This window comes from Sminthopsis crassicaudata, chromosome 2 (assembly GCF_048593235.1).
Source record: "Sminthopsis crassicaudata isolate SCR6 chromosome 2, ASM4859323v1, whole genome shotgun sequence".
NCBI classification, from domain to species: Eukaryota; Metazoa; Chordata; class Mammalia; order Dasyuromorphia; family Dasyuridae; genus Sminthopsis; species Sminthopsis crassicaudata.
The window spans coordinates 511,338,794-511,410,882 of record NC_133618.1 but is presented as its reverse complement, the minus strand read 5'-3'; the positions used below and the strand labels follow the sequence as shown (position 1 = coordinate 511,410,882).

The 72,089-nt window shown below is 34.3% G+C and overlaps 1 protein-coding gene and 1 pseudogene across 24 annotated transcripts; one reads left to right on the top strand and one right to left on the bottom strand.

Moving 5' to 3' along the window:
* The first annotated feature begins 13,095 nt into the window (after nucleotides 1-13,095).
* HNRNPC (heterogeneous nuclear ribonucleoprotein C) lies at nucleotides 13,096-60,332 on the top strand. 24 transcript variants are annotated; one of them, XM_074294176.1, is made up of 10 exons: nucleotides 13,096-13,577; nucleotides 18,090-18,248; nucleotides 18,588-18,613; nucleotides 41,081-41,354; nucleotides 42,918-42,993; nucleotides 43,658-43,705; nucleotides 57,358-57,518; nucleotides 58,956-59,069; nucleotides 59,298-59,455; nucleotides 59,553-60,332. In XM_074294176.1, exons 4-10 carry the CDS (start codon nucleotides 41,114-41,116, stop codon nucleotides 59,634-59,636), a joined length of 882 nt encoding a protein of 293 aa, XP_074150277.1. In that variant the 5' UTR covers nucleotides 13,096-13,577; nucleotides 18,090-18,248; nucleotides 18,588-18,613; nucleotides 41,081-41,113; the 3' UTR covers nucleotides 59,637-60,332. The 24 variants fall into 24 exon arrangements, with proteins under 24 accessions (XP_074150277.1, XP_074150270.1, XP_074150260.1 ...); XM_074294169.1 differs by having other exon boundaries at nucleotides 59,295-59,455; XM_074294159.1 differs by having other exon boundaries at nucleotides 42,918-43,032; nucleotides 59,295-59,455.
* On the bottom strand, nucleotides 29,029-29,608 carry LOC141557861 (large ribosomal subunit protein uL22-like; annotated as a pseudogene).
* Nucleotides 60,333-72,089: the final 11,757 nt, after the last annotated feature.

Below are 72,089 nucleotides of genomic sequence, written 5' to 3'. Positions count from 1 at the left end.
ATTTCAATTATACATATGAAATCATACAAAATATCTATTTAAAAAATTAGAAAAGAAAAAAATTATGTTTTATTCAGCACTCAATGTCCCTTCCTCTAGAGATAGACAGCATTATTCATCATTAATCTTTCAGAATTGTCTTGGATCATTTTATTGATCAGAATATCTAAATCATTCATTGCTGATCAACATACAATATTGCTGTTACGATATGTACTATTCTATTGGTTCTGCTTATTTCACTTTGCATAAGTTCATATAAGTCCTCCCAGGTTAACCTACTCATCATTTTCATAGGACAATGTATGTCATAACAATCATATATGACTATTTCTTCAGCCATTCTTCATTTGATGGCCACCCCCTCAATTTCCAATTCTTTGCCATAATCACAAAATTTAATATTTTTGCACATATAGTTCCTTTTCCTTTTTCTTTGATCTCTTTGGGATACAAACTAGCAATGATATTGCTGAATCAAAGGATATACACAGTTATGAATTACATGAAGGAATATTTCCTGGAATTAAATTATGCAATAAATATTGTTTAGACTTCTGAAACATTTAATTCCCCCTTTCCAAAGTATTATTATTTTATATAAAGCATTTCACTTCTCTAAGTATTCCACAACTTTTTTTTTTTCAAACTCTTCCACCCCAACCTTCCAAATCTTGTCAGAAAATGTATGTCTTATTCTGCAACTAGAGTTTATCACTTTCTGGCAACTGTTTAAGGCCATATTATAGATGGCAAACCTTTATGAAGGAACTTCCCACATTTGATATACTGTATTCCCAAACCAATATTAAGGAAACAGAGAAGAGACACTTATTTCCAGGAACATCCCAAGGTCATTTAATAGTTTTCCACTATATATCTATACATATACATATAATTGACACTTCGCATTCAACTAATATGAAGAGAAAATAGTATCCTTGTACTTGTTATCTTTGATTTGTATGAAATTAAAATTATACTTCATAGACAAAAAAATCTAATTGAAAATAAGATTATTCAATATACTCTAATAGAGGAGTATAAAATTATATATCTCCATTATAGAACATAAGCTCCTTAAGAATAGGGATAAACAATGAGATGATTGATACCAGTCCAATGATCTTGTGGTGAAGAGAGCCATCTACCCCCAGAGAGAGTGTGGGAGCTGAGTGTGGATCACAATAAAACATTCTCACTCTTTTTGTTATTGTTCTCTTGCATTTTCCTTTTTCTTACTCATTTTATTTCCTTTTTGATCTGATTTTTCTTGTGCAACAAGAGAATTGTGTCAATATGTTTACACATATTGAATTTAACATATGTATTTTAACATGTATAACATATATTGATTGCTTGCCATCTGAGGGAGGGATTGGGGGGAAGGAGGGGAAAATCTGAAACACAAGGCTATGCAAGGGTCATGTTGAAAAATTATCCGTGCATATGTTTTGAAAATAAAAAGCTTGAACTGTGGGAGATGACTATGAACCACTACATAGAATTCCCAATCCCTCTATTTTTGTCCGCCTGCATTTTTTATTTCCTTCACAAGCTAATTGTACACTATTTCAAAGTCTGATTCTTTTTGTACAGCAAAATAACTGTTTGGACATGTATACATATATTGTATTTAATTTATATTTTAACATATTTAACATATATTGTTCAATCTGCCATTTGGGGGAGGAGGTGGGGGAAAGGAGGGGAAAAAATTGGAACAAAGGGTTTGGCAATTGTCAATGCTGTAAAATTACCCATGCATATATCTGGTAAATAAAAACTATTAAAAAAAAATAAATTTTAAAAAATGACTAAAAAAAGAAAAAAAAAAGCTTTTTTAAAAAAGAGCAAGGATAGTTTCCTTTTTTTTTTTTTTTTTTTTTTTTTTTTTTTTTTTTTTTTTTTAACATATCTCTAGCTCCTAGTGATCAGAGTTAGGTAAGGGGTACCTAGATGAAATTAGGGTTAATTTAGGTCTAGTAGCAGCGCAAGAGTCCCCTGTAAAGGAATTTACAGATCCGAAAACCTAGATTAATAAAAGTTTTATTTAGGGTTTGGAATTAAGGGTAAAGATAGAAAGACCCCAGGGCCAGTCTGGTACCGGGCAGACAGGAACCCTGACATGGTCGGGGTAAGAATGCAATGTTTGGGGCTCCTGCAAAGAGTGGACTCCAGTTTCCCTCTTTTATAATGGGGGGCTTTTGGTGAAGGGGCCCATGGGTGGAGTCCTATGTTGGCTCCTGGTGGGTTTTGGCCTGGTTAGAATCGATAGGTTTTTAGATAAGGAACTGTTTGTGCTGGGGTTGGGGGTTGAGGAAACCTGAGCAGATCTTTAGAGTGGGGGCTGGGACAGCCCAAGTCAGCTCAGATCCGATGGGGGCTGGAAAAGCCCTGATATCTCCCATTTGAATTCATGGGGGCTGGAAATTAGAAAGGAATCTTTAATCCATATCACTAGCATAATAGCTATCATACACATACACACACACACACACACACACACACACACACACACACACACACACACATATATGCACTAATAAATGGATAAAACTTAACTAGGTACTTAACTAGGTACTGTGCTAAACTTCTTTTTAGTATGCTAAAGCTAAGGAGCAGTTTCGCCTCAAGGGACAAACTTTCTAATGAGGCAAGATAATACATAAAATGGTGCTAGAAAGCTGAAGAAAGTTTGTGGTAGTCTCCGGTTCTTAGAGACTACTTAAGAAATCTTTGTTAACTGATTGATTAATATCCTTTTATCCTTTGGATTGCTCTTAGATTTATTTACCAAATAGCTATTGTGTATCTGACACACCAATGTGATTGACTCAGTAGATAGAATGCCTGGAAGACCTTATTTCAATCCTGGGCAAGTCACTTAAAGCTGTTTGCCTCAGTTTCCTCGTCTGTAAAGTGAGAAAGAAATGGCAAACTACTCCAGCATCTTTGCCATGAAAATCCAATGGTGCCACAAAGAGTCAGATCCAATTGAATGACAAATTATGTGTAAAACTCTGAGCTGGATGTTATAATTGATAGATGAAAAATCTAGAGGGAATAAGAAAAAAAAAAAAAAAAGATTGGCATATAGATTTTATGGATTACCAAATTTCTCTCTTTTTCAATGTAGGTAAATTCCTTTCCTCTGAATTTAATACCTTTATTTGTTTTTCATTTATTTGTTTCTTTATTTAAGCTTTTTATTTACAAAACATATGCATAATTTTTCAACATTGATCCTTGTATAGCCTTCTGTTCCAAATTATTCCCTCCTTCCCCTCACCCCCTCTCTTAGATGGCAAGTAGTCCAATACATGCTAAATGTATTTAACACCTATATTATTACTCTTGTTGTTGTTCTTGTTCGTGTTCTTCTTTTTCTCTTTCAACTGGTTGAATTTGGCTTTCCGTAACACATACCCTACATTTTTGATGAGGCTGGGATCTGGCACCAGATGCTGAGATTTCTCACCAAATGATAGATCTGAGGTACCACACCAAATGCTGGGGTTTGGTAGCAATTCACATGTGAAGAATTCTCAATGGCTTTCCCCTTTTCAGAACATATTTTTATTTACGAGAAGCGTTTATGGATAAAATGAAGAGGTAAAACACCAGGAGTGGTAAATATGAAATAGACTGGGGAGAACATATAGTTAGCAAGGAAAGTGGTGGAACAACGGAACAGACAAGTGGAATTCAGGATTAACTGGAAGAAGGGGACCATGATGTGAGAGTACATCACCAACAGGATGGCTATTTCTCAGAGGAATTTTAAAAGGATTAGTTTCGAGAAAGGCTCCATGAGGCAGAATGCTATGGTGGGCTAAGCCAAAAGAGCCTCAGGAAAGATATCATGGGCCACAGACAGATTTATATCGGGAGTGGGAGGGAGCGGTGCTTGACTTCATAATTTGGCTTTCTGATTGGATACAGAAAGGTAAAGTTACCCAGAACTTCTTGAGGGGGTAGGATGAATAAGACTAAATTGATCCCCACCTGCTTGCCTCAGTAGGTATTATAATTTTATCAGTACATCAAGGCTTTCTCTACTAATCCCACCTAGTTATCCAGGACCTTCTCATTCTTATACTTTGTAAAAGTGAAACAAGGATAATACAATTTTCTTACTCCTTGATTTAGATGGATGCTAATTCATTTGAAAGGTTGAGGCAATGATCATATAGCTTTTTCACGTTCTTGAGGTCAATGACTTTCACAGGCCAGTTTTAGTTTGTTTGTTTTTAACCAGGGATTTATAAGTCCAACTTCCTCACAATCTAATCAATCAACATTTACTAAGTGCCTATTATTTGCCAGGCCTAAGTGCTAATTCGCTGATGAGACAAAGAAGGAGACAAAAGACAGTACCATCTTAAGGATCTTCCTCTGCTGGCTATGGGAATAGCACTTTCTAGAACCCCTCGAATGAATTTCTGTTTTCCACTCCATTCCTGGTCAACTTCTAGCAAGTCTGTAGTCATTTCTTTCTCCATCCCCTCAACAGCAGGGAAGTAGAAAGTTTCCAGGAGGAGTTGGTACATCCCACTCCTAGACACTCCCAAATTAGATTAGACTTTCTTTTCAGGCCTCAATTTTCCTCTAGGCTAAGTAAACTATTATGCAAATTAACTCTGATTGATTTCAGAAACTGGAGAAAGGAGAAAGATTAAATTAGATCTTCCTCTTAGAGAAAGGGGGATTTTTGTAATCCCTGCCTCTATTTATACAAAGAATAGGGTGAAAGTACATAACCATTATCTAGCTCTCCAGTTGCCTAATGAAAAGTGTGAGCTTTTCTACTGGTTTTGGAGGAGTAAAGAAAAAAAGGATTTTTCTAGTGGAAGACGGACCTAAAGAGCAGAAAATTCACTTTAAATGGGCAAACAGCTATGGAAAACTGCTTTTTAATTTCTTTAGAGGAAAATCTGCTATCGAGAGGACTAGATTTTGTTTTCCTGGTTTTGTTGAGGTTGGGAAGGGAATCCCAAAAGTTTGGGATCATAGTGTGGTGTTGCTATGTATCTCAAAAGAATTTGCAACCTTAAACCCATTACTTAATCAAGGGGCAAAGTTTTATTGTAATTGTAACACCATTATCCAGTTTTTTTTTTTATCATTAACATGCTAATTTATGGCCCAGAAGTGGTCTCCAGAATTTGTTTATCACTGACAACAGATTATCTATCTGACAGTCCGCAATGAACTCTGGAGTGGTCTAGTCACTATTGTTTTAGAAGTTTGAGCTGTGGGATTATCCTGAGGCCAGAGACTATTTGACTGAGTTTTAGTCTGTCTGGAATCTGAGAGAATGGATGTGGAAGTTTCCTGAGGCAGACTCCAAAGTCAGAAGATTTAGGACTACTGATTTGTTAGAACAGAAGCCTTCCTAAAATCAGGGGATCACAAAATCATTGCTGTATTACATCAGTGTCATCTAATAACTAATAGATGACAAAGAAATTTTAAGCTGCTTAACAAATTAACACATTTCTTAGAGGAAATCTAGTGAAATCCTCTCATTTGTCAGTTGAGGAAACTGAGACCCAGGGAATTAAAATATCTTGCCCAAGATCAATAGAAAGAATGCATAACTTCCTACTTTGCAAATTAGACCTTTTTAGGCCTCGATTTTCCTCTAGACTAAGTAAACTATTATGCAAATTACCTCTGATTTTATTTCAGAAACTGGAGAAAGGAGAAAGATTAAATTAGATCTTCCTCTTGGAGAAAGGGGGATTTTTGTAATCCCTTCCTCTATTTATACAAAGAATAGGGTGAACTTTTCAATAATTATATCATAAAATGGTCATGATATATAGATTTGTCAATTGTCTAGTGTTTATAATAGTCTGTAGTCAAGACTCCCCTCAAAGCTGTCATGGGTAAGAAGCTGGGGCATTGTCCTTGGGGCTCAAAATTTATTTATTTATTTAATTAAAAAATTTATTTTATTTTTTAAAAATTTTATAATTATAAATTTTTGACAGTATATGCATGAGTAATTTTTTTTATAACATTATCCCTTGTATTCATTTTTCCAAATTTTCTCCTCCCTCCCTCTACTCCCTCCCCTAGACAACAGGCAATCCCATACATTTTACATGTGTTACATTATAACCTAGATACAATATATGTGTGTAAATCCAATTTTCTTGTTGCACGTTAAGTATTAGATTCCAAAGGTATAAGAAACCTGGGTAGATAGACAGTAGTGCTAACAATTTACATTCACTTCCCAGTGTTCCTTCTCTGGGTGTAGTTGTTTCTGTCCATCATTGATCAATTGGAAGTGAATTGGATCTTCTTTATGTTGAAGATATCCATCGGAATACATCTTCATACAGTATTGAAGTGTACAGCGATCTTCTGGTTCTGTTCATTTCACTCAGCATCAGTTGATGTAAGTCTCTCCAAGCCTCTCTGAATTCATCCTGCTGGTCATTTCTTACAGAGCAATAATATTCCATAGCCTTCATATACCATAATTTACCCAACCATTCTCCAATTGATGGACATCCATTCATCTTCCAGTTTCTAGCCACTACAAAAAGAGCTGCCACAAACATTTTGGCCCATACAGGTCCCTTTCCCCTCTTTAGTATTTCTTTGGAATATAAGCCCAGTAGTAGCAATGCTGGGTCAAAGGGTATGCACAGTTTGATAACTTTTGGGGCATAATTCCAGATTGCTCTTCAGAATGGTTGGATTCTTTCACAACTCCACCAACAATGTACCAGTGTCCCAGTTTTCCCACAGCCCCTCCAACCTTCATTGTTATTTGTTCCTGTCATCTTAGCCAATCTGACAGGTGTGTAGTGATATCTCAGAGTTGTCTTAATTTGCATTTCTCTGATCAATAGTGATTTGGAACACCCTTTCATATGAGTGGAAATAGTTTTAATTTCATCATCTGAGAATTGTCTGTTCATATCCTTTGACCATTTATCAATTGGAGAATGGTTTAATTTCTTATAAATTAGGGTCAGTTCTCTATATATTTTGGAAATGAGACCTTTATCAGAACCTTTAACTGTAAAAATATTTTCCCAATTTGTTATTTCTCTTCTAATCTTGTTTGCATTAGTATTGTTTGTACAGAAACTTTTTAGTTTCATGTAATCAAAATCTTCTATTTTGTGATCAATAATGATCTCTAGTTCTCTGGTCATAAATTCTTTCCTCCTCCACAGGTCTGAGAGGCAGACTATTCTCTATTCCTCTAATCTATTTATGATTTCATTCTTTATGCCTAAATCATGGACCCATTTTGATCTTATCTTAGTATATGGTGTTGTGTGGATCCATATCTAATTTCTGCCATCTTGGGGCTCAAAATTTAAAATAAGAGCTCTAAACATGGATTCTGTGAACCTATTTTAAAATTTTCAACAACTACCTCAATATGAGTGGTATCTTTTATATGCTTTTGTATTTTACTTCAAGCATTTAAAATATTCTGAGTGTGTGTTCAGGGGTTTCACCAGACTTTGATTAAAAAAAAAAAAGGAAGAAAAGAAGAAAGAAAGAAAGAAAGAAAGGAAGAAAGGAAGAAAGAAAGAAAAAAAGAAAGAAAGAAAGAAAAAAAGAAAGAAAGAAAGAAAGAAAGAAAGAAAGAAAGAAAGAAAGAAAGAAAGAAAGAAAGGAAGGAAGGAAGGAAGGAAGGAAGGAAGGAAGGAAGGAAGGAAGGAAGGAAGGAAGGAAGGAAGGAAGGAAGGAAGGAAGGAAGGAAGGAAGGAAGGAAGGAAGGAAGGAAGGAAGGAAGGAAGGAAGGAAGGAAGGAAGGAAGGAAGGAAGGAAGGAAGGAAGGAAGGAAGGAAGGAAGGAAGGAAGGAAGGAAGGAAGGAAGGAAGGAAGGAAGGAAGGAAGGAAGGAAGGAAGGAAGGAAGGAAGCTTAAGAATTGTAGGATCCAAAAATCCCCAAACCACAATAAGTAAATAAATAAATAAGCAAAGCTTTGAGCCAATAGCACTTTATTTAAAGGAACTTGGGCTCCTCTAAGTGGACCTTGGATCTTCCTCACAATCTTGAGATGCCCCTAATTCTCAGGACTCAGTATCAGATCACAAAAGAGACAAAGGAAAGTACATAATCTTGGGCTGTCCCCGCCCATATTCTAATGATCTACTCAGATTTCCCAATCCCCACCTAGCAAATTCTAGCCCTCGAGGAAACCCATAGAGGAACCAATTTGGGACTCCACCTATTGGCCTCTTTACCTAAATCTTTCCTTATAAAAGAGCCAAGATGGAGCCCTCCCTTTGCAGAGGGTCTAAACATGCCATCACCATGCCTGGCACCAAAGACCACTGGAAACCTGGTTCTGGTGCCCTTTTATCTCTACCTTCACCTTTTACTAATTAGACTTTAACTTTACTTCCAAACCCCATAATAAACCTCTTTTCTCAATCTAGGTTTTCAGGTCTGTAAATTCTTTTACAGAGGACTCTTGTGCCACTACTAGACCTCATTTAATTCTGTATCCTTACGCCGAATCCAAAGGGGTTGCAAGGGAGCTCTATTTGACTCCCTCTACCCAAACCTGCCATTAGACCTCAATTAAACCCTAATTTCATTTAGCTACCCCACTTCTAAACCTCATCAATATGATAGATCTTGACTCTTGATCTTCCAAGAGGGCCAAAAATGAAATATCAGTACAGGAGTCACAGATTGGAAAAAGCAGAGGCCATCTCCACTAGACGATCATAAGATGGTTTCCTCCTCATGATGGGCAAGAGAGGGTGGTTCAGAGATAAAAAAATAAATTGGAGGACTTTTCATATCATGCCAAAGCATCCTACTCATGCTGAGTTGGCCATAGTAAGCAAAATAGAATGGTGATACCCTCATCAATTTTCTTGTTGTTATGCAAGTGAACTTTATAATTAGTAAATAAGTAGTGAACAGTGAATTTGTAGATTTTAAAGTTTGAGGCCTACTTATAAGAAAAAAAAATCTATCTGGTTTAGTTATTCCATATAATGTATATAAAATATGCATTGACGCTATTCTTATACTAATATTAGTTGACTAAACTAACTAAATGCAAAGTAGTAGTTAAGTATATCATTAATAATTGTTTACAATTATTACCCCTATGAAAACACACTAATCTGATTAAAACTAATTGAAATAAAACAGGGATCCAATCATTTCACTTAGAACCTCTGATTTAGAGGACACAGAAATTAATAGTATAAACTTAAAAGACTGTACAATTAAAAAAATTTTTTCCTATTATATCTTGATAGCATTGTACTTTTTTTTAGCAGCATAGAAATGACTGGGTTTCTAGGTAGCATTGGTTAAAATAAGCTACCAAATGGTTCTATTATTAATGTGAACCTTCTATGAGTTATAATTTCCTCAGATTCTAACCCTAGCTGAAACCCAATGAGGAGCTAACCTGGGACTCCACACATGAACCCCCTTCAGTTTGTAGCCAAAACCCCCTATTATAAAAGAGCCAAACTAAAACCTTCTCTTTGCAGAGGTTCCAAACATGCCAGGTATACCAGGCTTGGCATCCTAAGGAGCTTCTGCCTACCTCGATTTACCTATTTCCTTAACTAGATTTTAACCTTACTTCCAATCCCCATAATAAACTTCTTTTATCAATCTAGGTTTTTGGGTTTGTAAATTCCTTTACAGAGAACTGCACTGCCAGAAAGAGAATCCCAGAATTCCCTATCCTTGCACTGTCATTAGACCTCATTTAACTCCCTGACCACCAGAAACCTTAATTTCATTTGGGTACCTCAAATCTAAACCTCATCAATTTCACTACTAATTGCAAAATTGATTTAAGTAAGTTTTTCTTGAGGCTTGTCCTGATTGCCAGAGTAATAGTTAGCTCTAGATTCCCTCCATATTTCTTCTATAAAAATGTTCTTCTTCAAAGTCCAGCTAAGGTGCTATCTTTTTCCTTTCCCCTCTCTTCTCCTCCCCACCCCACTCCAGAGATTTTCCTCATTACTGTGACTAGAAGTGATCTCCCCATCTCTCATACACTTTATTGTATTCTAATGTGTATTATACCTTTTTATGTGTCTTATTCCATTTACTTCGATAGATTATCCAATCCTAGAGAACAGGATTTTTATGTTTGCCATTTTTGGATACCTAAGATCTAGCATGATACCTACCATGCACATAACAGGCAGCAGAGTACAATGGAAAAAGCTATACACTTGGAGCTGGAGTATCTGAGTTCCAATCCTGTCCAACCATTTATTACTTTTATTTTATATTCTTTATAGATAGCTAGATGGTACAGTTGATAGAGCATTGGGTTGGAGTCAGGAAGGCTAGAGTTCAAATGTCTCAAGTATTTTTTAGCTGTGTGAAGCTGGGCCAGTCACTTAATCTTTGTTTCATCAATTTCCTCATCTGTAAAATGGAGATAATAACAGCATCTACCTTTCAGGATTGTCCTAAGGATCAAATGAGATAATAAAGCATTTAGTATAGCACTTAACACATTTTAAGTACTATGTAAATGTTAGCTATTGGTTATTATTAATTACAAGAAATGGCATCTGTCAACTCCCCAAGCTTCAAATGTTCAAATGATTGCTGCCTCCAGATTTCCTGGCTTCCTTCAAGTCCCAAATAAAATGTTATCTTCTACAAGAATCCTTTACTAATTTTCCTTAATTCTAGCACTTGCCTACTGTTATTTCTAGTTGTTGATTATTCTAAATTTATCTTGTCTATATCTTGTTAATACATAGTTGTTTGCATGAACATCAATTATCTTTTGCCTTCTTTGTTTGTATCCCCAGTGCTTAGAACAGTGTGTGGCATGTAGTAGGCTCTTATTATTTATTGATTATTACACTGATTTGAAGGTGGCAGTTTTCTATAAGCATCTTCAAAACATCAAAATATTGTGATTTCATTTGAGAGTGTCGCCTCCATTAATTCAGATTGAAAATTCTCCACAGTTTAATAGCTAAATGATTTCATATGTTGGTCTTAAAGAGGGGAAAAGATTTATATTGTCCTTAAATTCAGAGAAGCTCATCAATAGAAGTTTGGTCACCAGATGAATTTTGTTTTGGTGATGGTAGTAAGGCATTTTATTGGAGGGAAAAGTAGTCTTTCCAAAGAGCCCTGAAAAAACCATGCCAGTGTTTTCCCCTCTTTTACTAATGAATTGGGATACATTTAAATTACGTAAAAGTTTACATTAAGGACTGATAAATACCTCTCACTTTTTTTCCCCCACTTAATACATTTTCTAAACTAGCATTGAAATTTGTTTTTCTTGATGGTATTTTATTTTTCCAAATACATGTAAAAATAGTTTTCAATATTCATTTTTGTAAGATTTTGTATTGTAAGTTTTTCTTCCTCCTTCCCTTAAATCCTCCTTCCCAAGACAATAAGCAATATAGGTTAAACAGGTACATCCTTTTAACATACTTGCCATGTTGTCATGTTGTGCAAGAAAGAAAAAGCAAGCAATCAAAGGTGAAAATGCTATGTTTTTATCCACATTCAGTCTTATAGTTCTCTCTCTGGATGACGATGGCATTTTCCATCCCAAATTTTCGGAACTGTTTTGAATCACTGAATTGCTCAGAAGAGCCAAGCCCATCACGGTTAATCATCACATAATCTTACTATTAATGAGTACAATATTCTGCTGGTTCTGCTCACTTCACTCAGCATCAGTGCATCTAAGTCTTTCCAGGATTTTCTGAAATCCGTGGCTCATCATTTCTTATAGAACAATACTGTTCCATTACCTTCACATACCATACACAACTTATTCAGTCATTCCCCAACTGATGGACATCACTCAATTTCCAATTTCCCATCACTACAAAAAGAGCTACCATTGAAATGTAATATGGGATTGTATTGGATTTGCAATATTTGAGTAACAGTTTTTTGCACCCGACTTGTTAAATCAAAAGCACTTTTTAATCGCTGTGTTATATACCATGGCCTATAAATATGGTAAATAAAAGGTAATCTTTGTATCCTTCCGGTCTCTATAAAATGAATAAGGCATAAAGGAAAAACAGAAAATAGATCATTAGGTCTTACAGGTCCCTATCCCCGCCCCATCCCATTTGTTTTGGTATGTGCGTTTTTTTTCTTAAAAATTAAATTCATTCATTCTAGCATGTATGTTGTAGGCAAACACAAAAAATCAAAGAAGTCGGGATCTTTGCTCTGAGGAAGTTTATAATTTAATAGAGGAAATAAGGAGCGCTGCACACAAGTATATCAGCCAAGAGAAACAAAAGTGCTTTAGGGATTCAGAGAAGGAAGAGCCATCTTTAGGATGCTACTGGGTTTGTTAAAGAGGAAAGGCCTGTTTAAAATGGGCTTGGGGTAGGGCTGTTTTCACAAAAAATTTCCGAGAGGTTCAGCGTGGGCAAAAAGCACGAGCAAGCAGGTGCGGGTCCCTGGGGAGAGTTTAGTGTGGTTCGAGACTGGGTACACGGAGCAGATGAGGAACAGCCCCCAGATTCCAGAGGCCCCCGAATGTCCGCTTTAGGTAGGATTTGGGGATTTATCGTGGTGGCAATGGGAAGGTGGGGAAACTCTTTAAGCAGGAGAAAGGCGTTTGTTTTTGGGAATCGGGAACATCATTTAAGCAGTTTGGGAAGGTTTGGGTCAGTAGAGGGGGCGTGGCTAGAGGCGGGCACATAAAGTGGGGAGCGATGGGAAATCGGACATCTCCCTGGTTGTAAGGGGAAGAGACGGAAGCCCAGACTCATGGGAAATCGTGGGCTTCTAGATTGTTTGGCCCATGTTAGTACGTCATTCACAGTAATGCCTTTCTCGTATACAAACGACCCTCGAAGTTTTCTTTTTCTCTGGTTCTTCCCGCCGCCACAAGCCGGTGCCTTGGGTTGGCTATCAGCCAGGAAGCGCGTGCACAGTCTGCAGCACAAGGCGCAGGAAAGGGGGGAGGAAAAAGAGCGATTCTTTGCGGCCAGTTAAGGTACCTCACAACTGCCCCAGAACGCCGCGGGAATTCAGAAAATGAGGCGGGCCTTCGAACTCGCGCGCTGAGAAGGAAGAGGGTCAGGAGGAGCTTTCTCAACCTCCAATCAGAGCTCACTTGTAAAACGGATGAATACCCGGATGTGAAGTCCTGCGCGGATACAAAGGCAAGTCTCTCAGTCGCTTCTTCGTTTCCTCCACTGACCAATGAACACCTTTTTGAATACAAGTGACAGTATCTTCAGCCAATGAAAGACCAGTTTCTCCCTGTGGTGCGGAATTATTTCAATTTTGTCTAACCCACCCATGATTTTTATTGGATAAACCTGTGAATGGCAGTAGAACGGCCTAATCAGGAGTGGGGACTGAGAACAGAATCAGCCAATAGAAAGGTCTTCAGGACTGGGGCGGAGGTCTCGGTTTTCGCGGTGTCGGTGGACGAGACGCGGGGGCCATTTTGTGAGGAGACGGAGACGGGGACGGAGAAGTAGTAATATCGGCTGAAGAGACAATCTGGAGCAGTAATCCGTTTCTTTACCGGTGTCGGACCGGGGAGGTGGAGATTTAGAAGCCAACAATTTCTCCCTCTCCCCACCGGGTGAGTGGTGAGAGTCGGCCCGGGAGAGTCACTGAGACCTCCGGGGGAAAAGCAGGGCGGGATAGGGGAGGGGGGAGGGAACCTGGGGGAAGAGGCGCAGAACGATTCTCTCCATGATAATAGCGCGGCCCAGACTGACTTTTCGCTGGCGCGGCTTGAGTTTTTGAGGTTTGGGGGTAAAGGGATTCGAATTGGTCTTAGGTCTGTCGTGGGTTGGCCGTAGTTCGAGAGATTCTGGGAGCATGTGCTATATAACGGCGCCCAGGAGTAGAAAATAACCATCATTTCCCTTATGTTGGTCTCCTCCCCTCCCCCACCGCCCCCTCTCCTCTCCCCCCCCCTCCCGCGGTAACGGCTGCCGGCCGCCTCCCTGTATACTGTGTCGGCTCTAGGGAAAGACCACGAGATGAAGAAAGTAGTAGGGAGGGAGGGTGGGGGATGCTCATAATATGGATGAACTTGTTCGTGATGCTGATATTTTTGCTTTCAGAAGCTTTATTATTCTCCTTTTCTCCCTAATTAAAGATTGGAAAGGGGGCGGGTTACCCTGGAGATGCTCAGTTCCATTCAGGTCCCTTAAATTCTGGAGACCTGTAGATGGGTGGGGGTTAGCAGACGTATGGCGTGTGCGTGGAATAAGATAACGAATTTTGCCGGTAGTGTGCCTTTTATACACGTAATCAAAATAGTTGCAGAATACTAACTTAAAATATTTTCTTCTCTCCTCTACAACAGAAAAGGTGGCTTTTGCAGAATTGAGCTTAAATTGCATTTGTTGGGGAAATAACCCAATTAATTGAAATCCTAGATTATTTACTAATTTTTGTCTGCAGGTTACAAATCATAGTTAGTGAAGCTTTGCTGTGAGGTAGGTATTACTGCATTTCTTAGATGAAGAAATTGAGGCTTACAGTATGAATTACCAAAATCATACTAAGTCATTAGTGGAGACCTGAAGAAAAGTAAAAAATTTCAGCAAATAAGGTTTTGTTATGCAGTTACTACTATTAAAAACGTGTGGGCCTTTACAGTCAACCTGCAAAAGTACCCCTTAGAAACCAGTAGAAGGAAACTGGAAACTTCCAAACTGTATTTTTGGCATTTAAATAGTCAGTGAGATTTTTAAAATCACATTAATTTGAATTTAATATATGAAAATTTTTAGCTTATTTAAAATTTGAAATTTAATTTCTTAAATTGATTCTTGGGCATTTAATTTTCAAGTAGGGTAAAATGCAGTTAAAATAGAATCCAGAAAATCCTTTTTATTCTACATCTCATCAGAACTAATATTGTTAACTTTTAGTCACTGGTGATAAAATAAATTCAAGATCAAAGGAAATCTTTAAGTGAGAGTAGAAAAGCAATTTTATGCCAAATGGATCTGCATTGGATGGCTATAATATAGTGCTTTATTTATATAGTGCTTTAACATTTGCAAAGTACTTTACTATGAGATAGGTACTGTTACTTCTATTTTATAGGTAGGAAACAGTTTGGTGTCTGAGGTAGGATTTGAACTCATGCCATCCTGTTTGAAGGACTTTCATAATGTCCATTGTGCGCACCCCCCCCTGCCTGTTATGAACACTAATAAAAATCCTTTATGCTATCAGAACACAGAAAAATAGTGGAAACAATATTGCAATTTATTCACAAATATTAAACTTTTTCTAGAAATAGAGAATAGATCATGGGTTAAAATGTGGTAATAGGAAGTCTCCATCTTTCATAGAAAATTAGGTGTATTTACCAGAAGTAATTAGTAGGAGATAAAAATTTTAGAGGACTCTAATTCTGACTACATGAATACTGGAGGGTCATTTCTGGCCTCTAGCATCATCACATACACCTTGAACTATCTGACTGGCCATGGATTTGTAAAGCTTAATATTCAGATGTACTTTACAATGTGGGGTAGGGCATCATTTTAATATTGTGGTGCCCAGCTAAAGGAATAAATAAATGAGGAAAGAGGAATATATATATGTTGCCTGCACATTATACTCAACATGTTAGTTGTGACTCTTCATTTCTTCCACCCTAAAGATCTTCGGAATTCTAATAGTCCAGTCTCCCAAGTTTTAGATGAAGGAGCGGAAGAACATTTAGTGTTCTTGACATTATTTTACTCCTCTTCTAGAAATTGTTACTTATGTAAGGTAAAAAAGACTAGAATAACTTTTATCTATGGAGCCATTAGTTAAAGCCTATAGCAGAAGTTTGTTATATGTCTATTTTTTTGTCTAGATTTTATAGTATCACATTTGAAAAATGTTTTAGGTCTTGATTTATATAAAAGAATTAAATGTTTTTCCTTGTTAAGTATCATTGTGAGAAGGAAACTTAGAAATTAACATTCCATGGGGAGGCAGTGTGGTACAAATAAAAAACACTGGATTGTTATTAGCTCTGCCATTAACTAGATGTTTGAATTTAGTCAAGTTATTAATAACCTTTTTGAACCTCAGTTTATCTAAAGTGAAATAAGAATTAGATGACCTTTAACATTTGTAATGTATGATAGCCCTTGTGTCCCAAAGGATTTTTTAAAAAGGGATAAACATCAAAATCAATCACAGCTACACTGTAAAATACATTATGATTATATATCTATATGTAAGAGTGGGGTTCATTTTTTGAATTTATCCAAGGCCAAGGTTGATTGGTAGAAGCTTTTGTTTTAGGTTTTTTAAATGAAGATCTTAAAAAAAAAAAACTACTCACCCATCCTCTATAAATAAATGAGAAAGTAAGCTAAAGAAATCTCTTGAAGAACTATGCTATTTTTAATAGTTAAATGTTCTTAAGGATATGAGATATAATATTGTTTGATTATCCCTAACTCTTTTGTGTTATTTTATATTGGGAATGTTAGAATAATAAGGACTTAAGCCCCAGGTATAGAAATGGCTTTGGGACAAGATGGAACTACTTTGAAAAACTGTTCCCTGCCTCCTGACAAATTTGTGGTATTCTTGTAAATACCTGATGTCTAAAAATAGATTTAATGAAATATAATATCCACCTTCCCTTTTTCCATTTCTTCCTCCTCTAAAAACAAAACTAAAACTATAAAATTGGCCCAAAGAATTTTCTTTAGTAAGCTATGTGGAAATTGATTGGTTATGAAATTTTTGGCATACGTGTATAAATCAAGATATATTTATTTATAAAGCTGCCTTAAAGGAATACCACGTTTTCTTGATTTTTTTTTTTCCCCTTTTGTAATTCATCAGTTTAACAAAATCGGAACTTGAGCCTGAGTAAGCATTAGAGTTGAAGATTATTTCTCATAATATTCCTCTTGCTCTTTCTGAGAAAAGGGATACCATTGCAAAAGGGTCTTGAAATCCGACGATTCAAATTGTAAGCACTTGCTCCAACTAGTTTATTTGGTCTCTCAGTGTTTTAAACTAAAACTGGTATTTGAAAACGGTAATTAATTAATATAATAAAATTTACATCTTCACAACTTTCTAATCCTGGAAGGATTGTTCATCTGACTCCAGATCTGGTCTATATATACCTTTTAATTTCTATCTTGCAGTAGAGTAAAACTTAAAATTATAAGTCATTTTTATTTTGGGCATTACAAACTCAAAATTGGCATTATAAGTTCTTGGCCTGAATGAATTTCTTGGTTTTGTGTTCATTAAAATTTGATTTGGAAAAGAATCTTTTGTTGTATATAATATAAAATTTGCACTGTTCTATGTCATTTTCAAAGGAGGTGAGATAGCTGGTTTCTTTTTATAGCCACAATACCCTGAGAGGAAGTAATATCTTTAGTGAACCATAATCTACCACAATGCTGAATGATTCATAGTAGTCCTTGGATACTAACATAGTAGCTAGTTCTTAACAAGCCTGTTAATTTGTCTCTGGTATTGGTATCAAGTGCTGTTTTATGTGAAGGCACAAAAGTTTCCTGCATTTTATTCGTTTACTTTATGGGATTTCCCTCCCCCCATTGTCAATAAATTGATGATTCCTTTTTAGCCTATGGAGTTCCATTGTGCATGCCTTAATACATGTTTGTAGAGTTAATATATTCTGATTTCTTGATGTCTTAAGATTTCTAAATGAGCCTTTCTTTGTAATGAAGTAACTCGAAGATATAGTTATAATAAAAATTTATTTTAGTAAATAATCATTTCTCCATTCGTGGCTAGTTTTCCCTAACTTTGTTTATGACAAACATCCATGTTTACAAATGATCTTTTTTGAGAGTCTCTTCAAGGCATATTCCGTTGCCCCAGTATTTTCTTGATATATTCTGGTTGCCTTCCTGTTTAAGCATTATGAATAATGAAAGAGAGGTAATGAAGATGATTGAAGCTCATCTTTATCATATCTTTCCAGTGGAATACTTATCTATATTTGCCAAAGTGGGGTTGGAGTTGAATTTAAAACTTCTTTCCAACAGTCAAGTGCTTCTGTCTTGGGGGTTTTTTAGGGCACAGCATTTCTGAGGAACTTTGACTCAATCTGTCCCTTCTCCTTTCACAGGGCAGCAAGGCGAACCCCATCCCTACTCACTGGAGCTCAGCTTTGATTTTTAACCCCCTCCCTGCCCTTCCAAAACACACACACTCCCATCCAAAAGCCTGATTTTGTAAAGAAATTTTAAACATAATGATGCAACTTGGCGCGCACTGCGGCAAACTTGTAGGTGTTTTTTTTTAAAATTTGTTTTCAAAAACGAGACCTGGATTTAAGATGTAATTTTTAAAATTTCTATTTCTATTTTTTTTCTGCAGCAGTTGGGTTAGAGGAGGAGGAGCCTTTTAGCCTCTCATAAACTGACCTCTCTACTTCCTCATGTATTTTTAAGATTGAAATGATGATGTGAAAAGGGCTTTGCTTGTCTGCTACTGAGAACTTTATACCCTTGCGGTTTTTGTGGAAACTGCTTTTGGAAAGAAAAGAAATAAACTTTACTGACTTGACATTTTTGCACCTCCCGTTTTTCTAATCTGGGCTATTTTTATTTTTGTTTTTTTACAGTGAGATTTTTTTGATCTTCAGCTACAGTAAGTTATTCCAATTTTTTTTTTCATTTTTCCTGACTTTCCGCTGATTTCCTTTTTATTGTTGTTACTAGTTACTATTATTATTATTATTATTTATTATTATACTTATGATGGTGGTGATGATGATGATGATAATGGCACTGCTGATTTTTAACCGGATTAAATCGAGTTTTTCTGAATGTTCCTGAGCATTTCTCCTGCCTCCTGATTGACTTGGGAGTTTTGCAATATTGGAGAGAGAGCTGAGGCATTAGCATTTTTAAGTGGATTGATCCCATAAACCTTTTCTCTCCCAACCCCACCCTCACCCCCATCCCTTTCCCCACACTCAAAGAATTTGACTGGCTGCTTAAGTCTGTGACCTAATTTTTCCTGATCTATAACTTAACTGTTTTAGAGCATCTCTGGACGTCTGTATTTTTAATTTTTTTTATTTTTATTTTTTATTTTTAATCTTTCATTTGTTACATTTTTAAACTGTGCTGCAATAAAATGTGTGTGGTACTTCTGATCACCTATGGTGGTGATGGCATTTTCCCCGAAAGCCATCTTCTTCCTATGCCCCTTGAAATCCCCTCCTGCTCTTCATGTACACTACCCCTCACAAACTACAAGCTGCAACACCATGGATTCCCAGTCTGGAGCAGCAGCAGCCAGGATCACCTGGAGCCAAAGAAAGGGGTTCTTCGGAACAGATGCAAACCCATCCTGGGTGATGGTAAGAGGTGTGAGGTCCAGTTGGTTTCATTGAAAAGACTAGGAAATACTCCCAAGTTCAAGTGTCCTGATAATAGATGTCTTCTGGAAATAACATTTAGGTTATGCCTTCACTTTGGAACTCAAAAGACTTTTCTCTAGGAAAGGTCACCCTCTTTCTATTTTGAAGCTTATAAATCCAGTAAGACTAATTTAGGAATTTGTATTAGGATGACTGGGGAAAAGCAGAGTTGAACTGGTTAAGGATATTTAAGTAGTACCCTTAAATTTTTAGAATAATTTGTAACATCTAAGAGAAAATTTTATAATACTTTAGAAACCTCAATTAATACAATCAAAAATCTTATTAATCTGCTAAAGACCCAAAGGGACCTCTTAATAGCTAACACTGTGCATTTAAAATTTAAAAATTTTAGATTTGTAAAAGACTTTAAAGGTTTTCTGTTCCTTGTGTGGTAGATGGGGAAAGCTGCATTTCTTTAATTAAAACTCAAAATTCCTCACTAATTTAGAATTTTCTATCCAAATTAGTTCAAATTATTTTGATTATAAATTTAGTTGATAGTATAATGTGAGACATCTGATAGGAAATATATGTGATTTTCACTTGTTTTGAATCTTGTAATTTATTGTGAACTCTAATTATTCAAAATACCTCAAAATTTAAAATAACTTAAAGTAGAGTTATAACCAAAATAATTTGTAAATGAAAATATTTTAAGCATTTGAGTAACTCAATCCCTGCAAGTAAGGAGAAATTTTAGTGTTTATAGCCATTCAAAGGAAGAAGCTGTCTGTTATATGTGATTTTTGTGCTCAATTTAGGTCCTATTTTAGAATAATGTGAGACAGGCCTTTCTGAGATTAGACATTCACAAAAATTATATATTTAAAAATGAGGATGCTGCCAATAAGTACAGTAATGAGACTAGCATTTTGGACATTAAAAAGTACAGAAGATTATTTAAATAACATGTAGTGTTGGATGTTCAATAACAATGAAATTCCCTGATTATTGTTAGAAACCTATACTAGAGAAGGTTATAACACTTAGCAAATTATCACCTGGTTCTGTTTTTAATTTTGCTTTTCCCCCCCCTTTCAAAAGACCAAAACAATCACAAAGCACTCTTTGTACCAGTGAAATCTGATTAAAATAAACCAGAGCAAAGGAGAAAAGATGAGATAGGATAAATCCAGTAAAAGGCAACTTTTGAGTCTAAAAAGTTTGTGAGAAAGGGATTGGAGTATGATAATCAGGAAAACAATAAACCTCTAGTCCTGATTGATAACTATTTATATAGACTACTTCCTTCAGGTACATGATCTTAAGTGCCTTTAAAAGCCTGGATCCTGGGGCTAGAATTTTTATATGCTGCCTTTGGATAAGGTGCTGGCATCATTTTGTGTATAAAAATTGGCTAGGTGATAGTGGCTGACTCTGGGGAATTGTTGGTTCATAAACTTGATAAACTCATTGGAAATTAAGCATTAATTTATTAATGCTTGATAATTTTATATATATATATATATCATATATGTCATTATATATATTATTAATATAAATAATATTAAGTAGTAATAATAGTCCACTTGTGGCTTGTAAATAAAGGAAAAGAAGAATCTGAGTTTAGTTTCTTGCCAAAATTCCCAGAAACTATTTTATGGCATTTAATATTATTTACAAACTCTTTTAAGTTTTAATTTTGTGTATCCTAATGGAGGGGAATGGTAGCATATTTAATCTCAAAGCAAAATGATCAAAAGAAATTTGTACATTTGTATGAAGGTATAATCAGATAATGGTGATTATAAATAGATCTACCCATCCATGCTGTTTTATCTTGTGTGATAATCTCCCCAGAGAAGCCTTTAAAGACTTTATGCAGGGTGTTTTAACATTTTTTATATTTATGTAATATTAGGTATGCCTTTTATTAGGTTAAAAAAATGAATAGACTAGATATTTTACCAAGGAAAAGGTTGAAAAGCCATTAATTTTATTTTCCTTAAAGCTATACTTATAGATAAATAGCCCCTCCAGCTTTATGCTTTATGTAGTTTAGTTGATTTTTTTTTTACATTTTGTCTGAGCTTGGGTATAGTTTTGTTTTAAACCACCTGGTTAAGCCTATTTTAGGACAGCTAAGCAGATGGTCATATGAAGAAAGAACTTGAAAGGTTTATAATTGATGTAATAGAAAACATAAGTGAAAGCAATTTGCCACAAAATATAATTTGCTGACAAGGCCTTATTCATGGGTTTCAAAAGTGTAGCTTTAATAGCAATAGGAAAACAATCACATGATCAGCTGGTAGTTGAGTCCCATAACCAGCTATAGCCTGAGGGGTGGTTAGTAGCACCTGGATCAGTGCCCAGTTAAAACTTTACTAAAGAAAGCTAGTCTGATTCTGATAAAATGCTTCTCTCAAGATTTTGTCTTGGGGATTAAATTAATAGTTTAATCTGGGACCCTTTGTTGAAGTAAGAATTGCTCCAATATGCTGGAAGTCTTTGATTGGTAGTGATTGAAATTAGACAATTTATGGTCTGAATCTTAAGAATGTAGGGATTTAAACTTAAGAATTGCAATTTAACTTAATAGAATTATTTCCTTAGTATCAGCTCTGGGCAAAATTTAGTTTTCTAAACAGAGTGACATGCATTTTCTGGCACTTATAACCATGTCATTTTTGTATAGATATCCAAGGCTAGGCTAGAAAGGATTATATTGCACATAACAACAGTTATCTGAGCATTCTTATCTTTAATAGGTAGAGAAATATGCTTGCTAAAAAGATAAACTTTAATTTCTGTTAACTGCTTTAAACCTCATTTACTTTTTGGGGGAATTTATTAGAGCTGCAAGATAATATTGCATCTTTTAAAAGTTAAATATATATACCATAAAGATAAAGGAATGAAATTCTGTGTTTTTTTTTGTTGTAATTTTTTTTTAATAAGAGCCTTTTTTTTTTTTCAAAATGCATGCAAAGATAATTTTTTATGATTCTTTGCAAAACCTTGTGTTCTGAATTTTTCTCTTTTACCTCCATTCCTCTCCTTTTAGGTAACATTCTCATTCAGTTCTCATAACTATGCTGTGAAGAAAGTGCTTTCCTATATTTTATATATTTAGAAACTGAACCTTGCTCAAAGTTCCAAAACTACTGAGAGTTTGATTTGTCTGTATAACTCCCAAATCTATCTAGGACTCTAGCCAGTATAAGATGAAATTTTTGTGTAGTCTTTTCAGTGTAGCTAGGTTAGATAGGTTATTAAATAAATTTAGGACTGGAAGGGGTCTTGGAGATTGTCTGGTCTTAATCCTCCCCCATTTCTGCTTCACTTTTACTGAGAAGGAAACTGGTGTCCAGAAATTTGCCTAAGGTAATAAAAATAATGCATTGATAACTAATGATATGTTCTCAGATTCTTTTATGTTGCTTGACTGACAAAATCTCTTAGGGAGTAAGTGAAATTTTCATTCCTGGGTATTGGAATATTTTGTTTCTGTGTACAATATTGGGAACAAGGTGTAAAAGGTAGAGTGGATAAAATCTGACTGATTAGGCCAAATAATAAAAGGAAATAATTATGAAGCTTCGATGTTTAAGAGCACTGTATTAAAAAGTGGCAGAGAAGATCTAGTATATTTTTAATTTTTGTAAAATCCTTCTAAATTGCTAGGAGTCAGTACCAAACAATTATGTTCTATTTTAATTAAATTCAGAGGTTTCAGAAGAGGGTAAAAGGGTAGAAGAGGGTCATGGAAGTTGACAGGGATAACCTTGTGGAGTGGATTTGCTGAAGTCATAGGTTAATGATATGTATTAGAAGGGAAAAACAAATTTGGTAGAACTGAATTCTTAATCGAGCCAGAACAACAAATTTGTGGAAAGGAAAATAAACTGTAGCCTACTTAAAAAGGTAGGTTTTCTATACCTTGTCCTTCCACTCCATCTGGGTTCCTGAAATAGCTCCTTTAACACAAAAGATCTAGATGGATGTTAAAATTCTTTTATTTCTATTTATATGCAATTCTGACTCTTAGACACAGTACCTTTAAAAAATGTTTTGATATGAATTATCTTGAGTTTTAGAAAGCTTTTATGAGTTTAGTGACAGGAAGATACTTAAAAGACATCTATTTAGGTTTAATTCCTTCCCTATTTTATAATTCTAAGAATCCAAGGGATCAGTGCTGTATAGCATAATCTGTTAACAGGAAAACACCTAAATTATGTGTTAATTAATGACTAGATGGTTTTTTCATCAAAGTAGAAATAAATTTGCAGCTAATAATGAATTAAGACCTGTGTCTATTGTTCTAATAACCATTTCTTTGTATTCTATAGTTTTAGGAAATTAAAGGTACTTAATACTAATTTGGGATAAAAGGAAGAAAAACAAATGTTATATAGCAGTCAAATTTAGGAGGTCTAGATACCATAAGTCTGTTGAAATTTGCTTTAAAATTTAATTATGTATATATTATCTTCCTTACAGTGGTAATAATAAAGATTATGTACCTTGGATTTCTACTTGGAATTTCAACAATTATATTCTTTCTCAATTTATAAGTTTTAAGTCATTTTCCCCTCTTGTTTTTATTTGCATTGCAAAAATTAATTTTTTCTTTATTCTCTAATAGTATAGGATAGAAAGCATGGAACCTGTTCTATCAATTTTTTAAACTCATATCTAAGAATTTAATTTCTTCCCCTGGTGTATCTGTGCATCTGGGATAAGCTGTATAAGACTGTTAGATTTAAGTAACAAAAGCACCTGACTTTTGATGTTCACTCTATCTAGAGCAGCATCTTTCTTGGACTTAGAAGCAATATGGGTCTGGAAAATATAGCAAGGTGAACATTTACCTGCACCTGCATTTTGCTTTTTCTTTGTCCATCACCATAATAAAAGTAGGACGACAAAGATGATTTTGGGGACATACAAAGGAAGCACTTAAGCTGAACCTTCGGATTTTTTTTTCTTTGAATTCTGTAGGATTTGCTGTGTTGTCATTGTTTTATCTGCCTAGTCTATAGTAAAGCCAAAATTGAACTGAAGAATTTTAAGAGCATATGTTTTTTGCAATCCCAAATCAGTTGAAATTAGCCAACTTTTTTCTCATTCTTAACTCTTTGCTGCCATCTGGTGATAAATATTTTGAAAATTCAGATATCTGTGAGATCAGTGCTCAGCACATCTTAACATTTTTCAATTCTTGAAAGAAGTATTCATGTTAAACCAGCTTGTAGCTTCTGAGTAATCTATGGATCTTGTTAATTTTGTTATTTCTTGATATCTACCTATATTTTCCAGTATAGTTAATGTCTTTCCGTGTGCTCACCTTTGCATCGAAATCAAGGTAATTTGAAGGTTTGTCAGGTGTTAATAATTCTCTCCCATAACATGTAGCTGTATTAATCTGCAAAATGGAAAACTATGTTGTCTTAGAGGGTGCAAGATGAAACCAACGTCTTTAGTTATCTTTTCATTTAGGCACAACTTTTGTCTTCTGGCTTTGAAGTGAAAATAATTTTTAAAATTCTTGTTCAGTTACTGGGCAAAGAATATACATAGAATACCACAGGTAAATTAATACTTGGAGTTACTACACTGCCCTTTTCCTTCCTCTTACCAAAGAAGGGGGCCAATCATCATTGAAGTCTATTTAGTATTTTTATTTGTAACTTATGTTTCATTCCCTAGTGACTTTGATTGCTGAGCCTCTATACTTCTGGTTTGGAGAACAGATAGATGTGGGGTTTTCTGTTTTTTTGTTTTGTTTTTTAACTAACATTTTTCAGTGTAGATATCTTTTAGCACTTCTGACTTATAAATTAAGAAACTAGGTATTTTGATCAAATTTTTTCACTAGATAGTATGTAGAAATAAATGTAGGGGAAACTTATGTCCAAGTGATAGATACAAAAGTTTAGGAAGTCCAAGATATATTGCATAAGTTATTGTCTAGGGAAAGTAATTTGTTTTGCAAGTATTTTTAATTGTAAAAATTTGAAAAAGCTGTTAGAAATCATGTTACTGTGTATGCTTTCTGTTAATTTTCTGGAATAAGACATGAGAAATGCTAGCTTGTGGGAATCTAAAGTGGGGAAAGAATATTGTCATGTTTTCATTAGAAATAGGATCTTGAGAAAGTTTTTTTCATCTTTTCTCACATTAATTGTTCAAGTCCAGTTTTGTAATCCATTATATAGTTAATCTTTGACTGATATCATGTGTTGGAACATGATTATACTTAATAAAACATTCAACATTTATTACCACAATTTCTTTTACCCACTACAGATCTGGTATTTGTGCATTTAACTAAATTATTTTGAAACTTTTTAATTTTTGATTAGTGATGTGTAAAAATCCACCATTTTTATTACGTAGCACTTCTGTTTTAAAGTAATTCTGTGATAAGGTATAAGTGTTATGGAATGTTGACCATCACTTTTTAAAAATTAAAAACTTTTTGTTTTATATATTAGTCACTATCCAATGTTTACTTTTGTGTGTGTCTTTTCCTCTTTATTACCAGCATTTGACTTCTTAAAGGCCCAAGTTAAGTGAAACAATTAGTGATTTGTGACAAATCCTGTTTGGCTTTCAAAGCCTTTATAACTTAGTCTCCTCCTATTTCTCCAGTCTTAAACCTTTTTCTTAAAGTACATACTCTCCTATTCATTGGCTTTGATTTTGTTTTTCCTCAGATTTAAACACACCTATGCCTGCAAATTAACTCCTTTCCTGGTTTCCTTCCAGTCTCAGCTACAGCCTCACCTTTCCCTTAATGAGAGTGCCACTAATATGAGTAGCTTCCTTCTTGATCATCTCCCACTTATTGTATATATATATCTTGTTTGTACCTGGTTACCAGGCTCTAAAAATGTGATCTCCTAATATCATTAAGCCCTTTTGGATTCCCCAAGTAGAAAGTAAGTTCCTCAATGGCAAAGACACTTGTATTTGTTATATCCTTAACTCCTGGCACATAGGTACTTTAAATGCTTACAAACTCTTTTCTATAGTCAAATAAAAACCTTGTGACTGAGAAACTAGAGAAGTCTGAGAAAGTTGTTTTGGACTTTGTTTATGCTTGGGTTATTTTTGACTGGCATGGACTTAAGTTTGCATCTGATAATTATCAGAGATATCAGAGGATATGTTATTTATATTCCTAGAATTTCCACAACATCATAGATGTAGAGCTGAAAGAGACCTCAAAAGTGATAAAAGCATACAATCCTTTATACACAAATGAGGAAGCTTAGGCTAACAGAAATTATTTTCCCCAGGTCACATAGAAAATAAGAAACAAATGGGATATGAATCCAGCTCCTCAAAGACTTCAAAACCTTTCCATTGTATTATATAAATCCTGTTATGTCAGTATTCAAAATAACTTGAAAAAGAGTTAAAACTGATACATTTTCTTAAAAACCTATTAAAAGAAATTTGCAGGGTAGAACCACACTGAACTAGCTATCCTGCCCCTGAAATTTTCTGTCTTTGCTTATGTTATTAGCCATTTCTGGAATTCCCTCTTCACCTACCTAATCATCACTTTCTGCCTGTTCCACTTCTAGCTACCTTTATTCAAAACTGATTCTTAGTCATCTACCAATTGCACTCTTATTCCCAGTCCCACATTATTAACTTGATGATCATTTTAAAGGCTCTTTCCCTCTGCCCCACCTCCATCCCTCTCTTGCCCCAGTGGTTTCTGGAATGTACGCTGCATATGGAATAAATTAGATTTTAATCCTAAGTATTTTCCTTTAATGAGACCTTGCTTCTTCCTGGTGACATGGCTTCCCAGTCCATGTCTTATCACTCAGTAATATTTCTTCCTTGAAGGTTTATTTAATTTATATTGAACAGTCAGTTAAGATTCTGGTTGCTATTGTCTTTATTACCTCCTGTACCATATTCTTTTCTCATAAGTTAAGTTCCTGGTTTGCAGTTTTTAATTTATTCCTTCATACTGAAAGATACCAACATAACTATTGGTATTCCTACAAACATCTTAGGTTACCATAGTGCTTGATCAGTTTTCTCGTTTACCTTGATCTGGATTCCTCCACTCTACTACTACATTTATACAAGAGAATGTCATGCCTTTGATCTTGCCATCACTTACAAAGGTTCCACTTTGATCAGCTCTGATATCCAATTATTTCAATGCATTGTCATTTTACCTTTCATTTTCAACCTCAAAACTGATTCCTATAACCCTCAGCCTATCACCTCTTGAACTGGCTATGTATTTGCTTTCTATTTTTATTTTTTGCAAGGCAATGACTTGCCCAGGGTCACATAGCTAAGTGTTGTATATGTGGCCATATTTGAACTCTGCCCCTCTATTACCCCTATAATTTGTTTCCCTGTCTTAATTTTTGAGTAAACCAGTTCAACTCTACATTCTCAAGTCCATTGCCCTCCTAGCTTATCAGAAACTGTTGCTTAGGTGCAGAAAGGCAATTATTACACGTTCTAAATTGATTCACTAAGACAGGTGAAAATAATTTTTTGAAACTTTTTTTATTCCTCATACCACCCACAACTCTATCCCATTCCACTTAGTTGAAAATCCTTGTCTCACAATTTGCTGAAAAAAAATTAAAGCTATTCCATGAGTACTCTGACTTTTTTCCTTTGTTTTTCCACTTTCCATCCCTGTCCCATGAGAAGAAGGGGTGAAACTTTTTTCTTTTTAAAGTTTACTTTTGAAACATGCATAGATAATTTTCAACATTCATCCTTGCAAAACTTTGTGTTCCAAAATTTTTTCCTTCTCTTCCTCCAACCCCTCCCTTGAAATGGCAAGTAATCTATGTTAATATGCAATTCTTCCATACATATTTGCACAATTAAGCCGCACAATAAAAATCAGATCAAAAAGGGAAAAAGTGAGAAAGAAAACAAAATGCAAGCAAACAAAAAAAACGAATGAAAATACTACATTCTAATCCACACTCCCCATTTTCCTCTCTGGGTACAAATGGCTGTCTTCACAAGTCCATTGGAACACTGGCCTGAAGCAAAAGGTGTAGAACTACTATAGCAAATTATTCCTACTCAGTAATTTTCACTTTCTTCCCTTTTTTATTGGATACTTCCATATTGTCCCATCTTCAAAAAGTTTTGATTCATCCATTCCTGCTGATTTTTCATTTTATGTCTTTTATTCTAAAAGGCTAAAAACTTCCTGACATGGTTGTATACAATTGAGCTCTATGTACTTTTCTCATTCATTAATTCTGTCTATTCAACTAAAATTTGTCTTTAAACTTAGCAAACTGTCAAATTTAATGGCCTTTCTCATCTTTTTTGTCCTCTGCATCCTTTGAAACTTCATCAGTCTCTTCTCCTTGATACTTAGAAGTTTTGTGGCACTTCATTTCCTACATTTTTGACCATTCCTTCCTGATTTTTGCTGGATCTTGATCTGGGTCACATCCACTTAACTAGGAGCATCCCCACAGGGCTCTGTTTTCAATTTCACCTTTTTTGTCAAATTTTTTCCCCCATCTTTTAGTTCCTATTAGCTCACATGGAATTCAACTTTATGTAGATGATTTAGATCTTTGATGTTCTGATTTTCACTCTTCTGCATATTTAGCTTCTCAAACTGAGTATTATATAAACTTTTTTCTTTTTTTTTTTTTTTTTTTTAGTGTAACATTTCATTTCACTTTTATTTGCACTGTCATATTTACTCTCGTGCCATAAGCTTTTGCTTCTTCAATTTCTTTTGGGATATCTTTTTCTTTTGAGCAACTTCCTCTTTTGGCTTAGGAACAATTTGTTCCTTTTCAGTAAGGATCATCTCAACATGGCAAGGAGAACTCATGTATGGGTTGAATCGATCATGAGCCCTGTAAGTACGCGGTCGCATTTTGGGGCCTTGTTAACCTGAATATGCTCAATGACAAGAGAATCCCACATCCAAACCCTTCAGTTCTGCATTACTCTCTGCATTTTTAAGCATATGCAGCAAGAACTCAGCACTCTTTTTGGGCCACCGACCCTGTGTCCAACCCCACTGCTTAGCCTGAGCACATCTGCCAACTCCACCATTATATCGGCGGAAAGGCACACATTGTTTTTTCAATGTGACATCTTTCAAATACTTGGTAGCTTTTCTGATATGCATGCCCTTGATAGCTTGGGCTGTTTCACGGGTATTCTTGAAGTGGACCTGGAGATTTGAGCCCCTTGATTTGCATGATTTTGTGGGATTCTCTAGATCAAGGGAATACCTCACTATTTTTAACGATTACCTAGGATGGCTCAAGGGAAGAATTATAAACATCTTGAAACATGACTTGTCCAAGTCTGAATTCATCCCTTTTGATTTCTCGTATTACTGCCAAAGGTACTTCTTTACTCTGTCTCCTAAGTTTACAATCTAGGTTTCATAACCAATTCCTTTATTTCTTTAAATCACCTCTTTATCTTAAAATTGGCTAAATCCTGTCATTTGTTATCTACAATATACCTCTTAAGGTAATGAAAAGGTAGGTATATGCCCACTTCTGTCTTCTATACTGCTATTACTCTAGTTCAGGTTTTAATAAATGTATTCCTAGACTATAGCTGCCTGGCTTGTCTCCCTGCCTACTCTAGTACAATTCTCCATTTATCTGTCAAAGTGATCTTTCTAAAGTACAGATTTGATCATATCACACCCTTGTTGAGTAAACTCCAGTGACTTCCTTTTACTTTTAGGATCAAATATGAAATTCCCATTGGCTTTTAACATCTTCCAGTAAGCATTCTCTTACTTTTTATAATATTAATATAACTCATGCCTGCCCTTGTCCTCTTCACTGCAGTGCTACTGGTCTCTTGCCTCTATCTTATATAGGAAGCCTTTCTCAGTTGGCATTAATGCTAGCCCTTTCCCTTCGATAATTTTCAATATAACCTAGATTTATCTGGTTTCTGTATAGTTTTCAGATTGTCTTCTTCAGAGCCTCCCTGGAAGCCTTTGAGAAGTAAGGGGAAAAAGAAGGAAAGGGAGGTAGTATTTCCAGTGCTTAGCATAGATCTTGAAGATTTGTTGTTCACTTGGGTATGGCTCTCTGGATTTTTTGGCAGTGACACTAGAGTAGTCCGCCATTTCTTTTTCCAGTGGATTAGAGGTTGAGTGACTTGCCTGAGGTTGCATAGCTAGTATCTGAGGGTAGATTTGAATTTGGGTCTTCCTCACTCCCAAGACCAATTCTCTATTCACTGAGCCTTCTTCCATGTTCATACATAGCAGGGGCTTAATAAATATTAGTTGATTATTGTAATATGTTTATTTGGAGTCTCAGGCCATTTCTGTGATATCTTTTTTAATTCCTGCAACTTAACCTTTTTTGTCTCTTACATGACTTTAATCTGAGTTTGGGTTTGAACCCAGTCAGAAGAATTCAGGTAGTGTGGCATTTAACTTCACTGAAGTTTGCAAATATTCTCTTTTTAGATGCTTAATTTCTTAAAGTCAACTACTTTTTAAATTCAGGATTTATATGATAAAAGTAATTTGAACATGTTCAGATTGTTCCTCTTATCTGGGAAGACTTGAATTCTAGAACTTTTTGGAAACAAGGGATTTCATGCTGCAAGGGAACTAAAGTAATTCAGATCAAATCTTTCTGCCTCCCACCCCCCACCCCCCTTTTTTTTTTTTTAAGAAACAGAAATTGAGACCCACACCTAGGTAGTGCTGTATAAGTAGGAATTATATCCTCTGCATATTCATTGCTTCCCCCCACCCTATAACATACTTTCATTCCAGAATTTTTGATAAAAGATAACTTATTCTCCTTAAGGAACATTAATAACCCATGAGCCTATTATGAAATATACCATGTAACAGATTCCCTGGTCATTGCTATTGTAGCACTAAATATCAGAAGGGATCAAATTTCATTATGTAAGTTAGCAGTGAGGATTTCTAAAAATCTTAAATAATGGTTTTCAACATTTGCTTTTATAATTTGATTTTCATTTTTTTCTCACTTCCCTCTTCAAGACAATAGTCAATCTAATATGATAGTTTTCAACATTCATTTTTGTGTGAGATGTGTTCCGAATGTTTCTCCTTTTCCTAACCTTCCCCCTCTCTAAGACAACAAATGTGATACAGATTAAACGTAAATAGTCCTTTTGAACATATTTCCATATTTGTTATACAAGAAAAATCAGACCAAAAGAGAAGAAAATGATGAAAAAGAAAAGGCAAACAAAATACGATACTTCAATGTACATTCAATCTTCAAAGTTCTATCTCTGGATGTGGATGGCTTTTTGCATCCCAAGTTCATCACAATTGAACACCACATAAATTTCTATAGTTATGTATGCTGTTTCCCTGGTTCTGCTCACGTCTCTTAGCATCAGTTCATAAAAATCTTTGCAAAAGACTTTGCCTGCTCGTTTCATATAGAACAATAGTATTCCATTACATTCATAGGCCACAATTCAGCCATTCCCCAAGTGATAGGAATTTAGTCAATTTGCCACCACAAAGAGAACTGCCTTTGTACATGTGAGTCCTTTTCCATTTTTTAATAATTTCTTTGAAATAGCTAGTGTTGCTAGATCAAAGAGATATTCAATTTTACAACCCTTTGGGTATAGACAATGAAATCTTTTAAAACCTAGTCTACTTTTAGGCAGATTATAATGAGTTTAATAAACATCAGGACTTCTAAAAGCCCCAGTAGTAAGCAGAACAACCAGTTGCTGCTTCAAGCCCTATTCAGAATTAAAACACTAGAAGTATATTGTCTGAGTAAAAGGACAATAGAAAGAAACTAATAGTTTTGTCCAAGATCTTCAGCTTTGTTGTTATAATAGCATTTATGTAGCATTTTGATGTTTGCTAAGCATTTAAAAAATACTTTCTTATTTGATCCCCATAACAGATGGGATGAGAGATGTTATACCTATTTTCCAGTTAAAACTGTAGTAAGGTTAAATGATTTGATAGTTTTTAGTCTGTGGTCCTACTTGAACCCAGGTCTTCCTGACTTCATATCCTTCTATTCACTTTTGTCACCTAGCTGCTTCCTCATTTTAGATGGTTTGTGCTGTGTCACAAAAGCAATTTAGTGTCTTACAATCCTAGCTGCTTCTAGGTATGTTGGGTAATTTAAAAAAGAAAGAGACTAGAAAGGACTGGTATCTTGGAAGAAAATGTTTTTCTATATGGTCTAAATGTTCTTGTCATGACCTTTTTAATCAGTGTGATTTCAAAGGGTTGAACACCATTTGTAGTTTAGGGCTACTAACTGACTATTCAGGAATGAGTGCTTGGTTAGGTGAATTCCCATCAGATCTTTTCAAATTATACCCTATAATTGTCTTATAACCCCAGAATTGACCAGACTATCCTATGAACCCACAGATATTTAAATGAGTTCAAACTTGTTCATAGGATCCTTTTTCTAATATTTAGAAAATTTTGGCATGGCTAGAATGCCTTTAGCAAATATGTAACCTTCGTTTTCACTTTGTACAATTCCATCTACAACATTTCTTTAACTTCTCTTAAAACACTTATGAGGTTAGAACCTCATAAGATGACAATTCTATTTTTGGTCACTTCTGATTATAGAAAATTGTAGTTTACAGAACTTCTTACTAATTAGTGCCCACTGGTTCTAATTAAGTTTCTATTGGTCAAGGTTTTATAAAGAACTTTAGTCAATTATATTGTAGTCATGGCAGGTAGTAATGCTAAAGAGGTATTTATTTTTATTTATGGAAGTGAAGGTTAAGAAAGTAAAGTGACTTCATCAGTGCTCTGGTAAAATTGAAGATTTGAAGCCAAATGCTGTTATTCCCAACAACAGGGTGCCTTTGCCTTTTAACTATACAGTTAAGTCTTTGTTTCATAGACTACATATTTGGAGATAACTTAGTATTATATCTTCCTTTACCTTAATCCCCAACCTAGATTTTCTTGAAGTATGGTTTTTATGATGATTTTTGAAAGCTTTTGGAAGAGTTAAAATCTTTCCTATGAGGATAAAATTACTTGGACATAGTTTGCCAAGGAATATAGTAGCTATCTTTTACTGTTACAATAAGCATGTGATGTATGTACACGTATCCTTAGGCTCACCATATCTTACAGCATTATTGCTTAGATTTTAGCAGTGAGTCATTACCCTATTCCTATTTTAAAACTTAATTTTTGTAACATAATTTATGTCTTATCTCCCCCCAAATGTATTTACTATTTAATCTTACTATTTAACCCTAGCTGGGCCTTTTGAAATTAGTGGCATTATAAAAATTTTTCTTTTTCTATTTAATTTTTATTTTATTTTATAATTATAACTTTTTTTTTTTGACAGTACATATGCATGGGTAATTTTTTACAACATTATCCCTTGCACTTCTATTCAGATTTTTTCCCTTCCTCCCCCAACCCCCTCCCCCAGATGGCAGGCAGTCTTATACATGTTAAATATATTACAATATATTCTAGATACAATATATGTGTGTAGAACCGAATTTTTTTGTTGCACAGGAAGAATTGGATTCAGAAGGTAAAAATAACAGTTTACACTCATTTCCCAGTGTTCCTTTTCTGGATGTAGCTGATTCTGTCCATCATTAATCAATTGGAATTGGATTAGCTCTTCTCTATGTTGAAGATATCCACTTCCATCAGCATTCATCCTCGTACAGTATCATTGTTGAAGTGTATAATGATCTTCTGGTTCTGCTCGTTTCACTTAGCATCAGTTGATGTAAGTCTCTCCAAGCCTCTCTATTTCTCCTGTTGGTCATTTCTTATAGAACAATAATATTCCATAACATTCATATACCATAATTTACCCAACCATTCTCCAATTGATGGACATCCATTCATCTTCCAGCTTCTGGCCACTATGAAAAGGGCTGCCACAAACATTTTGGCACATACAGGTCCCTTTCCCTTCTTTAGTATTTCCTTGGGATATAAGCCCAGTAGTAGTATGGCTGGGTCAAAGGGTATGCACATTTTGATAACTTTTTGGGCATAATTCCAGATTACTCTCCAGAATGGTTGGATTCTTTCACAACTCCACCAACAATGCATCAGTGTCCCAGTTTTTCCACAGCCCCTCCAACATTCATCGTTATTTGTTCCTGTCATCTTAGCCAATCTGACAGGTGTGTAGTGGTATCTCAGAGTTGTCTTAATTTGCATTTCTCTGATCAATAGTGATTTGGAACACTCTTTCATATGAATGGAAATAGTTTTAATTTCATCATCTGAAAATTGTCTGTTCATATCCTTTGACCATTTATCAATTGGAGAATGGCTTGATTTCTTATAAATTAAAGTCAATTCTCTGTATATTTTGGAGATGAGGACTTTATCAGAACCTTTAACTGTAAAAATGTTTTCCCAATTTGTTACTTCCCTTCTAATCTTGTTTGCATTAGTTTTGTTTGTGCAGAAACTTTTTAATTTGGTGTAATCAAAATTTTCTATTTTTGTGATCAATAATGGTCTCTAGTTCTCCCTTGGACACAAACTCCTTCCTCCTCCACAAGTCTGAGAGGTAAACCATCCCATGTTCCTCCAATTTATTTATGATTTCGTTCTTTATGCCTAAATCTTGGACCCATTTTGATCTAATCTTAGTATGTGGCGTTAAATGTGGGTCCATGCCTAGTTTCTGCCATACTAATTTCCAGTTTTCCCAGCAGTTTTTGTCAAATAATGAATTCTTATCCCAAAATTTGGGATATTTGGGTTTGTCAAAGATTAGATTGCTATTTTTATTCACTATCTTGCCCTGTGAACCTAACCTATGCCACTGATCAACTAGTCTATTTCTTAGCCAATACCAAATGGTTTTGGTGACTGTTGCTTTATAATATAGCTTTAAATCAGGTACACTTAGACCACCTTCCTCTGACTTTTTTTCATTAGTTCCCTTGCAATTCTCGATCTTTTATTCTTCCATATGAATTTTGTTGTTATTTTTTCTAGGTCATTAAAATAGTTTCTTGGGAGTCTGATTGGTATAGCACTAAATAAATAGATTAGTTTGGGGAGTATTGTCATCTTTATTATATTTGCTCGGCCTATCCAAGAGCACTGAATGTCTTCCCAATTATTTAAATCTGACTTTATTTTTGTGGCAAGTGTTTTGTAATTTTTCTCATATAATTCCTGACTATCCTTTGGTAGATATATTCCCAAATATTTTATACTATCGACTTATTTTGAATGGAATTTCTCTTTGTATCTCTTGCTGTTGGATTGTGTTGGTAATGTATAAAAATGCTGAGGATGGCATTATAAAAATTAAAAAAAAAATACTTGCATGTATCTATGGTCTACTAGTCAGTTGTTAGGATTGTCTTGACAATTCTCTTGTTGTCTTGTCAGTTGTTTTGACAGTTCTCTGGCTCAGAATTCACACCTTTGGTTCGGGCCTTTAAAGGGAGTTTACACCTTTGGAATTCTGAGGGAGCAAGTTCTTGACTGAAGTGTTTCTCACAAGTTCTCACTACAGTCTCTGCTGGGATAAAAGAGGGGGGGGCAGGAGGGCAAGGAATTAGTCTGGCTGGGAGATTGAGTTGAGACGGCAGTCCCCAAGGATAATTTGGAGAGGACTGGACCTTTACAATTCAAGAACTTCACAGTCAGTGTGGGTGGTAAAGGTTTTATCCATAAATTCTCATATTGTAATTCTTGCTCATGTCTCCCCATAAATTTTGGGGATTCAGTATGCTAGAAACCTCAATCTATATGTCTATTTCTGTTACTTTTTTTTTATTCAACTATCATCTTATTCCTGTTCTATATTTATACCTCTGATGCTTTTATTGCAACTTTTGGCCCATGATTCAGTTTTTGTATTTGTCCTTTAGCCTATTTTTGCCCAACAGTCGACTCCCATTTTTCTTTGGGCAATTCATTGAAGTTCCTTTTTTATTACTGTTAAAAATAATGATAAAAATTCCCTGGTTTGTCTATCTGCATATGCACCAAAAGTTTTTTTTTTTAACATGATTAGTTAAAACAAAAGTTTTTCAATACTGTATGCCATATAAGAGATGGCTGCAATATCCTAGCAGTAGTGCCATTATCTTAGTTGTCATTAGCCAATATGAGGACCTTAAAAAGCTTATCAGAGTCAATCTTTGACTTGGAGTTTGAACTGAATTTCTTTCATGACAAATGTACATTTTGCTAAAGGATTTTGAATCCTTTTCAGTGAGCTTTATTTTAAAGACATTTGTTGTAAGATACTGTATGTATAATGCTGTTAATAACCAAGATTAGCCCTAACCAGAAGTTGTTGCTTCTCCTTCCTTGTTTCACAAAGGTGAAAAGGAATTTGTTAAATTTATTATTAATCATTCATTATTCATTTTATTAAATTAAATTTGCTGTGTACTTAACTCTGGGAATATAAATAAACTAGACAGTCCCTGACCACAAGGAACATTCTCCATTCTATTGGTGACTACACATGGAGAGGGAGGGGTTATGATCTAGATTTGTCATAAATGACAAATGGGAACAAACAATTAAGAAATGACTTGAGTGACATAGAGAAAAAATAGTTAACCAGCATTCATTAAATAAATGAGAACTAATTTGCTAAGTCCTGGAGACAGAAGAAAATCATTCCTTTAAGGAACTTAATGGAGACAACTTGAAGATTTTCTTCATAAGTGCGACCCTTTTCTCTCTCTCCCTCCCCACTTTGCCCCTTCTCCCTCTTTTTCCCTTTCCCCTCTGAAAAAGGGGAAAAAGAGAAAGAGAAAATCTCTCTTTCTGTGTCTGAATAGAAGTAGAAGTTTAAAATTATTCAGTACATGTTTCCTTTAAGAGAGGAGTTATGTTCAGTGTTCAAAATAATGAATTGGTTACAATTGTCCTATATCTTGTAAGGATTTTGCATAAAAAATAGCTTATGATGGGTTCTGAGTCATCAAGAAAAATGTTAAATTGTGTTCAGTTTATTGTATTGAAGTCAGTGATACGTGACTTTTTTTGTTAAGCTTTTTATTTTCAAAACATATAAATAATTTTCAACATTTACCCTTGCAAAAACCTTGTGTTTCAAATTTTTACCACCTCCCTTAACTCCCTAACCCTTTCCCTAAGATGACAAGTATTCCAATATGTATCAAACATGTGCTTTTCTTCTATATGTATTTCCACAATTAATCATGCTGCACAAGAAAAATCGGATCAAGAGGGGAAAAAATGAGAAAAGACAGACAATGGAAGCAAACAACAAAAAGTGAAAATACTATGTTGTGATCCACACTCAGTCCCCATAGGACTCTCGCAAATGGCTCTCTTCATCACAAGACCATTGGAACCGATTTGAATCATGTCATTGTTGAAGAGAGCCACATCCATTAGAATTGGTCATCTAATGATCTGGTTCTCACATTACTTGGCATCAATTCATGTATGTCTTTCCAGGCTTCTCTGACATCATCTTGCTGATAAGTTTCTTAAGGAATAATCATAATCCATAGCATTCATACCATTCTCCAACTGATAGGCATCCATTCAGTTTCCAGTTTCTTGTCACTACAAAAAGGGCTGCCACAAACATTTTTGCATAATACATACATTTTTGAAAGATTTGTATTAAAGCTGCTTAATTAGCAGTGTTTTTGAACTTTGGTAATCTGAGAATTAAGAATGACATTTCCTTGAAAGTTCTGAGTAATTGGAATCTTATGGTACTGTTAATAATAGGCATTTTGAGCCCCCTCCCCCCCCCCCCCCCCAGTCCATGATAGTTTTCACTAAAAAAACAAATAGGGAGCAGACAATGATTTTATTTTTGAGGATGTTGCCTTATTTTCCATGTATATTTATAACAACAGTGCTAACACAAATTTAAGGAACTATTCAATTTTCCTACTTCCAGGTAGAAATTGCTAAATTAATCTGGATGAAAAGGTAAATTTTAGTTAAACATTGTTAAGGAATAATTTGCAATAATTTTTTTCTCCATGTTAAATGTGGCTGTTGGAATATTTTAACAAGTACTTTATAAATGATCCTAACCATTTCCCCTTTCCATTTTCACATTTCAATCTTTTTCTTATGACTCTTAAATAAATAAAATAAACTTTGAGGATCAAAACTAAGAAATGGTTGTAAATAATTAAATTAGAATATTTTACTTAGTACTAGACCAGAGCCAGCCCATTTCCTCAATTCTTAAATATTCTGTGGCTTACTTTGTACTATAAAATGTATAACTGAATTATGTAAATTAAAATTTGTTTCTTTATATTTCAAAGTTTTTAAATAATTAATTTTGTAGTTTCACTTTGATATGTGATTATGTGATACTCCACATATTTCATCATGTTGACTGGTAGTGTCTTTCAGTAGTCTCCCATTTGTTCTTATATGTCACTTTGCAAAAAGGTAATACCTTATGATTTATAGGCTGTTGAGAAGAACTATTTTCTATCCTATTCTTAAACCAGTGAATTCCCATTGCAATTTTAGAATTTAGGGAAATTGAGGTTACAGATAGTCTTGATGGTTTTCTTAGGGCAATCTCAGAAGGTAATGAATGGCACAGTTTTGGGGATCTCCAGGAACACAAATGGAAGATAATTTTGATTTGCTTCTGGGAATTGTGAAGAGAGATGTGGGGCAGAGTTGAGGTAGGGAAAGTTTGTTTCTTTACGGACAATGTATTTTTTTTTTTTTTTTTTTTTTTTAATGAATTTTGATCGAGTTTGAGAGTCATTCTAATTTTAATCTTTCAGTTACTACTCTTTTATTTTAAGATACTCAATCTTATAAGCATTTATTGACCATCTACTCAGTGCTAGCTGTTGGGAAAGGGAATACACAGATATAATGAAATAATACCTCCTTTTAAGGAGCTTACCTACTTTTAAATGGTGTTGCATTGAATACTTCCTTTCCTGCTTATTTTGAGATTTGTGAACCATTGCTTTAGTCCTCAATTTTTGTTAACTACAGGTTTATGTTATGGTTGAGATTTAGTGGAAAGTTACTTTTTTGGGGGAATGCTATCTTTTATTTTGCCATAGAAAATTGAAGGTGTGATTGGGAAAGAAAATGAGAATCTGTTGGTCCTAGATATATTTTGATAAAAGATTTAATTTTTCTGCTTTCATTGCCTCATGCAATTTTTGTATACAAGAGTAGTTGTGAGTTCTTGGTGGTGATTTTACTTAAGGAAGCTTCTGTCCCCACTTAGGATTGAATAATACAATTGAATTGTATTGTATTGTATAATTGAATAATACAGGCTAGCAAATCTACCTCTTCATAAGGCTTGTATTAGTGGGTTTGTTTGTTTTGTTTGTGGTTTTTTTTTTTTTTTTAAAGTAAGGATTGCATTAGGTTTTTTAATTTATTTTTAATGTAGAGGCTTAATCTTATTTTTCTTATATCCAACTATAGTTGTTCCCATTTTTGTAAATCATCTAATATGCAAGATACTGATGAAACTAAATTAGAATGGAGTGTTTTTGAATAAGGAAACTTAGAAGGGAGGGGAGAAAGGTTTATGAGGCTGACTATTTAAAATGGTGATATTAGTATCATGGCAGCTAAATTGAGTGTCAGATATTTTCCCAAACGTTTAATGGTTTGAGGTTTTTTTGAACATCTAAAGTAAGAATTTGTATACAAAATTGCTCAGCACATAGAGCAGGGTTCTAAGTTGGCTTAGTTAAATATGTAAAGAATTTGAATGTTCTTAAATGTAATGGAGTCTAAACAATTTGGCTATTCCCTCATCTACCACAGAATAGAATCCAGTATATTTATAGACTTTTATTTCCAAAATTGTACAAAAGTTAACATGTATGTATAGACTACTAGTAGTGTCAGCTATTTAACTGAATGAAGTTGACTCTTAAAGGAATCATTAGTTTAAAGGAATTCCTATTTTCTTAGTTTTATTTTCTTTTAATTTATGCAGTGTTCAGCTAGCTAGTTTATCATCATCATCATCAATTATTTATCAAGTTCTATACTTGTGTACTAGGTGATTTATAGATAGGTTAAGAAATAGTCGATGAACTCTACAAAGAATTGACGATATGGACGTGCTGATTATTACATAAGGTATCTATAGTGTGTTTTACAGGTGATTATATATAAATAGAAATAGGTGTTAATAATTGAACAAATGCTACCTTATGAATAGCTTTCAAGTATATTATGGGTATTCATCCCTGGAGGGAAAGCCGGGGTTTCTTGGGGTAAGGGCTGAGAGTTTCTGTATTTAGAAAAGCAGCATATACTAAGAACTATTTGAAACAATAGAAAATGCTTAGGTTAGTATTAGTTGGTCAAAGAAAGCACAAAGAGATGGATAGTTTGAGTATAGATAGATAAGTTGTTAATTTGCAAAGGGAAAAAAAAAAACTTAGGGAAACAGACTCATTTGAGAACTTTAAAATAGAGAAAAATTAATGCCCAAGAGCCAAAAAAGAAATCTGAACAATGTTTTTTTTATTTTTTTGGTGGGCATATAGTAAGGACTGCTGATGAAATTTCAATGTGGGGATGATCAGGGCCTGTACTTAGTTTGAATGTTCCTGATCTATTTATTGCTACTAGAATCCTTTAAGGCAGCACTTGCTGGGGTTAGGAGTGAAATATTATCATCCTTTGGGATAGGAAGGATTATTTAGGGTTTTTTTTTTAAAGTTATTCTTCTGAATAACTCTTCTTTTTCCTGATTTGATAGCTTGTGGCTGTTTGACTTTTGCCATCAAACACCATGGCCAGCAATGTCACCAACAAGACTGACCCCCGTTCCATGAACTCCCGTGTCTTCATTGGGAATCTCAATACTCTGGTTGTTAAGAAGACTGATGTTGAGGCCATCTTCTCGAAGTATGGCAAGATTGTGGGCTGCTCTGTTCATAAGGGTTTTGCCTTTGTTCAGTATGTTAATGAACGAAATGCCCGTGCTGCTGTGGCAGGAGAGGATGGGAGAATGATTGCTGGCCAAGTGCTAGGTAAGTTGTGAAAAGTTTTTAATTGATCTTAGAACTTATTCATACCCATAGCCATTTTGGTGTAGTGCAAGTCATTAAAAATATTGTGTGATAATAGTATGGTATACATTGTGAATTTATCTAATGCTCTGAGGTCATGTTAGGTCAGTAGGAGAAGGAAGGAAAAGATTACCCCTGTAAATTTTTTTAAAAATGTAGTGGGTCAAGTAGCAAAGTGATTTCATTTGTGTGTAGTAGAGGTTGTATAATCTTAAATGGTACATCTAGTAAAGAAAAAAACGAGCCAGCTTATTTTTTGTAGTTTGTTAAATTTTCTCTAATTTCACAATATGCAGAATATAACAAAAATACTTAAAATTACACAAAACAGTTTTCTATCTCTGCTCTTGTTTGGACAGTGACTCTCCATGGAGAGCTCTTGCTTAGAAAATTGTTGAATTTTGAACTAAAGATGAGCTAAATTCTGCTTACTGTTAAAAGACTGAATATAGGTGGTATTGATGGATAGTGGTAGGATGCAAGGATAGAGAGATATAATGTAGGTTATTTTAAATAGAGGAAGGTAGTACTCAGAATTGTGATCTTTCACTAGCATATGGAATGCCTCTTCCTCAGTATAAGATATTAAAACTTGCCCAAGGGTCACACAGCTAGGAAGTGTTAATTGTCTGAGGCCATTTTTGAACTAGGGCACTCCTGAGTTTAGGGCTGGTGCTCTATCCAGTAGACTAACTAGCCCCTCATAAAATTTAAAACACTAGTTCAAGATTCAGTCAGGCTCCATAACGTTGTTTGACCTTCCAGATAGGCAATTATATTTGAGATTAGCCATTATTGGTCAAAAATGTTTCTTAATGATATCTGAAATGAGATTCTTTCTCTTCCCCTGTCCCCCCAGTTAAATGTAACCACCTATCTGAAGGTCTCTTTTAGAACAAAAATATTTCCAGTGGAGAATTATATATTAAATCATTAAAATATTGCATTAATTTTTATTAGTTTGTTTTCTTCATATGGAAGGTCACTGAGTACCAGAGTGAGGAAAGGTAAAAGGTGTAGAGAATAATCTACTTTTAAAGTTATTTTTGGCTTTAATTATTTCCGAAGTGTTGTAAAAGGAAAGAAAGACCATATCTCTTCTGTATATATGTTCAGATCTTTTTACATATTCCCTTCATTAGTTCAATACTTATATATATATATATATATATATATATATATATATATATATATATATATATATTCAGCTAGTAAGTGCATACCTTTTCAAGACTACTATAATAATTGAGAAATTTGGGAGTTGTATATGATTTTTTTGTTTGTTTTTTTGTGAGGCAGTTAAGTGATTTGTCCAAGGTCACAATTAGTGAGTAGTACATGTCATAAGACCAGATTTGAACTTGGGTCCTCTGGATTCCAAGGCCACTGCTCTATCTATCCACTTGACATCTAGATGCTTCCTGTGGATAGTATAAGTATATTAGAAAGTTTTTCTCTATTATAGATTTTTTTTTAAACTCCCTTGACAGAGTTATCACATTCAGATTTATGATTCTTTTTCAGATATTAATCTGGCTGCAGAGCCAAAAGTGAACCGAGGAAAAGCAGGTGTGAAGCGGTCTGCAGCGGAGATGTACGGGTCAGTACCAGAACACCCTTCTCCGTCCCCTCTACTCAGGTCCGGAACTTTATTATTTATAAATGCATTGCGTCCGTCCATGGACATTTTCTTCTCTATCTGTTTTCTGGAAGTGGGAGGGCTAAATGAAGATTAATGTTTATTCTTTGTACAAATTAGCTTGAATGTATCTTAGAATGTCTTTCTAACCCTCCTTTCTTTACTCCCAAGAATTATGATTCTTTCAGGCTTTTTCCTTTTAGCATTTTAGTGTCTATAATATAAATGGAAGTTAGTATTAGGGTTATGCTTTAGCTTTTCGGGAAATAATTCTTTAGAAAGTAGGAAAGGAATATTTTTAATCTGGAAGGGGGTAAATACTAGTGAAAGTATTTGACCTTTTGGGGCCTAAATACTATTTGTGTTATATGCCTAAAACTAGAATTTCATTAAGTTTTTCCCTATCTAGAGAAGGCATATGGTAACACACACACCCTCCTCCCCAGGGTTTTGAAGAACTCATTTATAGGCAAGAAACTTTTGTTAAAGGGATTGATTGTATCAGTGATTTAGGAGTATGTGTTGAGCTATTTGCTGTCTTTTGGCCTTATTTCATCCAGTCTGCTATTGTGATATTGTGGTAACAGCTCCACGCTGACAGTCTTTTTTGGGATTTGTCTTTCAGCTCTTCCTTTGACCTGGATTATGATTTTCAACGAGATTATTATGACAGGTATGGGTTTTATTCTCCTTCTGAAGAATGAATCAAGTTTTTAAATTGCTGCCTCTTGAGGTGCTAAAGCAAAACATTTTTAAAAGTCATTGCCTATGATGTGTTTTCAAGTGAAAAACCAAAACTGTCAGTTTAATTGATTGCTATAGTGCCTGTGTTCTTGACTTTGTGTATTGCTGTATGTTCACTTTAAATTAAATTATCTTTATATTACCAACCAAACCTAGATGAGGCTATGACTCCAGTCATGCAGTCAGTGGTAAAAATGAGATTAGAATATGTGTTAGTGCCATAGTCCTTCATTTATTTTCTACTCCTTCCTTCTAATTTTTTAAAAGTACTTTCTTTACTGAATGCTTCCTCATTGACAGTATTCTGAAATAGTACTTGAAAAAAAACATTGACTTCTCTACAACTACCTATAACTAAGTTACTAAGTCAGAATTATTTGAATTATTAGTGGAAGCAGTTACTCAAGTTGATGTAATCACTGTTGGAATACTTAGTCAACACTTGGTTTAAGCACTGAGACAAGATGACAAGAGTCTGTATCTCTTGAGTGCATGGAGTAATGCACCCCAAAATGCAACCCAACCCAGACTAACATGTGAAATGGAGCAGGTTAGAGGATATAAATTGGGAGGCAGTAGAAGATATGAATGGAATATACACAATGAATTTAAGAAACAATAGGTTATAAACTTGGGTATGGCCAGATTATGAAAATTCATATAAACCATGAAGATAAAGTTAGGCATCATGAGGTCAAGAATTATCTATTAAAGGTATTTGAATAGTGGATGTGCTAAGAATGATATTTATACCTCCAAGCAGCAACTAAGCCTTCTACCATATGTGGATCCACATAGTAGACTGCTCTGGTGAGAAGAAATTTGGTCTCTAGCTAAACATTTATTCTTTAGTTACAGAAAAGGAAATAAAACATTGTTTGAAGTGCAACATAATATCTACATCATTATTTTAATTAATAGATTAAATTCTTTGCTTTAGAAGAAGTAAAAGTTAATGGGTTGAGATAAATTTTCTTGTAATTAGGTATCTTTTATTTCATAACAAAGTTTGCATTGCCAGCTTGGAATCTAGTAGTTCCAGATCACATTCATGATCCTTTAACATCATTTTGACTACTTAAAAGTAGCATAATAGTTCAGGTACTAGAAATTTGATCTATTAATTTTTTTGATGAGAAAAACTTTTTGAACTATTTAGTATTTGAGGGTTTTTTTTCCTTAAAGAAGTATGTTAATACCTTTTATCACCCTGCAGATTAGTTTGCCTTATCTTAGTGATGGGTATTACACTTTTTCATTGACATTAGAGACTCCTGATGAATAAGCTTATAATAATGCAAATCAATATCTTTTCTGGAACTTAGAATCTTATAATTGCCTAGAGCAGTGGTGTCAATCAAATTCAAGTAGAAGAGTATCCCTGTGCTGTAATATTGACTTAGAAAACTGTAAATTAAATATTTCCTAAATATTTTAATCTGGCTCAGGCCTTTTTGTAGTTTGCCCTAAAGTATTGAACTTGTAAGTCAAGCCATTCTGTATCAGAAATAATATAGGAACTGCCCTAGGGCCCAGTTTATATCCATTCAGCCATACTTAAGCTTTTTCTTAGTTTTAGTCCTTTTTCCATCACCTTTCCTTTGTATATTTTTCTTTTCTCAAATTTTAATTTATATATTTTTTTATCACAATAATTTTTTCTAATATTCCTCTTTACAGAAAGCTATTTTTACAGCAAATTTTTTTTAAATCTGAAGAAGAAAATTCCCCAGCAAAGTTATCAGTATGAGTGCATAATTTCAGAATGGTTGTACAGAATTCAATATTGTACTAGTGTGCACAACCCTTCTGACATTAGCTTAGATCAGCATTTTACACCATTCTACAATATATTGGAAATAGGTGACTTTAATATTAAAGGTCATACTACAGCAATTCATAGCTATAGGCTTTGAGAGATGTACCTATCTGCAAAGGATAGGGACAATTTTGAAAGGTAAAACTTGGATTATATGAAGTAAAAAAGTTTCTATACAAACAAAACCATAGTACCATAGGAAGGGAAGTATTTGCTAAAAATTTAATACATTTTGGATAAGTATTGGATATTCAACATTAGACATTTAATGAAAAGAAATAGAGGCTAAATGCCTCTAATACTCTTAATAATAAATACTCTAATAATAAATGCTTAAATTACCTCTAATAGGTAAGTGGTCAAAGGATAAGAATAAAAGTTCCAAAATACTAATAACCATTTGAAATAATTGAAACATTAATATTATTGTGGTAAGTTGTTTATCTTTGATCTTGTTTGTTTCCTCATGACATGCATGTATCTTAAACAATATCTACCATTTGCTTTCTTGTTCTTTTCAACCATAAGAAATCTTACACATTATTTCCATCAAGCTATTAGTAGGTTGTGATTTGCTCCTATATTAATCATGTCAGTTGTAGGATAGACCTCATGGAGGCCACACTGCCAACTTCTTGCAGTCTAGCTCTCTCCTTTACCCAACATGTCCATCAAAAGGCAACAGTTGATTTAGAAGAAAAACTCAAATAGTAAATATTTTATTAATTGAATTTTAAATTAATAATAATAGTGTGACATTTATTTTATGGTGCTTTTGAGTTGCATGTTTTTATATAAACTATACGCTATCTTTTTGGTTCCTTAAAACAATGTAACTAAAAATAGTGTCTTTGTTTAGAGAGAGCCTATTTTTTTTCACTTGTGCCAAGGCAACTCAGTTAAATTTGAAGTACTTTAGTTTTTTAGTGACATATTTACAGACATTTGCTTGTAGTTTTATCTTACTTTGTTAACTATTAGTCTTTTCCTTTCCACTCAAAAAAATAAAGGTAGTTCAATGATTCCACAGTATTGTGTAATTAACCCATATGTGGAAGGATGTATGGGAGAAAAAGTAATTTTTTTTTAATGAAAAGATAAAATTAAAAAAAACCTAAAATAGTATAGAATGAAAAGCAATTCTCCCTCCCATTCATTATATTACACTTTAACACAAAAATTCAACTAATTAATAACTGGTGAAACATTACCTTTAATTCCCACTGTTAAACTAATACAAATGTTAACAGTAGATTCCCAATTTGAATTTTCTTTTCTTTGTTAGTGATTTATAAACGGTACTAGTTTGTTCCTTGCAAAATGTGGAAAGAATTTTCTATTCTGAGAAGTAGTTTTAAGAATCAAATTCAACAGATACAGTAATTTGACAAAATAGATGCTTTTCATCTGTTGCCTTCTGGTTAAAAAGGGGTTACCCTACGAACATTAGGTTTCCTAACACAATAGTGAGGACAAGTAATCTGAATATGTAGTTATTGTTTGGCAGGTTTCCTAACACAATAGTGAGGACAAGTAATCTGAATATGTAGTTATTGTTTGGCTTTCATTCTCAAAGAGAATCATGCCATGTGCTATCATACTTAAGTGAATTGGATTTAAGTGAGGGAGGACTGTGTAAAGTCACTAGCCTCACATTCTCCTCCAGATCCATCTGGGTCCAATGGCCATATGAAGACAACTGGAAATGGCTCTGGATGCAGTAGGAGACCTTGGACTTAAGCTAAGATTTTTTAATAGCTCTTATTTTGGCTTGAGGTAATTACTCATTTATTGATTAAGGCTAGATTGAATAAATTATAGTAAATGTCAGGAATTCTTAGTTTCACATTTGTCTTTTGTAGCTTTTTGAGGAAGTCACTCCATTTCTTTTGATCTCTGAAAGGGTAGGGTATTGAATTGAATATCTTAAGTATCTTAAAAATCTTAAGTTTCAGAATGCCTGTATGGTTCTGTTAAGAATTCTGACGTCTGCCCCCACTCCCCAAAAAAGAAAGCTTTTAGTAATGTGGATTATATAACTTTTTATTATATATTTAAAATTAAAATTTTTAAGTTTTATTATAAAAGTAAGTTTTGTCCTAATGGGTCCCCTGAACGAGTTTTGGGAATCTTCCCCCACCTCTCACTGGACCAGCCTTTTTGAGAACTACTGGACCAGATGATAAGTATAGATCTCTTCTTTAGAAATAACATCATCTCTAGTTGCTTGTGGGATTTCTCTACCTATGTGTCCTATTTCACATTCAATATGTCCAAAACAGAACTACTTTAAAATGCCTCCTTATTCCAAATTCATTTGCTGTATAAGCTGAGACATCACTATTCATCATTTTTGTAATCTTCAAAATTCTTCCTTCACCTTATCTAATCAAGTCTAGTTGATAATGCTTTTTACAACATCCTTCTCCCTTTTATTGTTCTTATTGCTACCACTCTAGTTTTTAGAGCCTCTTTACCTGAAGTTTTTTCCTTATCTCTGCTTCATCTTTCATGCTATTACTAAATGTTCTCTTACAAATAGATCTGAAAATACTTCTACTTTGAAAAAAAGGGTTATTTTGTCTGGGGCAAGGGTATAAATTAGTCGTACAAGAGCTTAGAACTGGAAGGGACCAGTTCCCTTAATTTTTTATTTTTTTAAGAGTAAAAGAAAATAAAAAATAGTTGCTTCAGTGCTTCCTCTTAAGTCTTTGCCATGCCATACTCTTTTTTTTTTCTTGCCCTATAATAGGGAAAAAAGAAAAACAAAGTCCCTGTAGCAGATGCCTAGCCCAAAACCAAATTGGCCTTATTTTAACAATGAAAATTGACCCAAGGTAATACCAGTTGGTAATTGTCAGGATTTGAAGTTAGATTCTTTGACTCATTTATTTACATATTTCCCAAGATACTGCTGTACTTCCAGCACATATTCAGTGCAAAATCTGACCTCTCTATTTTTCTATTTTTCCTCTTCAACCTTTAAGCCTTTTTTTCATGCTACCAGAAAATGGGTCATAATGCTATGGTGTTATTCACAAAGTTTTCCCTGATCTTTTATAACAGTAAAGGTTATTCTTTCACTCTTGAACTTTTTTGACTTTTTGTTTTGTAGCTCCCATTTTAATGATTATAAATGAGTTGTAACCCAAGCAAGTCCCAAGCAAGTTGTGATGATTTAATTTACAGATCTAAGATTGTAGGCCCTCTACTTATTCAGTGCTCATCCTTTAAAGTTTCTCAAATTTTGAAAAGTATTTTTCATTTCCAAATATGTCCCTCTTTTAATGAAGCTTCATCCATTTTATTAAAAAAACACATTTTTATTAAAGAAAGAGAATTTAGCAAACCTAACCTAACTGGTGAGCTAAGTCTGACAGTATATATCATATTCTACATCCCTTGTCTTTGAAAAGAGATAAAACTAAATGAATAAACTTGGTTATTGTAATTATATATCATTCATTTTTGTTCAAATATTTGAAGGAGTGCTAGCTGGTAAAAAGTTCTTTTAGATTCCAGAAGGCATCACCAAAAACTTAGAGATTAAATTTATATATTTCAAGTCAGGAAAAACAGAAAGTAGAATGGGCATATAAGAATAGTGGAATCAGTAAGAGGTTATAGACATCTTTTTGGATATCTTCAAACAGAGGTTAGATAATTACATAAGCAGGTATGTGTCAGTGTGTATGGGTTGGATTAGATACCTGTTGAGGTCCTTTCTAGCCTTAAAATCCTGTTTCTATCACAAGGGGACCAACACAAGCATTATTCATACCATAACTCACTGTTCATATGAATTTTGGAACCATAATAATGGGTTGACCATAAGAAAGAATTGAACATATAAGATAGCAACTAGATATTAATCTTTGGATGAGATTGTTGAAACTGCTCATCCTAATTCAAATAGGTGAATTCAATGGCAAAAGACAAGGTAACACCCTATAGGCCAATTAATTACCATAATCAGTCTCAAAATTCTTTGCCCTAAGCAGTATAGGTTAAATTATGTCAACATTTTATCCTCACAGTTTATAGGCAAAACACATAGACAGGGGTCAAACAATGGCATTAATTAAATGTAATTGAAGGAAAGCAATGGGCTTTTAACAGATGTCTTACAAATACTACCATTGCACCATAATTAGAATGGTTTAAGTTATCAGATCTAAGAATACATAGAAATCTGTGATCTCATCAGTTGGGTTAGCTGGAATTTTGTGGGGAAGCGCTACCCAATGTTCTGGGTACTGGGTACTTTCTTGATATTGTAGTAAGATCAGTGGAGCTATTGAAACTTGTCATCTAATTTCTTGCTATGTAACCAGTTCATCTTTTAACATACTTTCCTTACTGAGTTTCTTCAGTATTCCTCATTTTTAAAATAGTTATATTCTTATATCTATCATCCTATTAATTTTTAAGATAACCTTTAAAAATTGGGCATTGAGGTGGGAGCTTGACTCTTTTACATATAGTAATAAGACATTTTCACATTAGCTATTTCCAAAAATGTATATCTTTACTTAGTCCAGTCCTTGATTTCTCTTGTCAGGTGAGTGATGAGTTGTTCAATATTAAATCTTCTGGAATTGATGGAATGTTTCACTGATCAGAGGTCTTTATCTTTTAAATGGTCTTTTAAAAATGTGATTACTATCAAAACTGGAAAGGGAACATTCACAATAAATGGAGGAAGAATGTTAGAAATTATTTTCTCAACCCTGATCCAGTAAAACTGGCAAAGTCAATTTTAGATATTTGTAAAAATATGAAATTCCTACATCAACAGAATGAGAAACAGATTATTTAAAGTACTTAAGCTGGGGGGGCAAGGGGGATTGAAACAATCATTAATTTACTCAAACATTTAAAAGCCAATTCCCATTTTATATATTATCTTTGCAAAAGTAGGAACAGAAGGGATCCTACCAAAATATTGAACCTCTAAGTCAGAGATTTAGAAAAGAATATACAATAATACTTTTTAATAAAATCTGTTTGACTGTGGGAACTTAACCCCTTCTGTTTTCTCAGCTGTGAAGTTAGGGTAATACTTAATGAGTAGTATCTTTAGGGATCAGTAATCATTTCTATACTGGATTTCTCTCATGGATGCAGCAGGCTTAAATAAAAATTAGTTCAGGAAAATGTTGAACGATATGGAAGTGATTGACAAAGCATAATCTCTTTCACTATGATACTACCTTTCAATTTTCTTTTTCAGGTAAACTAGGTATTTGAATTTCTTCTTGGGGTGACTTGATACTAGATTATTATACACTTTCAGGGACTGTTCTGACACAAGGCATTATAAAAGTTTTTTTTCACCATTTTTTTCCCCAATAGCCTCCTTATTTCTCCCAGAGAACTATGCCATATAACAAAGTGGTGGTGTTTTTTTTTTCCTGAGGCAGTTGAAGTGACCTGCCCAGCTAGGGTCATACAGCCAGGAAATATTAAATGATTGAAGCCAGATTTGAATTGAGGGCTGGTGCTTTATCCACTGAGCCACCTAGCAGCCCTAACAAATAGTATTTCTAAAAGGAAAAAGCAAGAAAGGAAATGGGATTTGGCATAACTGATTAATATTCAGTGTTCATTTTTTGTGTATCTTTATAAGTTGGGAGTATCTTCTCATAACTTGATCAAGCTATGCTTATTTGCAGCATTAAATTTGTGTATGTGGAGAGGTTCTTGTTAGTTGTGCTTCACATCATTTTATGCTTCTGACTTCATCACATTCGTCATTTCTTATACTGCAGTGTATTACATTTATGTACCATGTTTTATTTAGATTTTACCCCCAAAGTAGTGGGTATCTATATTGCTTCCAATTCTTTGCTATCCACAAGCATGCTATTTCATTTCTGGTTTTGGAGTTGTAAGATCTGAGTAAATAAAATTACTACTTTAGGGGCAGCTAGGTTGTGCAGTCCATAAAGCACTAGCCCTGAAGTCTGGAGCACCTGATTTCAAATCTGGCCTCAGACACTTAACACTTCCTAATTGTGTGACTCTGGGCAAGACACTTGACCCCAAATGCCTCAGTCAAAAATATATATATATGCATACTACTTCAAATAGTTATTTAATTATAAGTGAATTGGAGAAGAAAATGGCAAACCATTCCAGTGTTCTTGTCAAGAATGGGATCATGAAAAGTTGGACATAACTGAACAATGGCTTTTGATTTTATACAGTCCTATTCATTGTCCCTTTTGTCTTGGACATTAAGTTCTTATCACAGATAATTTGGTATAAAGGTTTTTTCCTAATTGGTCATTTTCTTTAACAAAAGTTAAGTTTTGTTTAACAAAGTTAACAAGTTAACAACAAAAAGGGTAATTTCTGAGTAAACAAAAGTTTGCATTTTCCTGTAATTGAAATTATCTCATTTTTTAAAAATTGACTCTATCCTCTGGTTATTCTTGCCCTACCCATGAAAAATATGATGTTTCTCTTTTGATGTATGTGTGTGGTGGGTATGTGTGGGAGTGTGTGTGTGAGTGTAAATTAAAGAAAATACTTTTTGATCCTCTGGGCAGTCTACTTAATCTTATCAATCTCAGTTTTCTTTTTTCTAATAGAGAGCACCACACACATTTACTTGAGGATATAAAGCACTTTGCACTCTTATAGCTCAATTTTATTAGAATTTTTACTGAAAATTGTGAGTCTGAGAATTATTCATACAAGTAACTAACCTTATTCATAGTAGGACTTAATATTTGTATTGTTAGTTTACCATGTAAAATATATTCACATGAGGTTTAACCACTATTTTGATTTTTGGACCAATGAAAATTTCCCATACCATCTTGAAATTAATATAACTTGTCTATCAATTGACACTTCCTTTTCTTGATGAAGAAATAGAACAAGAGAATTAGAGAGTTAATTGGGGTATTATTAGGTATTAAGAGTAGATAGTTAAATCCCAGTTTTCAAAGCCTAAATGTGATAATTCTTATATAAATCACACTATGTAATTTATTCAATCACATGACTACTTAATGTTATATACAACGTACTATTAACTTGTTACAAATCCAAGAGTCATAGGTTCGTTTTATAACAATGTACATTAAGTCATTATAGTTGAGGAAATAGATGGTATTTTGACATCAACAGAATCTAGAGAGTAACTAGAGCTATGATTTTATTAGTGGAATGAGCTCTTAACTTTGCTTTAAGGTCACACTTTTGAAAAGGGTAGAAAAGTTTTTCAAGAAGAAAAGGAAACAACCTAATTACTAAACATGAAAATCTTAGAAACCTTTTTCAATGAATGTTAGGAAATAGCCTTGTCTCTTAATCATAGGATTGTATTTTTGCTAAAGGTTTTCACTAAGTGAAATGATACAGCCTTTTAAAAATTAACTATGGGTCTTTTGTTACCTTTGAGTTCTTGCAAAGATCTTAGAGATCTTGAGTTCTGTACCACAAGGCTTTGCAAAAGATGAATGTGAAAACTATCTTTGCATGTATTTGGAAAAATGAAATAATGCTTTTTTAAAACAAACAAAAAAAACCCTTTGTGTTCTAAATTTTTCTCCCTCCTTTACCTTCCCCAAGACAGCTATCAATCTGATTAATAGGTTAAATATGTGCAATCCCTTTAAACACATTTCTACATTTATCATGCTGCACAAGAAAAATCAGATCGAAAAGGGAAAAAAATGAGAATAAAATTCAAGTAAATCAACAACAAAAGAAATGAAAATGCTGTTGTAGTGATCTACACTCAGTTCCCACAGTCCTCTCTCTGAGTGGAGATAGCTTTTTTCATCACAAGATCATTGGAACGGGCCTGGATCATCTCACGAGAAGAATCTCATTCATCAGAACTGATCATTGTATAATCTTGCTTTTGCTGTGTATAAGGTTCTGCACGCTTCACTTAGCATCAATCCATGTGAGTCTCAGAGAGGACTTTGAAAAACCTCAGGAAAGGTAGTGCTTCAGCTGTGTGTTTCTAACCATAGTGGTTAGGAAGAAAGCATTTCAGGCATGAAGGACAAGTCATAGAAAGGTGACTTAAGCTCCTTTTTTTTTTTTCTTGGTTGGCTAAGTTCCATATGCAATGAAGTATTTTTTTGCATGTGAAATTTTTGGTAATTTTCTTTTATTCAGTAACCTAGTAGGTAACTAATTTCATTATTTTTTTTCCTTGGTAATTGTACCTTTTGTGTTTTTGTTTTGGGTATTTGTAAATTGAATAATGTTCTTTCCCTTTTTAAACTTAAATACCTCTTCTATAATGTCCGTTTTTTCAGGCATATTCTGTATGCTCTTTGGATTTGCACATTGAGTTGTCTTTGAATTTTGGAATGTTCTGTTCCCTTCATTTGGAGTAAATCTAAAATAGTACTTAAATTTCCTTTCCTTTATATTCAAAAGTCTTTTAAAACCCCACTTGCAGAATTTGTCATTGTAGTTATCTAGTTACCGTTATTTTATTTGGTTTGTTTAGTTTTTGAAGACAGTCTGGATTTTTTATTCATAGTTTATTTTCTGCATTCAGAAGTTCTAGGTAATTGAATTGTTTTATTTCCTACATTTTGCCCTTGCTTAGTTACTTGCTGAGTGCTTATACTAATTCTGAACTTTTGTTTACTTAATTTCTGATTCCATGCTTTCTTGGGATTCCATGGAATTCTGTATTTCATTAAGGATTGGTTTCCTTTCTTTTGTATTTGTAACATTTACCTTTCTAACTGAGAATTCAGTACTAGTTTAGGATCTTTCATTTTTTTTTAATTTTGAAAATTTGAGGGTTTTTTCCCTTTCTCTTACTTGTACCTTTCATTTTTAAACTTTTACTATTATCATCCTCCAAAATTCTCCTTCCCTTTTTTCATTAAAACTTGTAAAACTTGTTAAAAAAAAAAAAAACTGAGACTAAAGTAAAATTGGCATTGTTTTCTAATTTGATCTATCTTTGAAGGCACTGGTTTAGAAGAGTACCTGTGTGTACTCGTTTCCCTTGTCTGACTTTTACTTGTTGGAAAAGTAAAATCAGATTAACTAGGTTGTAACCCAATCAATGGTAAACTAATTGTAGTTTTTGTTTTTGTTTTTTTGTTTGTTTTTTGTTTTTAACATTAAGATTTCCAGAATTCTTGCACATAATTTTGCCTCACACTTTACTTTCCTGCCACCTTTGCTTTCCCCTCTGCTCCCATTATCCCCCTCCTTATCCATGATGATTATTATTTTTTTTAATGTTCTTTTTTGGGGGGGGAGAAAGGGGACTTTTAAATTGCATTTTCTTTTGAATGCACTCTCCAGTTCTGTGGGCCTCATCTTTTAACAAAGTCCAAAGGATGGTTTAATGACAAAGTTAACATAATTAATAATTTAAAGATATTCTCTATTATGATTAGTTTAAAAATTCCAAAATTTCATTATTTACTAAAAACAAAAACATGGCATTGGGGTCTTTTCAGTATCATTTATCCTTTAATATTAAAAGTACCTAAAACCAAAAATTAGCATTATATGTAATGGGTGGTGCTCCATTTCCTCACTTATTATTTGATAGGAAAGCTATCAGTTTCAGTAACTTAAGAGAAAGAAATTAATCGCATAAAAGATAGGTAAAGAAAAAAATACACCAGTACGCATTTACTGGTTACATGATATACTAATCAGTAAAGATAGTATTTGAGATGGTAGTTTCAAAAAACCTTTAACAACAGTCTGTTGAAGATTGTATTAATAGGAAAGGAAATCCTATTTCAGTAATTTCAAAATGGATAAAATATTTGTGAATATTTTACCAAAACTTAAAAAACTTGTTTTAAAAAGTGGTTTTTATAGTTATTGAGACATTACAGGAAAACAGTGTTTTCCTGTTTATAACTTGTGAAAAGTACAGTATGTTGTTTTTCAGTTTGTTTTCTCTGTACCAGTTTTATTTACTGCTTTCCCTATTTCTCTGAATTTAAACTACTATTTCAGGGCCTACAATGCTTTTGCTATAGTGTAATCTTTCATTACATTTGTGAATCAGTTTGTTTTAATTATTCCCCAGTTGATGGGCACTTTGTTTTCAATTCTTTTATATCAAAAGTACTGTTTTGTTATGAAACTTGACTGTCTTTGTTTTGGGGGGGATATATGTGCCAAGTAATGGAATTTTCGGAGTTAAAGGATATGGAAATGGAAATTACACATTGATTTCTTCTGTCTTGGTCAAGTCTTTTCTCATGTTCTTTTTTCTTTGTTATTTTTTTTTTTAAATCTTAATTTTTAAAAATCACTTTTTGAGACTTTTCTGTGCTAAATAGGAAATATTAAGAGAAAAAAAATGTCATTTCCATCTAAGGATGATTTGTAGGCCACTGCTTTCTGGTTTTACATCAATAAATTTTTTTAATTCTTTTGAATTTGATGCTGATTTTGACCTTTCTTGTAGACAGCTAACTAGATTCTGAAAATATTCCCATGTTTTTAATTATCAAAATTTGTTTTTTTCCATATCTTTTTGCCAAATCTTCCATAAGATTCTATAATCATAATATCCTCTCTTCTCTTCCCCTCCCCAATTTTCTGATTCCTATCCTGAGGTATATTTGCCTTCTGTGGTATATTAGGGGGAAAACAGGCTAGAAAGAAGTTAAGAATATTATATGTAATAAGTTTTGAACAATTCATCCTGGTCCATGAATTGTGTTTGTGATTAATTTAAAAGATCCCATATGTGTTTTTCATAATTCATCAGAAGTTTTAAGGGCAGCAGCAAGTCACCATTTTGGCATATTCTTGGTCTTTTTCTTCTCTTCCTCCTTCTCTTACCTCTTCCTCCTCTGGCAATTGGTCTTAAATGACTTGCGCAGGGTCATACAGCTAGGAAGTGTCTGAGGCTAGATTTGAAATCCTGACTTCAGGGCTGGTGCTCTAACCACTGTGACATTTAGCTGCCCCTGGCATGTACTTCTGTACTTTTCTTTGCCCTTCCTATCTTCTTTAAGTTCAGCAATATATAAACATTGTTTGCCAGGAAAATAAAATCTAGAAAATTTAAGATGTGCATTTTTGCAATGAAGGATAGCTGATATTTATGAAATGTTCATTTACTATCATTTTCTTCATCAACAACTCTGTGTATTAGGTCATGGAAATAGAAACACTCCATAAACACAACCTTAATTAATTAAAGAGTTTAAAATTCCAAAAGCTTGATGACATTCAAAATGACAATAAATAACTTGTAATAGCAGTTGACATGCTTTGTGGTTGATATGGTAATGATGATTGGTTGACCAATCTCTTTCCACTTTGCACAAACTGACTTTATAACTACTATTTAGTTAATATGTGCAATTGCTTTGAATGGAAGGTTATGTTACATTTATGCAAATTAATATACAATGATGTAGTATACACATATTTAAATGACAAATGCATTTTAGTGGGTATTTTATATTATCTGATGAAATCATCTTTAATAACCTTCTCTTTAGGATTTATTTTATTAAATTTTAAGCAAAATACGTGAAATTAGCCTAAATATTTGTTATAATGATAAGATATAATGAAAATATATTTTAGAAAATTTAAGTTCTGACTAATTTGGATTTGTACCTCCTCTATGAATTGTATTGTGTCAACTAATAAATGGAAATTTTTTTCACTCATTTTTTGCTGGGCTTGAAGAACATAAAATCTTTTCTTGAAAGTCCAAGAAAAGCCATGGAGAAGACAAAAAGTAAATTAATATGGAAATTTACCATATTTATTTATTATAGGATGTACAGCTATCCAGCCCGTGTACCGCCTCCTCCTCCTATAGCTCGTGCAGTGGTACCCTCAAAACGCCAACGTGTGTCAGGAAACACTTCCCGCAGAGGCAAAAGTGGCTTTAATTCCAAGAGTGGGCAGCGGGGCTCTTCATCTAAATCTGGAAAATGTACGTTTTAATTTCAGATAACTGTATCTTTCTTAATTTCAATTATTTGGAATGTTATCCAAATATGTGGATTTTGTTAGAAATAGGAATTTTAAGAGGCAGAGAATGTTGTAGCAGATGACAAGAAAAATACTCCTTTCATGTGCCTCCTTCATTCATTAATCTATTTTACAACATTAGGATGTTTTTACATCTAAGGGTGTTTTGAAGCAGGTAATGGTACCGAATAATAAAACTATAATCTTACCATAGTCTTACTCCCTGAGAGGTCACAGTTCAATTTTTAAAAATTTTGTTATAGAGGGAAAAAAATGATAGTGTTTATTTTTAAATGCTTTGAGAGAAGTGTTTTTATTCTTTTGAAGTCCTGAAAGTGATAGTATTTTTGAGAACAAAAAAGAGGGGAAAGAGTCCATAAAATAAGAATGAGATTGATAAGGAGAGTGCTTTTGCTAGATATTAGAAAGCACATTACCTTTATGTAGATTTCAGTTGATTCCAACTCAGATTTTGCCTACTGATGATGATTTGGTGTCTAGTTATAGAGTCCTATGGGGATGTGGTTTTTACAAAAATTTTATGCATAGGTAATTTTTCAGCAATTGCAAAATCTTTTATTCCAACTTTTCTCCTCCTTTCCCTCACCCCTTCCCCCAGGTGGCAGGCTGACCAATATATGTTAAATATGTTAAAGTATATGTTAAATGCAATATATGTATATATGTCTAAACAACTATTTTGCTGTACAAAAAGAATCTGACTTTGAAACAATGTACAATTAGACTGTGAAGGAAATAAAAAATGTAGGCGGACCAAAATAGAGGGATTGGGAATTCTATGTAGTGGTTCATAGTCAACTCCCAGAGTTCTTTCACTGGGTATATAGCTGGTTCAATTCATTACTGCTCTATTGGAACTGATTTGGTTCATCTCATTGTTGAAGAGGGCTTCGTCCATCAGAATTGATCATCATATAGTATTGTTGAAGTATGTAATGATCTCCTTGTCCTGCTCATTTCACTCAGCATCAGTTCATGTAAGTCTCTCCAGGCCTTTCTGAAATCGTCCTGTTGGTCATTTCTTACAGAACAATAATATTCATATACCACAATTTATTTAGCCATTCTCCAATTGATGGGCATCCACTCAGTTTTCAGTTTCTGGCCACTACAAAGAGGGCTGCCACAAACATTCTTGCACATATAGGTCCCTTTCCCTTCTTTAAAATCTCTTTGGGGTATAAGCCCAGTATTAACACTGCTGGATCAAAGCGTATGCAGAGTTTGATAACTCTGAGCATAGTTCCAAATTACTCTCCAGAATGGCTGTGGATGTATTCACAATTCCACCAACAATGTATCAGTGTATGGGGATGCATTAAATATTTTCAGTTTCTTTTTTGAATCTAACCTCATGGTTTGTTGTTTGGGGTTATAGTGAAAGGTGATGATCTTCAGACAATTAAGAAGGAGTTGACCCAGATAAAACAGAAAGTGGATTCTTTATTGGAGAGCCTGGAAAAAATTGAGAAAGAACAAAGCAAACAAACAGGTAAATGGTGTTCTATCTTTTAGATGTTTTTGGGTACTATTATCACAAAAGGTAGTTGAAAGTATATGGTGGAGTAGTGGGATATGAAACTTTGTGAAATTGGGAAGGGAATTTTTGTGGGAGGATTTAGACTCGTGCTGCAGTTGTATGATCATTATCTGGGGATTGTCTACATCCTGTGGACATTACTTGCCCCCTAGACAGACTTGTCCTTCTCATCCCCAGTAGAGATGAAGAATGATAAGTCAGAAGAGGAGCAGAGCAGCAGCTCCCTGAAGAAAGATGAGACTAATGTGAAGATGGAGTCTGAGGGGGGTGCAGATGACTCTGCTGAGGAGGGGGACCTACTGGATGATGATGATAATGAAGATCGGGGGGATGACCAGGTGAAAACTGTGGGGAAGGAAAGAAAGATATGGTGGAAGGGGGGGGACTAGGAACATCTGGAATGCTTCTAACTCTGTCCTTTTGTCTATTTTGTAGCTGGAGTTGATCAAGGATGATGAAAAAGAAGCTGAAGAAGGAGAGGATGACAGAGACAGCGCCAATGGCGAGGACGACTCTTAAGCACATGTTGGGGTTTTAGAACTCTCGTCCCATTATTTCTTTATCTAGGCGCTTGTCTTTGATCAAACTTTTCACCAGATCCTCTCCCTTAGAATCTTCCAGCACATGTTCACTGTTGTACCCAACTTTATCTTTCCCATGTTCATTAATTCTGCCCTGCGCCTAGTTCCTTTCCTACTTCCTTCAATTCTCCTAGTAGTTATATTAAGTCTCCTGTAATTTTGCTTTTAATTTTGATACCTCTTTATGACTTAACAATAAAAAGGATGTATGGTTTTTATCAGCTGTCTCCAAAGGAATCTCTTGTTATGCAGGGAGTAAGCACAGTTCTCGATTCAATTCAAACCTGAGACTGATTGCTACTTCCAAAAGTGAAAAGGCAATCAATCTCATTCAATTCAGTTCTTGAGAACTTTGAGTGTCTTCTCCTACCTAGGATTACAATGTGGGGGGCTACAAAAATGTAACAGTTTTTATTTTATTTTATTTCATTATTTTTGGTGAATGACAGTTGTCAGTAGAAATGCATAAAGAGGTACATTCAGAAGAGGAATTAGTGTGTGCTTATATTTTTTTTAAATAGACTTTGTTTTCTAAAGTTAATATTGTGGGTTATTCATGTGAAAGTCTGATGTTTGGAACTTTTTTTTCTCAAAATAAATATATATATTAAACCAGGAATTTGAAGAAGAAAAACGACCCCAACTCCTGGATTTTCTTAGAAAATTTTTCACTGTTTTATAATTAATTGTTTATTGAACTTATTGTAATTTTATTAGGAAGTTATTACTTAAAGATTTAGCACTTACGTCATACCCTCTAGTGCACATGCCAGTTATTTTTTGCTTTATTTATTTCCCAGAAGGCTACATTATGAGTAGATAACTTCTTCCCAGAATTGGGGGTTCTTTGTTGAGGGAATTTACAGAGTTTATATGCCATCTCATTAGACTTTTTTGTTAGGGATCCCTTTGCAAATGTATACTATTTATTTAATTGCATATTGAGAATTCATTTTTACAATAAATTTAATACCAGTCAGTAAATAACCAAAAGATACGAGGTTGAGATTGGACAGTGAAATTTGCATAAGATTATCATCATATACTAAAGAAGAAAGGGGGGATATCATTAAGCTTACTAAGGATTATGAGTCTGCTCTTGATTTTCTTTAGGAAGAGAGTAATTTCTCCATACAACAAAAAGAGTTGAGATTATTGAGAGGACTGAAGTAAAGTTAGGGGACAAAATGGTGTGTCACTTGATGGGTAGGGAGAATGAAGGTCCTTGATTTATAATGTTCTCCTTTGTAGGTGATCCTGTTAAATCAAGGGATATTGATCTTCATGTACATTTTGTCTTTTTCATACTTGCAATTTACTAATAATGGTGACAGGATCATTTTGTGAAGGAAAAGTCAAAATAGATTGGCTTAATATTATACATAAAATGCTCAGTGATTTCAGCCAGCACATTGCTTAGTAAATGGTTGATGTAGTAATTTTTTGTGTCCTGACTCCCAATTTGGATTTTTTGTCATTAAGATTTTGGGCAAATCAACCTATGCTTTCCTATTTGCTCATTGGTATTATGAAGGGATTCAATTAAAAGTCAGAAGGAACCTCTTAAATGGATATGATTGTTCTTTGCCTATAGGATGAATGTAAGAGAGAAACAAGGAAAGTAATTGAATATTTTTGGATGACTCCTATCTTTGCAAGTATCCTATGCTTTCTTGCTATCTTCTGAATTTGAATAAAAATCCCCCAATTTGACTGCTTCAAAATGCCCCATGTTTTAATCATCTCATTCAAAAAATCCATTTCCTTATTAGTTTTACTTACTATAATTGACAAAGGGAAATTGTCTAATTAACATGTAATTTATGTTAAAAGTTTAATCTTTATAGAGAATGTTTGATTTTTAAAAGGGAAATACTTTAACTCAGTTGAACTTGCTGGTATATGCCTTGTTGATAGTAGTAGTCCAACTACTAAAACCCTCTACATGATTGGAAGTTGATAAGAAAATACACAAAATAGGCACTTTGAGAATGTTTATTGAATTGAAAGAAATGCTTGACTTGGGATCCCAAAACAAGTGGAAATATGCAGGCCTTGGGTTTTGCCAGGATAAACTGAGTGTCCGTCATCTGAATGAATTATAGAAATCTTGAGCTATTGCTGTTGTGCAATCTAGAAAGAACATTGTAGAATGATTTTTTTTTAAGTTTCATATATATATATATATAAAAATTATTTTACAAAACATGCATGGGTAATTTTTCAACATTAACCCTTGCAAAACCTGTTCCAACTTTTTCCTCCTTCCCCCCACTCCCTCCCCTAGAAGGCTTGTAGTTCAATATATTTTAAATATGTTAAAGTATATGTTAAATCCAATATATGTGTATATATATTTATACAGTTATCTTGCTGCACAAGAAAAATCGGGTCTAGAAAGAAAAAAAAAAAAAAACCTGAGAAGTAAAACAAATGCAAGCAAACAATAACAAAGAGTTGAAATGCTATATTGTGATCCACACTCAACTTCCCATAGTTTTCTCTCTGGGTATAGCTGATTCTTCATTACCGAACAATTGGGTGGAACTGGTTTGAATCATCTCATTGTTGAAGAGAACCACATCCATCAGAATGGATCATGGGATAATTTTGTTGTTGCCTTTTATAATCTGATTCTGCTCATTTCACTTAGCATCAGTTCATGTCTTTCCAGGCCTCTCTGAAATTATCCTGTTGGTCATTTCCTACAGAACAGTAATATAGGAGATTAAAAAAAAACACTTAATAATCTCTATTTTGGTTATAAAAAAGTCCTTACCAACTCTAAAACACCATATGATGTGAAATTTATTATGAGTGTCAGGCTTTTGGTAAATATTTTCTATAGAACTCTTGGTTGAAAGCTAAAATGCACCCTTTTTACCCTTCCATTCATTTCTTACTTTAGGCTTTTTTTTTTTTTTTTTTTGTAATCTTTATTTTCAGATTGCCTTAGCTATCCTTACGGAGAAAATAAGATCTCTGAGGAGTGGACAATAATGTTTTGTTTGTAAGGGCTAATTAATATTTGGGGCAGTTAGGTGGCACAGTGGATAAGAGTGCTGGGCCTGAAGTCAGGAAATTGTGTTCAAATTTCGCTTCCAGACTTTTAACTAGATGTGTGATCCTGGGCAAACCACTCTAGTATGTTTATAGCTAAGAAAACTCCAGATGATATCATAAAGTCAGACACAACTGAAACTGCTGAACAACAGTAAAGATTTGTAAGTGATAGAATGGAGCAGGCAGGGATCCACATTAACCAAAGGAGTATGTAATGGGTGATTTTTTTCTGTTACTCTCTTAATTGAATATATGAGCATGCATCTAGACACAAACACCAAAGATAAGTCAATTTTAAACGAAGTACATTGAGCATCAATTGTCCAATTATCTGGTTTCACAGATGACAGCCTAGAGTAGCTTTTAATTTTTTGGTGTCCCATGTGCTCAAGGTTACAGAATTAGTAGTTTTAGGACTAGAATGCAGATATTTATGTCTTCATTGGTGGTTCCATATTTGTGTTCCAATACCCAAAGTGTTGTATCAGATAAAAAATAACATAATTGTTTTATAATGATGAAGTGAACTCATTTGAAATGAGAAAAAAAGGAATGGCATACCATCACATGTCATCTATTCAAAATTGGTAGGATGTAGGAACCAAAAATGGAAATTTCTTGATGTGTGAAGAGTTTTAGTTGTTTTATAAAACAAATTGCAGTTATGGCTATTTTTGCTCATCACTTTGTGCAATCTTCCACCTAAATGCTAATTCATTAATACAGAGAAGAAAAGGTAATTGACAATATCAAGAAGGTATTGGTTATTTTATTTATATATATATTGGTTATATTATTTATATATATATATTATATTATAATATATATATATAATAATGGTTATATTATTTATATATATATATATATATATATATATATATATATATATATAAATAAGAGAGAGAGAGAGAGAGAGAGTGTGTGTATTTAGCTGTCATGTTATTAGCAGGAGTTTGCTCTCAAATTTATTGGAGCTTTTGTCCTACCTGCAGCTCTGGGAAGATGCATTATAGAATCATAGAAAGCTAAAATGGGTCTTAAGATGACTTAACAAGCCTAGGAAGGTTAACTAAATTGTTCAAGGTTACATGGGTGGGGTACTAAATTACCAACTGTCATTTGTAGACATTCCAAGTGCTTTGTGGCCTCCTGCTAATTATCTCCGATTTAAAATGCCATTCCATGGTGACATTGATTTGTCACAGAGGCTTTGTAAGATATGGGGAGTCAAAATGGAAGAAATGAGGTAGTGGGTATAAGTATACTTTGTTCCAGAAAAGCAAAGGCAGTAAGGTAGCATCAAATTTCAAGAAAATACATTAAAATATACAAGGGCCTTAATTTTGCAAATGAGCAAATTGACTCTCCATGAATTGACTTGTGCAGTTTTCTTGGCAAAGACATTGGTGGTGTTTGCCATTTTCTTCGCCAGCTTATATTACAGATGAGGAACTGAGGCAAATAGGGTTAACTGATGCCCAGAATCACACAACTAGTATCTTGATACCTGCAGCTCGGGAAGATTAGTTTTCCAGACTCCAAACCCCATGCTGAATCTGTTAAGTAATTTGGCCAATAAGCATTTATTATACATCTTGCCCCCTTGGAGCTCAAAAATCTAATGATAAAAGAGGGTTGGTAGGTGGAGGAAAAAAGGGGAAAACTGGTGCAGATGTCAAAAGTTCAAAATTAGTATAACTGGAAAATGAGATGCTAATCCTGAAATGGAGTAAGAAGGCCCACTAAATCTTGAAAGGTATTTCCCTAGGATCTGGAGCTTGGTGTGAAAAAGCCAAAGAATTGCAAAATTAGTGCTAAAAATTAAGCATCTTTTGATCCATGGTTATTGCCCTCTTCTCCAGCTTCCAGATAGCAACTGTAGTTCCCTCCCATAAAGACCATAATTCTCTAGCATCACACTTCCAGAGAACCTTCCTGAAGGGGGTTCCAGATAAATAATATCCCTCTTTGGGTGAAGTTATAGCTACATCTGGAAGTATCACTTGATATGAATTCTGACAGAATTTTCTAGGCTTTTTTAGTCTAGGTACAATCAGAATTGTAAAATAAAACCATCTTTTTGAACATCAGAAGCCCTATTCAAAAATTGCACAATCTGGAAAAAAGAATATGGAGAGTTGCAGAACTGAAGGGAGGAGAAAGCCTCAAAACCTTCAGCAGAGGTGTGGAATGAGTGGAAAGGGAAGGCAAAGTTTGGCAAGTTGCAAATCTGGTCACACTGCTGAACATTTAAGCTTTAAACTAGAGGACATTATTAGGAAAAGTATGATCTTCTAAAGAAGACTTATTAAAATTAAAGTTGTGATTGGGGAAGACATTTTGTATAGGAAATGGTGGAACTGGAATTAAAACAGTATCTTTTCTCATCACTATTGTACCAACCTGTTCCTGCATATTTTGGTGGAGTTCCACTAACCCAATGAAGATAAAAAGATCAAAGTAAAAACTATTGTAAAATTGTAGTGCAGTTGTGACCAGATGGAAGATGTTAGTTATAAAATGGACATAGTCACAACCATGGTGAAGCACATTTTAGGAACGCAAAGTAAAATATAAAGATGATTCCATGGCCAAAGCCTGAAATGTAATTTTAAAAGGATGAAGAATGATGGAAGACTTTAAAATGTGGAATTGCTACTATGGGTGGTGAAAATGAAGTGACATCTTAAAAGATGTCACTTAAAAAAATTACTATGATTTGACAAGTTAAAAACTCAGGAACTAAGTGGAGGGGAAATAGTGATTATGATAATATTGACAAAGAGTTGCTGAACTATTTTTGCATTTTTTTTTTATGGCTATTGGGGTTAAGTGACAAGCCCAGGGTCACACAGAATGTGTTATATGTCTGAGATCAGATTTGAACTCAGGTCCTCCTGACTTCAGGGCTGGTGCTCTCTCTACTGCACCACCTAGCTGCCCCTGCTTCTGTCTTAAGAAAACTTATAAGGGAAGCTTGTGAAAGGTTTTGATTCTTACCATTAATTTGACCAAAATCTGAATACTTCAGAATTTTGGTGGGCCTACACATAATTAGATCAAGTAGTTTAGATTGAAATTCCACTCCTTTTCCCTGTGCATTGTCTATACATGTATCTTCCAAAAATATTCCCTCTTAAAAGTCCTATGGGATTATGCTAAAGTAAATCTACCTGAAAAATATGTTTAAAGAGCTAAGCTTACTATGTATAGGTACCATGCTATAGTGGATCACTTGGAAGTACCAGTGAGTATTTTTGCTACTTTAACTGTGTGAAATTATTCAACTTTCCAGCTATTTCCTTATATGCAAAATTTGGGTCTATACAACTTTGAGATTTCCTGTAGTTCTAAATCTAATATTCTGTAAATATCACTAACATTATATGGTTTATTAAATTATCTGCATCATTGTAATATGTTATGCTACTTTTACTTGCACCGTGTGACATGTTTCTGTTTAGTTTGAGTTTTCATTTCCTTTTCCAACAATTGTCTACAATTCTGTTCTATTGCTATTCTGCCTTTATGGTTCTCTGTGATTTACAGTCCTCTGAAATCATTGAAATAATGGATGTAAAAAGATGTGATTTTTTTTGTCAGTTAAGTAGCACTGAAAAGTCATTGAAAATACTGGATACTCTCAAGTATGATTCAGGTCATTTTACTTGATTCAGCACCAATTCATTTTTCTTTTGTGCTTAAGACATATATATATATATATATATATATGAATTGTCTGTGCTATGTGTGACAATCTGGACCATATATGGTTTTTGTCCATGTGAATTTTCCTATTTATATAATTAGGCAGATCTCTTTTTAGTGGTCTCTAATATCATAGGGACATCCTCAGTATTTTAGAAAGTGAAGTGCAATTAGCACAATGTCACCTATAATGAGGAAGTTTATCAAAGTTTATCTTTTGCATGAACGTTGTGTAAGATGTGAACAAGCTAGAGAAATGTAAACTGAGCAGTAATACAGTTCAACAGATTATTGATTTGTTGAACAACCATCATGACAGATTTTGATTAATGGATCAATAACATAAAGCAAAGTGCTTTATGGAGTGCTTTGAGTATCATCTTTAGCCTTGTGCTAATCAGATTTTTTCATTTTAAAGATATTGTTATAAACTTCATAAACACCAAAAAAAATTTCCTTACAAACAACACAGAGTGAATGCTATATGAAATACCTTCCTCCCTGCCCAATCAACATTTTTTCTGCTTAGAGTAGCTTGGATGAAGAGCAGGAGCATGACTAATTTTATTGACTTCAAATCTGACACAATCTGTGTTGATCCTGTTTGCCTCAGTTTCCTCATCCATCATTTTTAGCATGAAGTGGAGTAGCATGTTTCATTATAAATCTTCCTTTCCCTCTTATTTTTCCTTGTTGAGTAAAATACATTTTTATATCTAACAATCGCATGTTTTCTTTCCTCTTCTAACCAGTTCAGATGAAAGTGAGATTAGGTGTGATTTGTTCCCCTCATCCTTTCCTTCTTCTTTGGTTAGTCTTCCATTTGATGCATCCAAATTAGGAGATAATTTCCTCCATCCTCTCTCCATATTAGAATGTAAACAGCTTGCTTTTGTGTCTCTTGATTGCTTGTTCATGTTTAGTAAGTAAAAAGGCTTTTATTGAAGAAGTGACTGGATCAGAGATGCTACTCTAGCCATAGTGATAGAGCCAGAATGCTTCCATTCTTGTTTTCCCTTTTTTCTTGGAACTATCCTTGCCCTAGATTACAATTCAGTTATAGATACTTTCCTGATTTTGCACTGGAGTGGCCCAGATTTAGGTGTGAGCAACAGAGGTGCCAGTTAATATCCCTTCCTCCTTTCCTTATTGTTACTACAGACTTTGTTGTCCCCAAACCTCTTTTTCCCTGTGCTGATCAGGGCTGAGAAAATATTACATTTCAAAATTAGGAGATCATGTTGACATAAGAGTGAGCACTTTCAGTTGAATGATGAAGACAATCCAAATTAGAGGGAGTTAAAGAGAGTGAAGGGAAAAGAAGTTAAAATCCATTTTATTCAATCTTGAGTTTAATCATAAAAGGGAAGAAAGATACAGGATAATAGCCGAAAGGTAAATCAAGGAAGGTTTTTTTTTCTTTTTGAGGTTGGGGAAAGCATGGACTTTTTTGTAAGCCATGGAGAAGCCTACAGAAGCCAATAGACATTGATAGTGTGAGTGATAAAATAGGCTCATTTGAGCATGCAAAGGAGCTTCTTTGCAAAGCAAAAGGCTACCTCTGAAAGACATTGAGAAAACCATCTGAGTGATCTGAGATGAGGAAAAGGGGGAAAAATGGCTTTTTTTTTTTTCCCAGTGAGATACAAGGCAGATAGTCAGTGCAGAAAAAAAAGAAGGGAACTATGAGAGGCTTGAGGGAGGATGAAAAAATTTTGGAAATTTTGGTGATTGGGATTAATTAGGAATAAAAAAGATTGTCCTACTGCAATGAGGACCTGGTTGAGATCATGCAATACAAGTTGGAAAGTGAAGGAAGTAGATGATGGAAGCCATTCATTACTGAGGTATGGGAGAATAAAATTAATAACGATAAAGGGAGAAAGGCATTGGAGAAAAGACAGCGTAGAAGTAAATTGCTTCATTAACCTGTCAAAATGGCCTGGCATGTTCCTGCTTTGGGCCTCTGCAAAGAGTGAGTTTAGAAATTTCCCTTTAAAGGAGTCTTGAGGCTTCAGGAAGCCAAGTTCCCAGGCCTAGATGCTCATCACTATCCAGCCCAGGTCTCCTATTGGAATTAACACTACAAAGGGGTGCTTTTTGATCAGGATTTCTAATTGAATTAAAGCCTCTGGCATCCCAAAAGATAACTTTTCTGGGGGGGGATATGCTTTCCCTAGAGGGGCTGAGACTCCAAAATGAATCACAAGTCAAAAGGGAACAGAGTTTCAGAGTGATAATTTTCAAGGAAACAGTTTCCCTTCCCCTTCAGTATGACCTCGATAGCAGAAGTCAAGTGGAAGGAATAGGTTATAGGAAATGAAGTTGAAAAACTGGTATCAGATTGGTGGAGGGAGAATCAATATATATGTTGTATGAGGAAAGGAAAGACAGTGAACCAGAAACTGAACTTGAGGAAAGGAAAGTGACTTGAATGTTGGTTGATAGTCACTAAAATCTTGATTTGGTGATGAGTGATTTGTTGGTCAGTTGTCTTTTATTTTCAAAGAGGAACTGATATTATTCTGTTGGAGTCAAGGTATAGTGTGTATGACTATGGCTGATCAGACCAACATGAGCTTGGGATACTCTACTGTTGAGGTTGGGGGAAGGGACCCCAAAATGTTGGGGGTCACAGACCAGTGTCATGAGGTTTCTCAAATTGCAGGCTTGAACCCATATCCAAGTCAAGAGGCAAAGTTTATTGTAATTGTACTGATGAGGGTGTGGTCTGGGGCAGGGATGGGTCTGTGATCCTTGTCTCCCAGACTTTTGGGCGGGTTCATAGAGAAGGAAATTCCCTTCCTAAAAAGCTGTGATAAAAAGGCTTTTATTGTTAGAAAAACACCAAGATAGTGCTCTTGGTGGACAATATCATTCTCAAGAGAGAAGTAATTTTTGCAGAGACATTTTCTGAAGGCTTACTTTATACAGAAATAGAACAATAGAACAGAATAATCAAGACCATTTAAGTTTGTATCTGAAAAGGTACATTCTCTGGATATTCTTCCTGGTTCTAGAGGGTATGGGACTAGGTTTGTATAGGAAAAGAGTCATTCTCTGGAAATTCTTCCTGGTTCCAGAGAATGTCAGTCCATTTCAGTTTGTATAACGTTTTTGTTGGTGATTTTACATAACTTTTACAGTTATTCTGTATTCATTCTGCTAGTCATTTCTTACAGAATAATAATATTCCATAACATTCATATACCATAATTTACCCAACCATTATCCAATTAATGGGCATCCATTCATTTTCCAGTTTCTAGCCACTACAAAAAGAGCTGCCACAAACATTTTGGCACACACAGGTCCCTTTCCCCTGTTTAGTATTTCTTTGGGATGTAAGCCCAATAGTAGCACTGCTGGGTCCAGAATGCTCTCCAGAATGGTTGGATTCTTTCACAACTCCATCAACAATGTATCAGTGTCCCTGTTTTCCCACAGCCCCTCCAACATTAATAATTTTTTCCTGTCATTTTAGCTAATCCGACAGGTGTGTAGTGGTATCTCAGAGTTGTCTTAATTTGCATTTCTCTGATCAATAGTGATTTGGAACACTCTTTCATATGAGTGGAAGTAGTTTCAATTTCATCATCTGAAAATTGTCTGTTCATATCCTTTGACCATTTATCAATTGGAGAATGGCTTGATTTCTTATAAATTAGAGTCCTCTATATATTTTGGAAATGAGGCCTTTATCAAAACCTTTAACTGTAAAAATATTTTCCCAGTTTGTTACTTCCCTTCTAATCTTATTTGCATTAGTTTTGTTTGTATAAAAGCTTTTTAATTTGATGTAATCAAAATTTTCTATTTTGTGATCAGTAATGATCTCTAGTTCTTCTTTGGTCACAAAGAATCATTAATTGTTGAACAATAGCACTCTAAGTTCAGAGAAACTCAAGATTACTAACATATCTTCCCTAAAGTCTAAGGAAAGGATTTTTATATTGCTAGGCTAGAGGACTTTTACAATCATTAACAAATAGAACAATACTATTCCAAGTTTGGGGGAGAAGGGGAACCTCAGGATCACAGATTCCAAAGCCAGAAGACTATAGAATCACTGCAGATTATTAGAACAGAAGCACTCTAAGGTCAGGGGACCTTAAAATTATTGCTGTCTCCCCTAGACAGCATATTCTATTACATATATTCTATTACAAGTTGAGCACAAGTAGTCCATACAAATGTGTTTCTTTTTTGCTACTGCAGTTTTGCTTTCCTGATAATTTCTAGTGTCTTCTTGGATGGGGCAAGTCATGCTGGACAGTCCTTCCAATGAACCCCCTAGATTCAAAGCCTCAGTTTCTCAATAAAGGACAAATATAGCTACTCAACATCTTTTGCTAGGTACTAACTGATTTACTCAAATCTGAAAGGAGCTCACACTTTGTAAGTCAACTGTAATCTGAATAGGATCTTTACAACTCTGTTTCTTTTTTTTTTCATTTGGAAAGTTCTAAAAGGCTCATGCTTTACACTTTTGCATGTAAAAACATGAACAAAATTCTTTTGTTTCTTAGAGAAATATGTAGAAACCATTATTTTTATCCAGGCTAAACTTAGACTGTGAGCCCAGAGTTATAGAATGGTAGGTTATATAAGTAATATTATGCCACAATCTCCTTGAACAGTTCTACCTCAGTTTCCCTGCATTGGTTTCCCTGAATTATATCTTCATTGTCCTGAGTAATATGCAACCCTCACCTTTTTTTTCCTGTCCATTAGAGCTGTGCTATCCACTACATTCCAAAAGATAAGACTCTCTCAGGTACCTAATTGACATCTTTACTTCTGTTTGTTCAGACATCCTGACTCTGGCCTCCTAGTTAGTAAAAATTAATGTTTTTTCCCCCCATCCTCCTAGAACCAAATTTATGGTCCATCCCTGAAACTTCCCGCTCTTTGCTCCTGCATTTGTTTCTCTTCTTACTAAAGTCCTATAAAAAGACCCAGGAGTCTCACATTCACCACTGATATTTTGAGATAAGAGTCCTATCCAGTCAATCAATTAAGCTCTCCAATAAATAAAATGTTAAAACACTCTAATCTCTACCTTGCCTCCGTTTGTTTCTCCAGCATTACAGTAAAGGTAATGGACAAAAAAAGATAATGGACATAAATCACAGTTCAGGATTAAGAAATCTGAATACTTGTAGATTACTCAAAACTTATGTTAGTCTATTATGAGTATTTGCTTCAGGGACAGTTATAAAGTGCTGAACATGCATGCTAAGACTTCACAGGCCACTTCATCCATTCTGCTATTTGAACTAATGGAAATGATTCAAGACTGATATTTGAAGAGTGATTGAATTTGGCTCAGTACAGAGAAAATTTGTTCTAGAGATGACACATTTAAAGATATATAGAGATAAAATTTCAAGATATTAAACAAGATGATTCTTTAAAAAATAATTTAAAAGGTAAAGAAAATAATAGCCATTGCTCCTTGTACGTACTCAATTCTATGCATTTTTATGGGACTAGTTTATGAATGTTGAGTATATTAATGAAATTAAGAGAAAGGATATGAAGACTTTCATAATTGACTCTATATAGATGTATAAAGATGTAGTCTTCTACATCATTGACTCTCTAGTGGAGACATTTT

Coding starts and splice junctions, on each gene's coding strand:
- HNRNPC (XM_074294159.1), top strand. CDS start 41,114: ATGGCCAGCAATGTCACCAACAAGACTGACCCCCGTTCCATGAACTCC. Junction 57,519..58,955: donor TTCATCTAAATCTGGAAAAT/GTACGTTTTAAT, acceptor TTGGGGTTATAG/TGAAAGGTGATGATCTTCAG. Junction 59,456..59,552: donor AAGATCGGGGGGATGACCAG/GTGAAAACTGTG, acceptor TCTATTTTGTAG/CTGGAGTTGATCAAGGATGA.